Here is a 72089-nt window from a genome sequence, read left to right as displayed (position 1 = left end):
AAGGGAGGGGATGGAGGATAGATTTGATCCAAGCACAGTATATGCATTATGAAATTCTCAAAGAGCAAAGACACAATATATTTAAATAGAGAATAAAAGCCATTTATAATGAAGTGGATGAACAATAAAGGTTTAAAAAAACCCAACAATATTACATCTAAAGATTTATTTATAAGGAGTTAGAGATACCTCATTGTACACAGTCACAGAGGGATTATTTATTTGTTCATTTATTGTGTGTGTGTGTGTGTGTGTGTGTGTGTGTGTGTGCACGCATGTGTGTGTGAGCAGCTATTTATTTTATATCTGGTCTCAATTTTGTATTATTTCTTTGAATATAATCACGTTATTGTCCCACATGGTTTTTATAGAAACATTTTTTTCTTAAAGCAATATAATATCTCTTTGCTCTGTATAAAGCAGGCCAAATGTCCTACCATATTGTAGAAATATAATGAATCTACCAATTGATAAGTAATGGCCTACTTTCCTGGTATGCCAATTGGAATTGTGGGTAGCCATTTTGTCCCCTACACCAGGGAGTTTACTTTTAACTTAGTATTTCAGTCCATTGTCGGGGGCAAGGCCTGGCATATACTCTTCCATAACTACTTCTAGCTGAAGCTAGGGCATTGTTAAGACCCAGGAAAGCTGAAATGCTAGTCAAAGGCTGGGCAACCGAGCATTCATCAGAAGCATCTGGTTAGCTGACCCAGCTTTATCAGGAGGGAGCAATCACATGGGCCGGACTGGTTTACCTCAGTTTTCAGCAAGCCCAGGGCAGAGAGCCTTTGTAGTCTTCATGTGATCCCCAGATGCTGTCTGTCAACCAAGTGAAAATCTAATGAGACAAATATAAACTATGGACATTAAAGTTTAGAAATTTTCAAAGAAATGTTACATTTGGAACTTTTAAGCCTATAGTTCTAGTAATTGGGAGATGGGAGGAATCATAAGATGAGAGGAGAGAGCCATGCTCAGAAATAGACAGGTGGGGAAACTGAGGCTGTACTTATCTGGAGGCCATTTGACCAGACATGTCTTACTGTCATGAAAAGCCTTATGTTTTTAAAAATATTAAATGCCATATTCTGTCGGTCTTTGAAGTGTTTGACGACAATATTCTATCTAAATATATCTCATTAACCTTGAAAATATACGTAACACGAATATAAGTTTGACTATTAATGACTATTACCTTGTGTAATATACATTAAATTTTAAAATGAGCTGTGTAAACACAGCCCAAACAAAAGTAGAAATATACATATAGTATAATAAAATTAACTTTAAATTTGTATCAATAAACCAAAATCCATACCAATGTAAAATATTTAAGATGAATAGTTTTAGATTAAGGCAGATTCAATAGTCTACACTTTTATCCTGTCATTTCTATATCCTACCCCCTTTCCATTTTTCCTTTAGAAAGAGATCTTTGAATCTAACTACTTTAGTTAGTTAGTTAGTTAGTTAGTTTGTTTATTTATTTATTTATTTATTTTCGAGACAGGGTTTCTCTGTGCAGCTTTGCGCCATTCCTGGAACTTGCTTTGGAGACCAGGCTGGCCTCAAACTCACTGAGATCCCCCTGTCTCTGCCTCCTGAGTGCTGGGATTAAAGGCGTGCGCCGCCACTGCCCGGCAGTTTTTTTTTTTTTTTTTTTTTTTTAAGATGACCAAAAATAATTTGCAACCAAACCCCCTAAACAAAGACAAACCTCCATAATCCTTTCATTTATTTATTTATTTGTGGTGGGGGAATATAGGCACCGTTCTCTAGACTACTTCCTATTGTTTAGGGGCACCAGTAATCTTTGGGGGATACTGAGAAAATTCAGGATTATGGTCAAGTTTTGTGTTTTGTGAGGCTGAATCATCTCAGTCAGCACCCTTGAAGCTCTTCTGAATGTTGGATCATCTAGACCATTCAGTTTTTATTGGTGTGTGGTTTCCTTACTCTGAAAACACACAAACTTTTAAAGGTAACATGTATATTTATATTAATACAAGTATAGACTATCCATTGTACACAATTCAGCCAGAGATGATTTTTGTTATGTGTTTAAGCAGGTAAAGTATACATTACATATTTTATAGATTTGTAAGTTTATTTTTTTATGTCTGTAGCCAGCATTTTAGGGAGTCTTCATTGATCAAACTTGATTTTCCTTAACACAGAATGAATCCGTAACCTCTCATTTCCTGTGGAAAAAAAAAGCATGATCTCTCCCAAAGTGACATATCCTTTGACTTAAATTTTGAAATCAAGATAATTTAAAAATATATAATTGGTTTAATCAAGCAGTTTCCATAATCGAAGGTCCCTTAACAGCCAAAACTTTTAAAGACAACACAATAATATATATTCCAGACTCTGTGTATTTTCCATCTTTACATGGCTTATTTCATTTATATTACTTTACTTCCCTTTTTAAGGACTTAATTTTATTATTTTTAATCTAAGACTGGATATACTTGTTCTCATCTCTCCCAAGCCTATAAACACTGTGACTTATTTAGAGGCTCTTTTTGTCGGAATCTGTCCTTACTGCACATATGTAACCTTTTCTCTCTGCATGAGCAAAACAACAACAACAACAAACTTGCTTAGATCATGGTGTGCTGGTATTGGCTCTCCCCTGTGGTTCCCTGAGAGTCTAATCTCATGGCAAAGGCATATTTTCTACCAGATTTGGGAGCCGTGGTTACGGTCTCAAATCTGGGACGTTTCTGGGTCCACTCTGACACAGAGTAGCATGCCACTGGCTGCTCATACACACCATGTAAGTGTTTGGCAGTAGGGCCTCTCAAAAGAGTTGCCCAGTTTTGTTGCTAGCACTGAGCCAGAAAGCCATCTCTCAACGGAGCTGCACTTCTCCTTGCTGCCAGCAAACAGAGCCTACCAGAAAAAGGATGGTTATCAAGAAGCTGTACTTGACTCCATTTTTGTGTGATTAGAATCCCTTTTTAAGCATTTTTAGGTCTTATATGGAAATTCTTGCCCCACATTGGGCTGCCATAATTGGTAGGAAGCTTTCCTATCCCGGCTACCCATTCCCCATCCCAGTAGCTGCTTCCAAATTACCATACTGAGACTTAATATTATTGATAAATGCTTGATCAATAGCTCAGGCTTGTTACTAGCTAACTCTTACATTTAAATTAATCCATATTTCTACTTATGCTCTGCCACATGGTGGTATCTTCATTAGCATGACAAAGTCATCTCCTGCTCCCTGGGCATCTGGCTGATGACTCTTCAGACAGTGTCCTTTCTAATCCTATCATTCTCAGTTTGGCTTTCCTTCCTAGCCGTATCCTGTTAAGCTATTGGTTAGTCATCTTGTTTATTAAACTGATCACAGTGACATATATTTACACAGTGTAGAGGACTATTCCACAGCAGATCATAAGAAACTATTATGAGAAATTAAACACTAAAATACTGGAAAAAGTAAGAAATGGATGAATTCCTAAACACAATTGGCTCACCAAAATTTAATTTGATTTAAATAGATTGAAAAAAAGTGAAGATAGCTCAGTGACAGAGTACTTTTCTCACATGCACAAAACCCTAGGTTTGATCCTCAGTCCAAGCACATAAAAACAAAATGAATTAATTAGAATGAAATAATAATTCAGAATCTTACATGTAAAAACACATAAAAAACAAAGAAAGAGGCTAGGACCTGAGGTATTTCCAACTGGGTTCATGTGTCTGCCCCCCCCCACATACATACCCATGTATGCACACACATGCACACACATCCATGCATACATATTTGACTTTGAGGTGTCAGTGGGATACTGCTAGAGAGAAAGCAGAATGTTCCAGTGAGACGGAAGAGATGGGGGAAGACATGGTAGTGATGATAGAAATAGATAGAGGTCATGCATACTGGTGTATCCTTTGACTTCTTCCATTGCTGCTTATGAATCTTCAGCATTGACATTGTGCTGGAGTTACACTCAGTGGGACCACTTGTCTTTTCATAGCAAGCAATGACCAAGTGACCTGAAGCTGACCTGCAAGACTGGTTGAAACCTCTAACACATGTAGCCAGTAGGGCATTCTGAGTGGTGACTCAAGGCACCTGTTGGTCATTCAGTGTCTCTGCTTAGAAGCTTAGGATGGCCTTGGACTGTCTCATTAAACTCAAATCTATGTAAAGCAAGAGAAGGGAGCAAATGAGGAGACTGAACAGATATGCAGAGTAACATCAAAATATTTAGATAATAATTAATAAAAATAGTTACCATGTAACATCAGTTTGGCTCAGAAGTGCATAGTATTCTGGTTAATATTAAAGAGTCAATCCAGTAACACTGATTAATTTTATAACTGTTATATATTTTTTTCTTTTTGAGGAAGATTCACCTTGTGCACTTTTGTTAGCATGGAGTTCACCATGAAGACCAGGGTCAATTTGAACTTATAACCATCCTCCTGCCTCTCCCTCTGAAATGATAAAACTAGTATTATAAGCTTGTTCTCTCTACCATTTTTTTAAATATTCATTTACTTATGTGTCTGTGCACTTGTGTGTAATTGCTTATGGAAGCCAGAATTGGATTTTGGCATCCCTTGCTGGAGCTCCAGGTGTTTGAAGGCTACCTGATGTGTGTGCTGGGGTCCCATTCACAATCCTCTGGCCAATGCTAGGATCCAATGTGCAGTTCTCTGGCCAAGCAGCAAGAACTCTTAAGCAGTAGCTCTCTAGCTCTTCTTACAGGTGTGTTCTACCACAGCTTTACCTATGTTTTTCTTTAATTCCTTTTCACAAGTTGGAAATTTAGCTGAGTAGGATCTTGCCCTGAGGTCACAGCTTCCTTTATTCCATTTCTTAATCTGTTTATTTCCTTGAACACAAGACTTGGCTCCATTCCACTCCTATTTCTTCTTGATTTTTCTTCCTTTACATTATAAATCTTTCTTAGAGTTACCACTAATAACCTTGTGACAGAGTCTGTACTAGGCTATTTGGAGATTTTCTCTGGCAATGGAATAAATGCAAATCTTTTTGTTTTAGTCTCAAAGCAGACTCTTTGAACAAGGGAAAAAGCAACCATATTCTTCACAAAATATCACAAGAATGATCTAGCACACAAATTAATATTCTCCCCCTCTGTAACCTCTTGAGTCAGGCCGTCACAGTTCAAATCTTCCATGAACCCACTATCATGGCCCATTAAGCAGCACTTAAAACATTCCACTGCTTTCTTAACCCAATGTACCAAAGTCCAAATTCCTCGAAACAAGAACATGGTCAGGCCTATCACAACCATACCACACTTCTGTCTCAGTTAGGATTTCTATTGCTGTGAAGTGATGTTTTGACCACAGCAACTTTTATAATGAAAAAACATTTAATTGAGGTGCCTTACATTTCAGAGGTTTAATCCTTTAATCTCACCATTAAAATCATGGTGAGACATGCTGGTGTGAAGGCAGACATGGTGCTGGAGAAGAAGCTGAGAGTCCTACATGTTCACTTGAAGGCAACAGGAAGTGGTTTATCTCACTGGGTGTAGTGTGAGCATATATGAAACCTCAAAGTCTGCCTCCATAGTGACACACTTCCTCAAACAAGGCCATACTTACTCCAAGAAAACCACATTTCCTAATGGTGCCACTCTCTTTGGGGGACATTTTCGTATGAACCAGTATACCACTTAATTATCTATCTCTTTCAATAGCTTCTGAGACCTTTAGAGAAAGCACAAGCTATTCATCCTTGGATCTCTAACATCTACTACTATGATGGGAATTTAGTAAAGCCATAATGAATATTTGTGAAATGAATCAATAATAATCACTACCATTGAGAGATTCCTAGACAGTCTCTATAATTTTCACATATAGCCTATAAATTTTCTTCCCTATTTCCACAGCAAGTAAACTGTACTTCAGCCTATATGTTCCCATTCTATCCCAATGTATATTTATTTAAAAAAATTTATCAATTCAATTCCATTGGTCAACACATTGGTTTTTATGCCAGGACCAAACTGTTTTTATTCTTATAGCTCTATAGTAGAGCTTAAGGTCAGGGATCATGATGCCTCCAGAAATTGCTTTATTATACAGTATTCTTTTAGCTATTCTAGGTTTTTTGTTTTTCCATATAAAGTTAAGTATTGTTCTTTCCAAATCTGTTAAGAATTGTGTCAGGAATTTGATGGGGATTGCAATGAATCTGTAGAGTGCTTTTGGTAAGACTGTCATTTTTACTATGTTAATTCTACCTATCCATGAGCATGGGAGATCTTTCCATTTTCTCATATCTTCTTCAATTTCTTTCTTCAGAGACTTAAAGTTTTTTATCATACAGGTCTTTCACTTGCTTATTTAGAGTTACCCCAAGGTATTTTTTATTATTTGTGGCTATTGTAAATGGTGATGTTTTTCTGATTTCTTCCTCAGATCATTTATCAGTTGTTTATAGGAGGGCTACTGATTTTTTTGAGTTAATCTTGTATCCTGATACCTTACTAAAGGAGTTTATCAACTATAAGAGTTCCCTGGTAGAATTTTTGGGGTCCCTTATGTATACATATCATCTGCAAATAGTGAAAGTTTGACTTCTTCCTTCCAATTTGTATCCATCCCCTTTTGGAGGCCCATGAACTGTAGACTGTGGCTGTGAAGCCCCCATGGGACTGGACTAGGCCCTCTGGATATGGAAGATGGTTGTTTGGCTCAAACTGTTTGGGGGGGGCACCCAGGCAGGGGGATCAGGATCCATCCCTGGTGCATGGGCAGGCTTTTGGGAATTCAGTGCCTGTGGTGTGGCACCTTGTGCAGCCTTGGTACAGTGGGAAGGGGCTTGGACCTGGGCTCAGTGTGCCAGGCTCTGCTGACCCCCCATGGGAGATCTTGATTTGGGGGATGTGGGGATGTGAGGTGGCCTGGGAGCGAGGGCTGAGGGTGGGAGGAGGGAGGAGGTGGGATCTGTGGGTGGTATGTAGAGTGAGCAGAAAATTTCTTAATAAAGAAAAATGAAAAAAAAATAAAGCCAAAGGAAAAAAATTAAAAAAAAATAAACTTATCTTTCCCGGGAGAAACATAGGTTCCTAGGCATCTGAGTTCAAGTAGCTTCCTGTGGTGACTGAGGCATCTTAAATGACTTCACTTCTCTATAGGACAGTAAGTTAATCTTGTTCTTTCTTTCAGTCTTGGTGTTTCATGCTTTGACTAGCACATAGCAAGTGTTAAATAAGAATTCATTGCACTGCAAGGCAGTAAAGAGTTCTATGATCTCTTCCTATTCCCATGATGTCCTCATCTAGCATGGTATCTTCCTCCCTGCCCTCCCACTCTGTCCCTGTTCCAGCTCGACCCTCCCATTTCCCTATGTTCTCACCCCCCACTGTAGCATGAATTGTTAGAAGGTCTTGTTAATAAAATCAAACCTGAGCCAGGTACTGGGGTCAACACTGGAAGATCAGAGATACAGAACAGGCCACAGCCACCTCAACTCACCAGTTCCTCAGCTGATCCTGTTTCTTCAGACTGGAGGCCTCTGAGTCCTCATCCAGAATGAATCTCATGCTGCTCCAAAGCCTGAAATCTTAACCAGCTAAAAGCTTCTAGTTTCTGGTCTTCATGCCTTATATATCTTTCGTTTTTTGCCATCACTCCTTGGGATTAAAGGCTCACTTCTTAGGATTAAAGGCATGTGTCACCTTGCCTGGCTGTTTCCAATATGGCCTTGAACTCACAGAGATCCAGAGGGATTTCTACTTCTGGAATGCTAGGATTAAAGGTGTGAGTGCCACCATTTTCTAGCCTTTGTATCTAGTGGCTGTTCGGTCTCTGACCCCAGATAACTTTATTAGGGTGCACAATATTTTGGGGAACACATTACTATCACACCCCACTCCTCACCATCTGCCACCCCCCCACACACACCCAGGCCACTCTTGTAGATCTCATCCACTTCTCCTTCGCTGGGCCATCCATAAGTCCTTCCTGGGTCTTTCCCTGTTAGCTAGCCTCTCTGGAGTTGTGGGTTGCAGTCTGGCCATCCTTTCCCTCACATTTAATATCCATTTATGAATGAGTATATACTATGTTTGTCGTTCTGAGTCTGGCTTACCTCACTCAAGATGATATTTTCTAGTTCCATCCATTTGCCTGCAAATTTCATGATATCATTGTTTTTTACTGCTGAGTAGTACTCCATTGTGTATATGTGCCATATATTCTTTATCCATTCTTCAGTTGAGGGGCATCTAGGTTGTTTCCAGGTTCTTGCTATTATGAATAATGCTGATATGAATATAGTTGAGCATGTGTCCTTTGGTAAGATTGAGCATTCCTTGGGTATATGCCCAAGAGTGGTATAACTGGGTCTTGAGGAGGGTGCTGGGGAGGCTCTCAGGAATCCACAAGGTTGACCCCACCTTGGTCTGCTGGAAGTGGTCCAGAGGGTGCCTGGACCGGTCTACTCTGGTGACTAGCCCAGCAAATAACCTAGCTGTCCTCATCAGTCTTTGTCCAGTGATTCATAGAGGCAGATACAGAGATCCACAGCCAGGCTGAGCTCTGGGAATCCAACTGATGAGAAAGAGGAGAGATACTGCAGGCAAGGGACGTCGAGCTCATGATGGGTGGATGTGCATAGATGACCGGCCACACTAGTGGAAGCCCATGAACTGTAGACTGGTGGCTGTGGAGCCCCCATGGGACTGGACTAGGCCCTCTGGATATGGAAGACGGTTGTTTGGCTCGAACTGTTTGGGGGGCACCCAGGCAGGAGGATCTCTGGATCTATCCCTGGTCTATGGGCTGGCTTCTGGAATCCGGTGCATGTGGTGTGACACCTTACAAAGCCTTGGTGTAGTAGGAAGGGGCTTGGACCTCCCTAGGCTCAGTGTGCTGGGCTCTGCTGACTCCCCATGGGAGACCTTGATTTGGGGGAGGTGGAGATGTGGGGTGGCTTGGGAAAGAGGGCTGAGGGGTAGGAGGAGGGAAGAGGGGGGATTTGTGGGTAGTATGTGGAGTGAGTAGAAAATTTCTTAATAAAGGAAAATGGGGGAAAAAGGCTTCTATGGTCATATATAATCCCTTGGAGGCAACTGGGAGTTGGAACTCGGGTAATCTTTTAAAATATTTTAAAAACATAGAGCAAACTTAAAGCCATTCAGGATTACTTGTTAAATGGGCATTGTTCAGAGGATATTCATAAATAAATTAGTGGTGTGGATACAGCTGAGAAATCATACTGGTATGTTGAAATGATTTCTAGAATAAATATGAAATTAAAAGACTCTGATGATTGTCTTACTTAGGGTTTCTAGTCTGTGAAGAGACACTGTGGCCAAGGCACCTCTTATAAATGAAAACATTTAATTGAAGTGGCTTGCTTACAGTTCAGACGTTCAGTCCATTATCATCATGTGGGGAGCATGGTGGCATGCAGGCAGATGTAGCAGAGAGTCCTACATCTTACAGGCAACAGGAACTAGACTGAAACACTGGGCAGTATCCTAAGTATTAAAAAATATCCCAAAGCCCACCACTACAGTGACACGCTTCCTCCAGTATGGCCATAATCACTCCAACAAAGCCACACCTAACAGTGCCACTTCCTATAAGATTATGGGGGCCAATTACAGTCAGACTACCTCAGTGGCAGTAAAACGGTAAGACCAGTGAAAGTAGATTAAAACTATCCTACTTTCAAGACACAACATGGTTTGATGAGGCTCCTAGAGTTGGACATAGTTCAAGTCACTTTTCTGCAATGTGTTATAAATACATGTTTCTACATATAACCTATATAGGGAGGAACATGTTTGTACATACATAATATATAGGTCATAAATAACCATGTATAAAACTCTGTCGAGGTGTCTGGTCTTTTACTAAATCCTAGATTTCTTTTATGGTTTTGGTACGCTTTTTGTTTAGTTTTTTTTTTTTTTTGGTTTTTCCTGTCATATGCAGCAGATCTCAAAGATGTTAAAGGACCATAATTTTCTATGTACATCCAAAGAACAAAACTTAATTCCTAGTTACCTGATAGAGACTCAAACCCAAAGTCATGTACAGGAAGTCAGATGAAGCGTTTTTCTATAATTAGTACTCTATATGACTATTAATATCATGACAAAATTTTAATATATATATATTAATTTTATAAATTTTGAGATAATATTTATACCTTAAGAAAGGTTTCAAATAGTCAAAAGAAAACCAATGGATTATGACATTAGTGGCAACAGAATAGACCTTTAATATTTTTTTGTGTTTCTCATATTATGTGGCTCTTCTGACATGAGACAGATTTTAGATTTTTTTTTTTTACCAGGGATGCTTGACTTTAGAGAAGGAGAGAGCCATGCTCTAACTTTAAAGCTAGTTTAGTATTTAATTGAATTGGAACTACAAAAAGACCATTTTGCAATATATGTTTGTAGAGAAAATCAGAAAAAAACATTTGGGAAGGTACATGAAATTTTATCCTATTGGAAATTTGCTCTATCATTAGTCCATTTATTCTTTTTCTTGGGGCATTTTCTCTGGATGATTAATCATTTTTCTTCAGATGTCTCATTTATCCAGTGTTCTCTAGATTCCTTAGCCTTCATTCTCCCAAAAAGACAAAAGCAATACCCTGCAACAACCCTAACTTTGGGGAGCCTCACTTTTGGCAAGTTATAGCTGATCAAATGAAATGTATTTGTAAGCCTTTGTTGTTGTTGTTGTTGTTTTGAGACAGGGTTTCTCTATGTAACAATCCTGGCTGTCCTGGAACTCGCTTTGTAGACCAGGCTGTTCTCAAACTCACAGAGATCTGCCTGCCTCTGCCTCCCAAGTGCTTGGATTAAAGGTGTGTGCCGCCACTGCCCAGCTGTATTTGTAAATCTTATAAGTTAGCTTAAAGTGAATGGTCACCCTGTTTGATGAACTATCATCCCTCCTAATCAACAGGTCTCCCTTGTTCAAAAATTATCTTTATCAATTTTGTCGATATTCATAGCTCTTCTTCTCCTGTGAAACAAAAACAAAATGTAACACATTTTCTGGTTTCCATTCAGAGTTCAACACATATTTAAAGTATACAAGCTGATTTACATCATCAAGTTTTTTTTTAATTATCCAATGTCTCTCTGCAGCTGTCATTCCTTTCTCATTAATGTTTAGAAAATTTAAAGTTAATAAAGCATTATGAAATCTATCTCTTGGGTCTTTATTACCCCTTTCTATTTATTTAGCATATCCTTTAGAGTTTGATTAGATCTTTCTATAACTGTTTGCCCTGTAGGATTGTGTGGTATACCTGTAATATGCTTTATGCTGTAATATGCAAAAAATTGTTACATTTTTCCACAGACATATGCTGGAACATTGCCAGTTTTAATTGTACAGTTCCCCATGACGGCTGTAACTTCTGAAAAAAATGTGTGATGATAGAATCAACCTTTTCAGAACTCAAAGAAGTTGCCCACTGAAATCCTGAATATGTATCTATGGTATGGTATACATATTTTAATTTTCCAAACTCTGCAAGATGAAACACACCCATTTGCCAAATTTTGTTTCTTTGAATACTCTTTGGGCTACATCCTTCAGGTAGTGGAATTTGGTTATACAAGGAATAAGTAAGACATTTTCTTATAATTTCCTTGGCTTGTTGCCAAGTGATGGGATAATTTTTTTCAAGACCTTGCTATTGGTGTGATTTTTTTTAATGAAATTCTGTGGCTTCTAGCACATTTCCTACTAATAGTTGATCAATTTCATCATTACCTTGTGCTAGAGGGCCTGAAGATGAGTATGGGATAATGTATTATATATAAGGGATGATTTCTATTTTTGATTGTTTCTTGTAACTGTATTAATAAGAAGGCCCAATTTTCTATCATGCTGAATACATTCATCAGTTCCAATATGTAAAACAACTCTTTCTGCATATTAGAGTAAATAACTATATTAAGAGGTTCTGGAAAGTCGAATACCATGAAAATAGTATATAATTCTGACTTTTGAATAGAATCGTAAGAGCTTTGAGTCACTTTATTTAAATTTCCGAATTTATAACCTGCTTTTCCTGATTTGCTAGCATCAGTATTAAATGTAGGGGTTCCAGACATTGATGTCCCCTGAGCAATGTGAGGAAGGATCCAGTCAGTTCTCCTTTTAAACTGAATTATTTGTTTTGGGGCTGTGTATAGCTGGAGAGCTACAGGGATGTTTGTTGTTAATCTCTCTCAAAAAATTACTGCAAGCATTTTGCCAATGTTCACTTTCTGCTACTAAAGAGGAAATTTCAGCATTAGCGAAAGGTATCCAATTTCTGTTGGGTCTATTCCTGCTAGTTGTTGAAGTCTCAATTTTCCTTTTAGAATGAGCTCAGAAACCTTTTATACATAGGTCTTTAATGTTTTACTCTGTTTAATGATTTTGATAAAAATATCCATTCTAAGATGTTATCATCTCTCTGCATTAAAATTCCTGTAGGACAATGCATAGAAGGTTAAATAACCAAATTGCAACCAAACTTTGGACCCAAATGATCCACATATGCATCCTGTAATTTCCTTTTTTCCAAAGACAATTCTCTCTCAGCTTCAGCTGATAATTTTCTTGGACTACTTAAGATCTTGTCACCTTGTAAAGTTTGAAATAAATTACTTAGTTCTTGAGTTGTCAATCCAATTGTGGGCCAAGGCCAGTTAATGTTTCCCAGTAGTTTTTGAAAATCATTAAGAGCCTACAATTGATCTTTCCTGATTTGTACCTTTTGGGGTTGAAATTTTTGTAAACTTTTTTATATCATAGGTAATTAATAGAATCTTCTCTTTGTAATTTGTCAGGGGCAATTTGTAATCTCCAACAAGGCTAATTTTATTTTTGCTTCTTAGAACATTTTCTCTAAAGTATCTATATTTGAATCAGCAAGAAAGATATTGTCCACATAATTGTAAATTATAGATCACTTCCAACAGCTGTCGTACAAAATATTGACACAGGGTGATGCTGTTTAACAAATATTGTGGGAGAATCTTCCATTGATATATCTTAACAGGCTGAGAATTATTGTAAGTAGGCCCCAGGAAGGCAAATTTTTCTCTATCATTATCTTGTAAAGGTATAGTGAAGAAACAGTCTTTTAAATCAATAACTGTACTAGATCATCTTTCAGGTAATAGAGAAAGCAGGGGACTTCTAGGCTGTAAAGAGCCCATTGTATGAATCACCCTATTAATAGCTCTTAGGTCTATTACTATTCTCTGTTTTTCAGGTTTCCTTTTTATAGCAAATACATGAGAATTCCAAGGACTGGTTGATTCTTCAATATGTTGAGCCTTTAACTGCTCCTATACCAGCTATACTAAGGCCTATAATTTTTCTGATGTTAAAGGCCATTGCTCCACCCAGACAGGTTTGTCAGTTAACCATTTTAATTGTAGGGATGTTGGTACTTTTGAAAGGTCAGCTTTCTTTATGTTATGCTCTCTTTATGTATAATCTGAATGTGTTCAGGAGCTTATGTTAATTTATGCTTTGTTTCTGAGATGGGAGGAATTTTAATCTGGGTATTCCTTTGCTGTAACAATTCACATACCCATAAATTAATTGTTATATTAGCCACATATGGCTTTAATTTTCCTCTCTGTCCTTCTGATCCTATACACTCGACCCATCTTGAACTTTGTTTTACCTGAGTTTACGTTCCAGTCCCTTAAAACTGAACATTTACCTCCTGAAGAGGCCAATTTGATGCCAAAGTTCTGGTGCAATTATTGTTACAGCTGCCTGTGTCTGTCTACAAGACCATCAATTACAATATACTTTATTATATTTTTAGCTTTGGTCTTTGATTATTCAAGTTTGCAAAAACATTTACTTTATGATTTCTCCTGATATATATATTTTTTTATCTTCTAAAGCTGTTCTGTCATCAGAGCAGTATGGTCTTTGATAATAGGCATTAGATCCTTGAATTGCTCTGGGAAGGAGTTTAGCCCACAGTGACAGGGAATGACTGAATTAAATTTAACATGAGAGCCTGGAGAGGCCTCCTAAGGCATTTCCTGATGGCAAAGTGTTACCTTGCCTGTCCCTTGTTAATCTGTATTCATTGTTCCAATGTTGGCCTTTGACCAACTGAACACTCCAGAACACAGGGGCCTTTTCCTTTTGTTTGTATTAGAAGAAACATTGTTTCTAGGAATGCCATTTCTATACTCCCTTATTAGGTGACCTTGTTTTCCTCAATTAAAACACCTGACATTTTGATTTTTCTTCAAGCCTCTGCAAATCAACTCTCTTATACAAGCATCATCATGGTTATGAGATCCAATATTAACTGTATCTCAGATCCATTTTATGGGTGATGATTTTGCCTTTAAAACCTAATTACCCCTTTGCATTGCGAATAAGAATTTTCAAAAGCCAGAGATTCAATTATTATTTGTCTAGCTTCTGAATTTGGTATCCTTCTATTTACTGTCTAAGTCAATCTTTGTAAAATAAAAATCAATGAAGGTTTCCTGGACCCTTTATAACTTCAGTAAATGACTCAGTTCTTTTTTCTAACGTCTTCAATTTTTCCCAAAGCATTCAAGGCTGCTGTGTGGTGTAAAACCAGGGTGTGGTCATCATATGGAGATTGTCTTTGTATATCAGCATAATTTCAGTCTCCAAGAAGTTGGTCTTGGGAGACTATAATACCTCTAACCCTACTTTGTTTTTTTTTTTTTTTTAAAGAGCAAAAAGATGTATTCATTGAACTCCATACATAACAATAGATCTAATCCAATATCTCCTTGCTTGACTTCTATGTAATGCTCCCCACACTCTTTACATACATAGCAACAATAGAAAAGCAACCAGATATTTCAAAAGAACAATGTGTGCACAGATAGAAACTGTGCATCCAATCTTATGAAATTCATTTCTAGAATATGGCTTATAGAGGGAGTACAAGGAAAAAGAGACCATGATAAATGAAGACCCCATGGGAATAGGAAGAAGCAAAGTGCTAGAGAGATCCCCAGAAATCCACAAAGATACCTCCAGAATAGACTACTGGAAATGGTCGAGAGAAAGCCTGAACTGGCCTACACTGGTGATCAGATGGCCAAACACCCTAATTGTCATGCTAGAACTTTCATCCAATGACTGATGGAAGTGGATGCAGAGATCCAAGGCCAGGACCCAGGTGGAGCTCTGGGAATCCAATCGGCAAGAATGAGGAGGGACTGTATGAGCGAGCATTGTTGAGACCATGATTGGAAAAAGCACAGGGATAAATAGCCAAAATAGTGGAAACACATGAACTATAATTCGTTTCTCTACTTTCTTTTAAATGCCCTAGCCTCATCTTTCCACCAGGTCCTCCACTGTGATTGAGGACCATATTCTAATACTGTTGTAACTATGTTTCTCTAGTTGTGTGGGGTAATTCTGTTACTAGTTGACCATGAATTTAACATCTGCTTCACAAAGGTAAATGCATACCTTATGAGACTATTCCTTTCTTAAATCTCCTCAAACCTTATATTTCTACAGGAATCCAGTCGATTCACACAAAGCCTTGGAGATGCCTGTCATTTGGCAGTTGTTCCTGTAAGGTGAGTGGATAAATTAGCATTGGTTGTTTGGCAACCTTGGTCTGCTCCTCTCTAATTTTATAATGTAATGGTGAGGTTGGTTCTCCTTTAAATTCCTCTGTCTTTGTCTGAACATCTCTATTATATGTTTTAGTATGTTTTTCTAAGACTTGTAATTTACCAGACAAAATGAAAATATTTTCTCTGGTAACTTTCTTGGCACTCATATCAAGCAACTTTTTGAGGGACAAAACAAGAATTATCAACCTAATAATGATTATAATTAACATTATGTAAATCACAACTAAGTTAATTATACCTTCATTTAATTGTTCCATTTTTACTATTTTTAAAATATCCATTGAGTAATCATACCAATACCTACCTACCTCACTGTAATTAGTCTTTCCCATTTTTTTAACATGGGAAAAAACTCTTTTAAAAAAACTTATTCCTCCATCTAAGAATTCCCAATCATCTCAATTAAATCTGCTGAAGATGATGGTGAAGTGTGAGTCTGGCTGCTACTGTGTAGCATGTCTGAGCAGAGAACACAAGTGGTACACAGCCTGGGTGAGGACAGCTGCCACTAATTATGTGTCACTAGCATGAGGACGGGGTCCAAGGAAAGCCAACAACACACAGGGAAAAGAAGCAAAAGAGCCAACGATCTGGATCTGAAAGGCACACACACAGGAACATTAGGAAGCATCTTGTATGACCAGCAGGAAGTGAAAGCGCAGAGCTACCTGACGGTGGAGCTGGCTGGTCTTGAGGTGCTTACTCCAGTGGAATTTGGAGCCCAGGTGCCCATGGAGTTTGGGGCTTGTGGATTTTGCTGTTGAGAGACTGCAACAGAAAGATCTCAGACTTGCTCAGAGGGCTCAGGGAAGAAAGGGGAAGCCAGCCAGTGTTGCAGTGACTGTATGGGTGGAGTTTCTACCTGCAGCTCCAGTGGGTGCCAGTAGATGCAAAGCCACTGGCAAGTGGCTATTTCATGAATCTATACCCCAAAAGTTGAATGCCAAATGTAGGGTAAATCTAATTAATATTACCAATAAAAATTAGGAGTCAGATATTGGGGTAAAAACCTGAAAGATCAGAAGAGCATGAAGCAGCCACCAGTGACTCTGTTGGATGGATCCAAAAGGGCCAAGATTCTGTCTCAGCCCTGCCTTACCACTTCCTGTCCCTTTCTCTACAGTCCTCCAAACCTCTATGGTTAACTATTGGCTAGCTCTGCACTCTGACACCAAGAAAGCTTTATTTATCAATAGACAAACAAAATATCACACAATGCTGTGGGATGATCTGTATGTCAAATTACTCTGATTGGTCAACAAATAAAACACTGATTGGCCAGTGGCCAGGCAGAAAGTATAGGCAGGACTAACAGAGAGGAGAAAAGAGGGAACAGGAAGACAAAGGGAGACACTGCCAGCTGCTGTCATGACAAGAAGCATGTTAAGATGCTGGTAAGCCACGAGCCATGTGGCAAGGTATAGATTTATGGAAATGGATTAATTTAAGATATAAAAACAGTTAGCAAGAAACCTGACATGGTCATACAGTTTGTAAGCAATATAAGTCTCTGTATTTACTTGATTGGGTCTGAGTGGCTATGGGACTGGCGGGTGATAGAGATTTGTCCTGACTGTGGGCAAGGCAGGAAAACTCTAGCTACAACACAACATCTCTCTCTCTCTCTCTCTCTCTCTCTCTCTCTCTCTCTCTCTCTCTCTCTCTCTGTGTGTGTGTGTGTGTGTGTGTGTGTGTGTGTGTTAGTGTGGGTGTATGTGTATACAGTGTGTATAGGTTTGTGTATATACGTAAGTATGTGTGCAGGTGCAAGTGCACATATACAGGTGTGTATATTATGGAGGCCACAAGTCAATGCTGAGTGTCTTCCTCTAGAATGCTACACCTTAGGCTTTATGATGGAGTCTCTTCACTGAATTTGTCTTTTGCTCATTTGGTTAGAGTGCCAGGTTGGCATACTGCAGTGATCCTGATGTCTAGGTTCTTCCAATATTGGCATTACAGGCAGGTGAAGAGAAGCTCAGCTCTTTACTTGGTTGTTAAGAATTCAATTTGAGCTTAGGAATCAAGCATGTTACCCAGTGAACCACCTACACCGCTGTGCTGGAAAGTTTTATATCAACATGACACAGGCTAGGGCCATTTGGGAAGAGGGAACCTCAACTGAGAAAATGTCCCAGGATATTGACTGATGGTCTAGCCTGTGGTGCATTTTCCTGATTGATGACTGAGGTGAGAGGCCCCCGCTCACTATGGCTGGGGCCGTCCTGGCAGACAGGTCTGGTTGTATAAGAAAGCAGGATGAGCGAGCCCTGGGGAGCAAAGCAGGAAGCAGCATTCCTCCATGGCCTCTGCATCTGCCCTGCATCCAGGTTGCTGCTGTGAGTTCAGCCCTGACCTCCCTGGGTGATGAACTGTGATAAAGAACTGTGAGCAAAAGTAAACCCTTTCCTCTCTAATTTAGTTTTGGTCCTGGTATTTTTCACAGTAATAGAAACCCTGAGTAAGACACCCCAGCCTTAAGAGAGGTTTTTTTTTTTTTTTTTTTTTTTTTTTTTTTTTTTTAAGAATGCTTTGTAACAGTTCAGTAAACAAACAACTGTCTGATTTAATAATTTAACAACTGTTCTCCTACTGGGTTGCATGGTCCAGCTTTGATATAAGGGATTGTGTTTACTTTCTTGTAACTTATTATGCCATGTTCAGTTGATATCCCTGGAATGGTAGCTCTTTTTTTTTCTAAAGGGAAATGGAAAAGGCATGGATGCGGGGGTGGGGTGAGGGAGGTGGGAGAGGGACTGAGAGGAATGGAAGGAGGGGAAACTACAAGTCAGGATGTAATGTATACCAGAAAAAAAGGAAAGAAAAACAATACAACCTCAAATGAAAAAATAAATGACTTGTTACAGTTCAGTACATAATTTAATTAACAACTGTCTGTTTTCTTGCAAAGACAGCAATAAGACATTTAAAGCATAGACATCTGGAAAGAATCAGAAGAAAAACATGGCAGAACCTGGGAAAAGGGTTACAACTCATGGGCCAAGATGTTTTTCCAAGATCAAGGTATGGATTGTTAGCTTGTATGCCTGTATATGAGCATGAGAGTCTTTTAAGTAAGCTTTGATAGTCCTTGTAACATTGCTCAGATTACATGAAGTTTTCCAACACAAAAGCGATTTTACCCAAGTTGTTGTTAATTTTTTGCCTTAAAGAAATTGATTTTATAATTAGAGATATCTAACTAAGATAATTCAACCAAGACATTTAATAAGAATGCTTTAGAGGATTTTAAATGTGGATGGGATTTTAAATGTTTTAGGTATGTATTACATTTAAAATATGTAGGTTGTGGAATTTAGTCTGAGTACAGAAGTCAGAACCTTAGTGCTCAGCCCTCTGGGGTTCCTGATAGAAGATCAGGGGTCACAGCTAGGAAAAAGTTCTCCAACAGAAGTGCTCTGTTGATTAATATGCAAAAAAGACTTCATGACCCAGTCAGACAAATATTTTCTTCAAGCTTTGGCAATACTAAAATCACTGTTTTGTAAAGAAAAAGAAAAAGAAAAAAGAAAGAAAGAAAGAAAAGTCCGTTCTGTTCACTGTTTTGGTGGTTTTCAGCATATTAGAGACAATTGTCCTCATATTTCCAAAGGCATCTTTGCACTGCCGAATGTGAACTTGTATTAACTGAAGGAATTTGAGTTCCAAAGGAAATTGCTTCAGACTAGAGTGCTGAGGTGAACAGTCAGCAGGATTAGCTTTATAAATACAAATGTTGTGTAGCAGTGGACCTGAACCAGCATGGACACTGGTTTTGTTCACTTTCTGCCCAGAACCTAATGCTTTAGAGAAAGAGCACTGTGCTCACTACCTGCTTAGCTTTCTTCTTCAAAACCACAAATCAAATAAAACATCTCCTTAGGCTTGTTTTTTTTTAAATTTTATATATCTTGCTTTTAAATATAGGACCTGAATTATAAAACTCATGTGAAAATTAATACTGAAATTATCAAGTATCAATCACATCCTCTGAAGGATTTGTAGTGGGAAGAGAGAACTTCTCTGCAAATGGCATTTGGAGTTAGAAGACAAACTTCTAGAGCTGGAGTTACACTTTCTTACAATCATAGAGTCATTTTGAGCTATACTGAACTTGGTGTTCACATTTCCCAATTCTTTTTTATTCATTTATTTCTGTTCTCATTTATCCCAATTAATTGCTACTGGTGACAATAAATTTACAAGCAGTAAATACTCATCTAACACAGTATAATTTGTCTATTATTTCAGATGAGAAAACACAGAAGTTCCAGAAGCTGGGATGATGACATTTGCCATCAACCAGCTGCTGGAAGAGAAGGGAAATGGGGATCTCATTTACTACACCGCTCAAGAGTTCGTTAGTAACAGGCAGGTAGTGGGGAGTATTATCAAGACACAGCCACACTTCATCCTGCACCCGAGACCTCCAGAATGTTCTTGCCTGTGTCTTCATGCCATGAACACCACTTGGACTACTGAGATAAAGGTTTATAGGGCATATTGCCCCAGGAAGAAAAATAAAACAGGTCACGCTACCTCCATCAGTGAGAATGTAGCTTGTTCTCAATAATGTAGACAAAGAGGACCAAAAAAACAAAACAAAACAAAACAAAAAAACAAAAACAAAAACAAAACAAACAAAAACAAAAAACCAGCAAGTGTTGAACTGATCAAGAACATCCAGAGACCTGTCCTTCCTGCAGATAGAACAGAGTAGGCTTGCTGCAGAAATGATGCCGTGGTGTAATTCTGTGTTCTGTTCCTTCCCTTCTGTAAAGTGGATAACACTTGTCCTGCAGATAACAGTATAGTACTGAAGAGCCATCAATAGCTGCGTCTTGCATAGAATAACTGCCTTTCTTTCTGTGAGAATAAGGGACACTGATACATGAGCAAAGCCTACAGAACTCAGCACTGCTAGCCAGCTCTTCTAACCCTGCTTTTCCAGAGTTACGACACCATGACCGAGTAGAGATTACACTTTAAAGTTTCTTAGGTGTTCAAGTACTGTTTATGTTGGATACAATCCTCCACCTCATGGTAGAGGCTGTTTTATCAGTAGATCGAGGATATATAATCAGGAAATGAAGTTCTCACCTTTTCTTACATATTTTGCTTCCTAGATGTTTCTGCTGGCATTAGCAGTAGCATATGTAGCCAAATCACTATCAGGAGCTTACATGAATTCCATGCTCACACAAATAGAGAGACAATTCGATATCCCCACATCTGTAGTTGGATTGATCAATGGGAGCTTTGAGATTGGTGAGTGATTTTCACATTTATTTATTGTTAAATATTGGCATTCTCTCCTTATTTCCTGCATTAGACTATTGATCTGACTGAAGTACATGCTTCCTGATGTGATTGAATAGCCTGGTTTGGGTGTGAAGAAACCACTATTCAAATATCTCCAGGATAGCACCTAATTATTGCCACATACCCTCACATTATTTTGACAAGAGTCTGAAGATTTAGTGTATTAACATCTAATTCTATCATTTGGTAAATAAAAGAGAAGGTCTGGGCTTTTCTTTGGCATTTGAGAAGGTTGCTGTGGGAGCCTGGAGGAACTGGGGTCCTGAAGAAGAGAGCAAGTGCTTCTCTTCCCCCACTGCGTCTGTGAGGTTGGCAGCTGTCCACTCCTAGTCACTTGTAAGATGAGGGTGCTTTCCTGTGTTTGAGTTGTGCCAGACAAGATTGCTAAGAGGAGTGAATGAACTTTAGCCCCCGAATTTGTGTAAAAAACTACGATATGATAGTACAAAGGGTGAAGGAGGGAAAGATGCCCTCTTTAGACAAAGTGACCTGGAAGCCTCTTATTCTTGTTATTTCCTTCCTTCAAGGTGAAATTGTCTTTAATGTATTTAATCAAAACAGAATAGAGAAACAGGACTGTGAAGTAGTGAACCCACACTGAGGATGCGCCATCCTGTCTCCAGGATCAATCTCCTTAGTGCTTGCTCTGCCCTCTGTGTCCTTGGCCTTCACAGTGCAGTCAGGATGAATGCCATACATAGACCTTTCACAGATTCAGTCACGTTCTAGTGTGTTAGATGCAGCAAGTACAGCCCATTGGTTATGCAAGGTCTTACAGAACACATTGTGCTAGGGAGGTCAGTCTCCTGAAATAGTAAAGGTTTTCCAGGTGGAGAAGTGGACAGGTAAATGTGAAGGGGAGATTTGCATGGAGGATGAACCATCAAATGATTTGTGTGGGGATGTAATCAGCCCTGTATTATGGGAAGATGAAATGTGTTAGAGCATGATCCTGGAGAGATGTGCTAGGATGAGAAATGGGTAGTCTGTGACTTGCTCTACAGTGGATCTTTTATCCCTCTGGTGGAAGAGAGCCAGTTTAGAGTTAGAAGACGGTACTGATCTTTCTATGCTGAGGACTCATATTGAAAACCTAATGCCATATGATTTCAGGATAATAATTTAATTGCATAAAATGAAGCTTTATACTTGAAGAGGAAGCCAGTTATACGGAAGCAGAATTATAAGGACATTTAAACAGCCCATAAACCAGGAATATTTATGCTTTTTAAAGAGCAGGGTGAATCTTATCTGGATCTGATTTTCAAGTGATTATTGGCTCCATGACATTTTGCAGTATTTACAACTGTGATGTCAGAAGCCACTATTTATTCTTCTATTAGTGATGGAATCATGGCTGCTCATGTCACTACTGCTTCCTACTTTACCACGAACAGAAATATTTATGCCAGTTAATGATTATTGAAAATATTTTTCTCATGGTTCCCAGAAAACTTGAGTTTCTTGGAAAGCTAATTTCTGTGAACTCTAGTGTTTAGACTAAAGGTTAAAAAGTCCTGTTTAAATTAGAAAATATTAACTCCTTCCACCAGCATTGGATGTGATAGGTGACTTGGGGAAATCTTAATAGAAATAGTTGTGAGAGGAAGTAATTCACATTGGTAGGTGAATGCAGCACTTGGTGGATATTTTGTCAGATAGTTTTGCAAGCAATCTTCTCTAGCCTGGGCAACACTTTACCTCTCTCCCCACATCTTCCCATCAATTACTTGAGGGACACAGCAAGGCAATATAAAAGGCAATCTAAGCCTAATGTGAGGAAGGGATGCTTTTCCTCTCAAACAATAGAGATTTCAGATAAGATTCAGTGTGTTCAGGATGGTACACCCTTAGACTAGAAAGATGCCCAGAGACTTCAAACAGTGAGTGTCCTGGGCCATTGCCTTCTGCATTATGACCTCACTGACAGGGCTTTTAGAAAGGGAGACAAACTGTCATAGGTGCAATAAGGATATGGAGGTGGGGCATGCATCATACAAAATAAAACAGCATCTTTTCTACTTAGAACTGGAAGAAAAACAAAGTCTTTATATATTTTTCAAGTATTTGAGATCACTTAGAGATTTGCTAAGTCATCAAAGAAGTATGTTTGAGTTTTCTGATCTTTCCTTTATGCACACTATGAGCAGAGTAAATATCTTCATCAGGCTAAAATTATGTGGTTTGTGGAGGACTTGCACAATCCTGAAAGAGTCCTTAATATTTTCCAGAATGGAGAAGAACCTTCCTTCAGGGTCACAATTGATGTGTGTGTGTGTGTGTGTGTGTGTGTGTGTGTGTGTGTGTGTGTGTGTGTCCAAAAGCTCCCAAGCACCCATCCCTGTATCTTTAAGGTGGTTGTTTAAATAATGAACCCTTGAGTCCAAATGATGGAAAGGCTGTTGACTAAGATCTGCTTTATTGAAACAAGCGCTCTCATTCCTCTCTCCTAGGAAACCTTTTGTTGATTATATTCACGAGTTATTTTGGAATGAAGCTGCACAGGCCTCTCATGATTGGTGTCGGATGTGTGGTTATGGGCCTAGGGTGTTTCTTAATGTCACTACCTCATTTCCTGATGGGCCGGTGAGTACTCCAGTCCTTCATGATATTTTAGGTTCAACTTTTACTTACAGAAAATGAGGCTCAGAATTTTTGCTCTGGGAGGAGCACTGCTTCCCCAAAGTTCAGAATGCTAATATGGAAATTGGAAGATATATTCTCCATTCTGCTGGTGTGATCTGTGACTCTTGCAGCCTGGGTCCATTTCAGGTCCAGTCCTGTCCACTGTGAAGTGGGAATTTGAGACATTGCTTTCATGAAGTTGAGACACCGAACAGATTCTCTGAATCTGCCAAAGCTTGTGCTGAGTCCTTCATCAGGACTATTTAGACCCTACAGTTACAAGGGGTCTACAGTGTGACATAATCACGGGCCAGCAAGGGACAGACCGATGTCAAGGCTGATTTATTTTTGTGTTTACCAATGTATCATAACACAGGAAAGTATAAAAGTGAAATTATGTTGTGGTCCCCCCCCCCCACTTTCCTGCTTTCTGGGGAAAGTTTTCAGTTCTTTCTTCTGTTTGCCTGTGTGTCTTTTTAGTTTTAACACCTTAATATCCAATGATACACAAAATAATATTTCCTACCACAGAGTCATGCTATTCTTTGTTATGGAGCTGGATTCTTTCTCTAGACTGAATGCTTAGCTCATGTCCCCATTAGATTGACTCTCCGAGTCTCTCCCCGTCTCCCTAGCCCTCACAGGCTGGCAGGGTGAACTTCCCTCATAACAGGTCAGGGCTGCACGGTTGTCCCGGGCATGCCTCTCGCTGGTGTCTGCTGTTCTCCACCTGCCTCTGAACTGCAAACCTCTAGGCCAGCTCAGTGCCATTTCCTTGTATTTCCCCGTAGTTCTTTTCTTATGAATTTGCTTCTTCCCTCCTCTTCCTCTTCCTCCTCCCTCCCCCTACTCTTCTTCATCATTTCCTTCTTCTATCCTTCCTTTTGTTTTTAAGATCTTTCATCAATTTGACGTGTGTCAGTGTTTTCTCTGCATGTATACGTGTGAACCATGTGTGCGTCTGGGGCCCACAGAGATCAGAAGGGTGTCATTTTCCCAGGAAGTGGAGTTAGAGATGGTTGTCTGCTATCATGTGGGTGCTAGAAAATGAACCCAGATCCTCTTCAAGAGTAGCAAGTTCTCTTAACCACTGTACCATCTCTCCAGATCCCCTTTGCTTTGCTTTTCTGAGACAGGGACTTGCTATATAGGCCAGGTTTGCATGGAATGTACTATATAGCTAAGACTGGCCTCAAATTTTTGGTGATCCTCCTGCTGCAGCATTCTAAGTGGTGATACTTTGGTGTTTTGCTATTAGCATTTTTGGTCCCATGACACTGTATTGTCAGGTGGATTCTGCATCTTTTGTTATGATATGTGAACTTTTTCTTTTGTTGGAGTTAATGCACACACAGGAGATTGATTGTTTGAATTCTCAGAAAAGAAGGGTAGGACCACAGATCAGAGAATGCAGAGTAGCTGTCTTGATTTGATATGTTGTTTTGTGTCGTTCTAAAGCTTTTGTCTTCTTAATTCTACTTCAGGGGGCCTTTTTATTTTTTTCTTTTGTTCTTTATCTCACCCCAATTATTTCTAGGAAACAGTCATTTAGAAACCACAGAGTTGACATTAGAAAATCTGGAAGCGATGCCACCTACTTGTAGAGAATTGAGAGCTAACTGTAAAGAAGAGGTACATTTTGGGTGATTATCAAGTTCTTTTGATGATACTGATTTCTTACCTTTATTCATTCAAGTTCGTGCTCTCTCTCTGTCTCTCTGTCTTTCTGTCTGAATGTCTGTCTCTCTCTCTCTGAGACAGGCTTCAGTGAAGGCCATGTATTCTTAAAATTGCTGTATAGCTGAGGGTGGCCTTGAGTTTTTCATTCTCCTGTATCTACTTCTCAAGTGCTACAGTGTCAGGCATGGGACACCATATCCAATTCATGCACTTATGGATTTATTCCTGCAGATACCTGTCTTGCCTATTGTAATGAGTCAGCTTTCTTTTTCTATTTATTTATTTATTTATTTATTTATTTATTTATTTATTTATTGGTTTATTTGTGTGTGTGTGTGTGTGTGTGTGTGTGTGTGTGTGTGTGTGTGTGTTCAATGTTTTTATGATGATGACAATGACTGTTGTGGAAATGTGTCTGCACATGCTCTGGATGCTATGTTTTCAGACAACAGGAGTCAGTAATGTGCAGATGCTCCCAATGCACTCAGTTACTCACAGCAATGTTTCCTGTGTCCACACAGATATGAATATGAAAAATCAATTTCACCTGCAAGCAACTTGTCCTCAAACAGCTTCTTGTGTTCGGGAAACAAAACCCAGACCTTAACGCCACCACATGACCCAAAAGGTTGACTAATGCTTCTTATTGCTTTCTGCTCAGACACTGGTCCACAGAATACTCTTTCATGAAGGGCTTTGAATGTGACACTGGGTTTAGTAGGCATGTAAGACAAATGGACAAACTTTATTTCACTCTTCAGAAAATGGAGTTGTCTAATAATCTAGAACACTCTGCCTCATAAGATTGACTATTCTTATTAAGACTCCTTTGTTTCCTAAAGTGGGTGTTTTAAAAATAAGCCAAAGATATCCACTCCATCACCATTGCAGAATTAGTCCACAAGGGAAAATGGCTTAGAAGGATGGATTTAGACACAAGATGAGACCTATGTGATTGGCCTAGTTTGGTTTCCTGTTGCTGCAATAAAACATGAACTAAAACCAACTCAGGTAAGACAGAGTATTTGTAGCTTACAAATTGCAGTCCATCATATGGGAAGCCATGGCAGAAATCTGGGGGTAGAGACCAAAGCAGAGTTCAACAATGAGTCTTGCATACTGGATTGCTTAGTAACATCTTTTGTGCTGCATAGGCCAATCTGCCCAGACCTGGCACTGCCCACAGTGGTCTATGCTGTCTTTCATCAGTTAACCAAGAAAGAAAAAAAAACACCTCATAAACATTCATTCCCACAGCCTAATCTGATGAAGACAGGTCCTCAGTTGAGATACCCTCTTCTCAGGTCTATCTAGATTTGTGTCAAGTTGACAAAATCTGACTATGGCAAAGATTGTCTAATAGGAAATATAACCAGAAAGAGGCTTCTCCGGATCTGTGCTATGCACCTGATGCACCATGGGAACGCAGGTACCTATGTCACAGTTCAGAATTTCTTGATTACCCAGGAATTTGCCTTTCAGTCTCCTTTTCCTTCTTTAACAGAGACATTACTTTGCAGTTCGACCTAAGAGTTGTTTTCCCTCAGTTCCTAGGGGCCCAGGCATTGTGCTCCTGGCTCCTGCCCTTCATATGCTATATTATTAATTTTATATCACTGTGATCAAAATCCCAAAGAACAACTCAAGTTAGGAAAGGGTTGTTTTTTCTCACTGTTTTAGAGGGTTCAGCCCATGGTACCTTGGCTCCATGCTTATGGATAGAGTATCATGGTGACATGAGTGTTGGCTGATTCTGTTCTTCACTTCTTTTGGGGCAGGAAGAATGGAAAACAAGATATAGGAAGTGGCGAGATATAGCCTCTGTGAACATGTCACTGCCATGACCAACTTCCTCCAATTAGACCTGCCTCCTATCTTTTAGTACTTATCAATACTGCCAGTATCATGACTCCATCAACAGATTAGTTCATTGATGATTATGTGAGAGCCATGGTGATCTGTCTCTGTACATGACTCACAGACCCAGTCAGATGTTGTGTAAAAGTACATACTGTATTATTAGTTACTTTTCTTTGAATTTGATAGAACACCATGAACAAGGGAATGAAAACACGGGAGAGTTTATTTTTGCTTATAGTTATAGGGCAATGGTTTTCAACCTTCCTAATGCTGTGATCATATAATATAGTTCCTTATGTTGTTGTGACCCCCAGCTATAAAATTATTTTTGTTGCTATTTCATAACTGTAACTTTGCTACTGGTATAAATTGTAATATAAATATATGATATTTCAGTGAGTCTTCCAGATGACTCACTGTTTTAGAGGGATGAGAATTCATTAAGGCAGAGATAAAGGCAGCAGGATCAGGAAATGAGGAGCTCATACCTCATTTGCAGAGAGAGAAAAGTGGAAGTGAAGTGAGGCTTTAAGCTCTTGAAGCTCATCTCCAATGACATTTTTGCTTCCCCTCCTCAAATAGCACCACCGAAGGGGACTGAGTATTTAATACTGGAGCCTCTGGGGGATATTTCCATTCATAGTTGTACATCATTCTTACAGAGGACCTGATTGGTTTCTAGTACTGACATCAGGTTGCTCACAATCCCCTGTCACTCCAGTTCTGGGAAATTAGGTGCCCTCTTCTGGCCCTCCTAGGCACCTGCACACATAAGTTGCACATATGCACATGAAGGTACACACATTTACATATACATTTTTAAGAAATATTAAATTGTTGACTTTTCAGCGGACCTGTGCAGATCTGCTGTACTTGGGATCAGGATTTGAGAACCTAGAAGAATGGGGCGGATACAGTCTAATGCTGAGACAACCTTGCTTCAGTTTCAGTGGACTTTATACATGAATGAAACAATGAAAGCAATGGTCTCAAGAGGGTCATTTGAGATCAGAAACACATGTAAATAAACATCAGTAAGCACATACTAAATGTTAACAGAGCAGCCTTTTCCAAAACTTTCTCAGGACAGGCCAATTTAAACACAATTGCCTGGCACAGACTGTAGATTATATCTGGGAAAGTGTGAAAGCAAGGCAGAAGGGAATATCCAGATTCAAGGCACACTGACCAGGTTGGCTTCTATAGCTATGTTCTCTCTTCCAACAAGAATCAACATAACTTATGAATTTAATGTAGTTGTTTGTCACAGGTGCACAAAATAATGTCTATGAACAATCCAGGGAATGAAATGCTCTTGAGGTAAAGGGCCCTCTGCCTTTGTACCTGGAGCCTCTCTCACAGTTCCTCAGGGTATTTTTCACCATGCATCATTCTTTTGGCTGTGTTCCAACAAAACTCACAGATGCTAAAGGATCCAACAAGTCTCATGGACACTTAGTCTGGAGCTGTCTCAGCAGAATCACTTCAGGCCAGAACATCTCCATTTTATCATGGATCCATGCCACAGAAATTGCAGCAGTTTCCAAAGCTTAGACTGTCATTGTTCTCAGGGAATCTGTGGAGACCAAATTAACTTGAGAATCAAAGAGCAGCCATCTCTGAATCTCTGAGCCTCAGCAACCCTCTAAGTAAAGCAACCAGAAGCAGTGACTTCAATGGTAGCCTGTTCTCACCTCCTGCACTGACATTTGAAAAACCTCCCCTTGTGCTTCTTGCGTTATGGTGGATAAAGTTAAAATCTTCCATGTGCAGAGGCCCAGCAAAGCACTTGATTCTTCCAGTGTCTGATACTTTCAGTTCTGCATTAGAGGAGGGTTTATAGTCTCCCTGTGATCTGTAGACAGAAATCATCATGTTCATCAAAGATAAGAATCCAAGTACATAGAGATGGAAACTGATTTTACTGAACAAGGAGTAAGAATTAGACCTCATGATCCAATACTGCTTAGAAAATTTATGGGCAGCCACTGTCCAGTCCTTCAGGACATATTCTGCTTCACATCCTTGAAAACACAATGTCCAGCTTCCCTAGAGAGTGGAAGTTCATTTAGCTTAGAAAAAAATTGGGAGGTGCATGCAAACCTTCAAAGATTTCTCCTTTTGCCTTTCAATTCTCTTTGGACTAGTTTGTGTTATTCCATTGATCATCTGCTACTCCAACTGTCTTGATACTTAATTGATAGTAAATGACAGAATCTATTGAAAAACACAGTTGGTATTCAGTTAAACTCTTTAGTTTTTACAGAATAATTGAGGCTGTAGAGAATTCCAACTTCTGTCTGTGTTGTGTAAGTACAGAATGAATTGTTAGAGACACACATGTGCTAGTTTTCCTTCTTCAAAGTTATGGAGGATACAGGCAATGCCCATATTAACTTACTGGATCCACTATTTGCTGGAAAATTGAGTCCCTGGAGGTGATGGGAAGCCCTTGGTTATATTGTTTGCCTATTTCTATGGTGTAGATTCTCAACCAATGTTGTGAACTGAACACTGACTTGGGAAATGGTGTCTATCTGTAGAGTCATCTCTCCCATCCAAGAGGGAACTGACTCCAGCATAGCACTTACACTCCATTGCAAAATATTCTTTCAAATACATAGTAAGGGTGACTCACTGATTCACAGACAGCATTGTTACAGAATATTATTTTAACTAGGAAAAGACGTGTTACATTTGTTTGTGCTCTCGAATATTACTTTAGCCATGTGAAGGTGTGTTACATTTGCTTCTGCTGCCTTTGTTAATGATGTAAAGATGTGTCACAATTGTTTCTACTGATTTGTTTAATTATGTAAAGTTGTTTTGTGTTTATTTCACCTTGCCTGCTTAAAGCACCTGATTGGTCTAATAAAAAGCTGAACAGGCAATAGCTAGGCATGAAAGGGATAGGCGGGGCTGGTGGGCAGAGAGAATAAGTAGGAGGAGAAATCGAGGATTGAAGAGAAGAAGGAGAAAAGAACAAGGAAGAAAGAGAGGGACACACCTGGGACCAGAAGCCAGGCATTGACCAGCCAGCCAAACACTGGAGGAATCAGGGTTGTAAGACATACAGAAAGAAAGAAAGATAAAAAAGCCCTGAGGTAAAAGGTAGAGAAAGAGAAATAGGTTATTTTAAGTTAAAGAGAGCTAGGTACAAATGATCCTAAGCTAGGCCAAGGATTGATAACTGATAAGAAGTCTCTGTGCCATGATTTGGGAACTGGTTGGTGCCCCCCCCCAAAAAAAAAGCCTTCTACACAGCACAGTAACATAAGTTACTGAATGGTTATCATGAACTTGTGCCCTTTAGAATTATTACAGAAAATTTTGAACTAACTGTCAAAATACTCATACAGTTTTCTGTTTCAATGCAGAGTGCATGAAAGAAATTAAATCCTCAATGTGGATATACATAATGGTAGGAAATGTTATCCGTGGAGCTGGTGAGACTCCCATCATGCCCTTGGGTATTTCCTACATAGAAGATTTTGCCAAATCTGAAAACTCCCCTTTATACATTGGTAAGTTTGAAAACCAGACTTGGGATCATTATTAGCATAGCATAGGGTAGAAATCAGTTATTGATTTGGACACATTGTGGTTTCCAGAACCATGAGCTGAGTGCTATGGAACCATTGGTCATAAGATTATTCAATGGGGGAACTAAATGGTAGCTCCAGACAAGCTGCTTCATCACGCAGCTTCTCACTGTTGGAGATCCCTCTGACCTATGGACCCTGGAGTCTTCTGATGCTGCCACATTATCCCTAAACCGTTAGAGATCCAGCAATATTTCCTGGAACATGTTTCTTAGCTTCAATTGTTCTTTTCTATTTTTCTGCTTTTATGTTCTTATTCTTTCATCCATAAGTTGTTACAACTTCATTATTGGCCATTTTGTGTTTGTAGTATTTTAAAATATAGTTTTACATTTTTTGTTCCCCCTCTCTCTGTTTCTCTATCTCTCTGCCTTTGTCTACCCCTGCCTCTCTCTCTCTCTCTCTCTCTCTCTCTGTGTGTGTGTGTGTGTGTGTGTGTGTGTGTGTGTGTGTGTGTGTCTGCCTGTGTGTGCACTTTCATGCCAGTGTGGTGATCCAAAGACAGCTTTTGGGAATCGGCTTGACATCCTCTGGCCAAGTGTGGTGGACAAGTGATTTTTACCTGCTGAGCTGTCTGCCTGGCTCTGTAGGTTTTTTTCTTTTTGCATTTTTGTAAACATTTTTGCAGTTTAAAACAGCATTCAAAATATTATTTGAATAATCCTGTCTTCTCAACCATATTCACCAACTGATTTCTTATTTTCCATCTGCACTTTTTTTACTAATCAGGCCTCTGCACCCTGCTCCTCTTTGGAGTTAATGACAGTTTCCTTCCTTATAATCCCCCAGCCTAGACAGGGTTATTTAACAAATAGCCAAGTCATTCTTTTAGTTGTATTACTTGAAATTATAAAAAAAACAACTGTGCATCTTGCAGGCAAGAGTCAATTTAGTGTTCACCTTCTTATGTTTTCTCCTAAATGATCTAAATTTTTATGAATAATTTGCTTATGTTATTGAGTCAATCCATCTGTAGTTGATTATAAATCATCCATAATCTTATATATATGTATATTTTTCATTCTATGTATACATATTACTTAAAAAACAACAAAACAAAAACCAAAGAGAATAAGAGATCACAGGAACAAGTTTAAGATTAATCAAGATGAATTAAATTATAAAAATAACTTTTCCACTTTCTGGAAACTTACTAGTTTGACAATAATCTTTTCAGGTGTGTATCTAGCTAGTCATTCTCTTTAGATTTCTTCACAGACAACTAAGAAAAAAATACAAGCACTTTCCTACAATAAACTGTTAGGCTATAGATCTCTTTATCAAAACTCTAGGGAAAAATTATATACATATGAAATGTAATGATTGAGAAGAAACCACATGCTCGCCTGGCTCAGTTAGGACTGGGCATGAGAAGGAGGCCCACATGCCCCCCTTGGGGCCGCTTGCTCCAGGCAGGTAGGAGAAACCACAGTCCCATTCAGTGCCACTCATTATGGTGAGCAAACATATGTTGGGGAGAGAGAGAGCAGGGGAAGGCAAATGGTTCATGTTCTATGGAGAGAGGCAGATCTGAAAAGGTGAATGCAGTGAGGAGCTTGCTGAGGTGGGTGGCCTGCTTGCCACCTGGGGCCATGGTAATGGCTGGGCCTGGGCTGCTGCCAAGGGCCATGTCTGGGTCCAACGCCCTGCTGCAGCCACAGTCTGTGTTGATGTCCAGGGCTCCTGTTACCATGAAAGCTGTGAGGATAGAACTCACGGATTTGGACCCACCCCTCATTAGCTGCAGCTCTTGGGAGAGTGGGCTCTGCACCTTGTAGTGGGTAGCCATTCCAGCTTGGATCTGGAAGTTCCATCCCCCATTGAGACTCTGGCAACTGTCACGCCTATGAGGCAGGGCAAGGGGAGGCGCCTGGAGACCCGAGAGCTGGATGGGCCAGTGCTCTCTCTGTGTGCTCTCTCTATGCCGGGACGCTGAACGGTGAAGGTGGACTGTACAGAGCTCTGGAGAACACCGCTGGACTGAAATACACCTTCCCCAGACCCTGCGACCTACCTTTCACTTAATTTGTGAGTTACGCCATTAAATAAATATCCTTTTAACTACGTGGAGTGGCCAAAATAATTTCTCCAATATCTGGCGCCTGTATTGCAGTCCAGCGGTGTTCTCTGGAGCTCTGCACAGTCCACCTTCACCGTTCAGCGTCCTGGCACAGAGAGAGCGCTGGCCCATCCAGCTCTCAGGCGCCTCCCCTCGCCCCACCTTATAGGCGTGACAGTTGCCAGAGTCTCAATGGAGGTTGGAACTTCCAGATCCAAGCTGGAATGGCTACCCACTACAGCACCTCTCCAGGGCGGAGCAGTACAGCTGACTCTGGTGATGGTGGGTGTGGGTGAGCTGGCCCCGAGAATATGAGAGTGGGATAGCTGGCCCACCACACTATTCATCTGTCATGCAGTAGTGTGGGTGAGGGAGAGCTGACCACACACCCCTACACCTCCCTGTAGATGTAACCAATCGTCTTATTAAAATAAGAAACACAGAGCCAATGTAAAAGAGAAAGCTGAGAGGTCAGAGCTCAGAGATAAAATCTTACCTCCTGCAGTGCTCCTAACTTCCCCGAGAGAGCTACTTCCTGTTTATCTGTGTTTAAATAGTCTTTCTGTTCTGCCTTCTCATTGGTTGTAAACCCAACCACATGACTGCCTCATCACTGCCTTTAAGTACCGCCCTCCAGGTCTTAAAGGCGTATGTCTCCAATACTGGCTGTATCCCTGAACATACAGAAATCTACCTAGCTCTTCTAACCACCACACTCTTGCTATGGCTCTAATAGCTCTGACCCCAGGGCAATTTTATTTATTAACATAAAATTAAAATCACATTTCAGTACAAATAAAATATCATCATATTTCCCCTTTTCTATTTTAATAAAAAGAAAAAAGGCAAAAGGTTATAACTAACAAAAGAAAAACTATATACAAAAGTACAATAACTATATACAATATATACAAGTAACAAATACCTAAATGATGTCTAGTCCATTTGTATTTGACAAATCAGAGAAAATAATTCCCTTATCTATCCTATTTTAGTAAGTCCAAAATGTATCTAATTCACTTTCTATCCTAATTAATCTTCAACTATAACTAACTGATCTTCAACTCCCTCAGAGACCCAAGAAGGAAATAATATTAGCTAACAAAAATAAAAACAGGAAGTGCACAAAAGCAACTTCCAAAAATTTTGAGTTGACAGAAACAGCCAGCTGCCTGGACAGTCACCTGAGGTTTCTTCGCAGTGTTGGGGCATCATCTTCAGCCTATAGGCTTATCATATCTGACAGACTCATTTGTGAAGTAGGTTGTACACAAGGTCAACAGTTCAACCTCACATTGAGTGAGAGCAGTCCACGTACCAGAAACACCTGAATTCCACTAGTGTCATGTCATGATTCAGGATTTTAAATTCTGGAAATTGTTGATGGTTTTTGAATTCAGCTGTCCATTCTTCTTGGCTGTGTATATATGGCTTTATCTCAGCATCCCCTTCTTCTCCACATCCCTCTATTAAATACCAGTCTACTATTGAGAGGCATGGTGAGCTTTCAGTTGCTGTTCCATTGCACAACAGAAGCCATCGGCCCACTGCCTGTTCAGCTGCCTTCGAAGAAAAGGGCACTGTACCTTTTCCGGATTGTGAAGGCCACTTCAGGGATGGTGCCATATTGTCCTGGCCTCAGAAGATGCCTTTGGATAAAGCCATAACCACACTTGTTTTGGCAGGAATCGGTAGTCCTTTGTTTCGTGTTCTGTCTGTCCATTTTGTCCTGTCGATTTGAGGATACTTTGTTGTCCAGTGGCTAACTTTTGCCACAATGAAAGTTAACTCCATATGCAGTTTCTTCAATGCCCATATTTTCTCTGAAGTAGATTGGTACTACCAGGAGCCGACATGTCTCAAAAATGAAAAATTTCTAAGTTATTAAAACATTTTAAATGCCATATTCGGTAGATCTCTGAAGGGTTTGAAGATGACCTGTCTAAAATATATCTGCTCAATTTTTAAAACATATCTAATATGACTACAATTTCTATTGTAATGTCTAACTACTTTCATTTCTTTATATCCTAATAGTTGGTAATAATGTAAAGTATTTAAAACTAGTAATTGTCTTTTTCTTTTCTTTTCTTTCTTTCTTTCTTTCTTTTTTTTAAAAAAAACAAGAACCTTAAATCTAATCTCCTTTGCTTAGCCTTTTTCCTAACCCTTGACAAGAACTTGTAACCTACCCCCCTAAATAATGAAAATTATCCAGGACCCAAAACCCATTAAAAAGACCAAAAAAACCTCCCGCCCCACACCACCTCTTTGGAAATGTGGGCGTCATTCTTAAAATTGCTTCCTGCTGGGTATGGGCGAAGTTATCTTTATCTTGAAAGAAAAATTTAGGTTAATTGTCAAATTCTAGGAAAGGTAACTATATCCTTCATTATTATCCAGTCTGTGTATAAAGCCAAAGTTCAGAGTTTATCTCAAGTCCTTATTCAAGTAGTCTTTGAGACTGGATCATCTCAGCTAGTCATCTCAAAATTGCTCTGAGCACCTTGTAATTCAAAGCTGATCTGTAGATGATGTTTGTCAGTTCAGTGATATTATTATTGTCCACGTGGAATTGTTGTTGTTGTGGGGCCCCATCTTCTTCCTGGAGACTTCAGTTGATGTTAGGCCTGGCCGTGATTTCCTGCAGAAAACTGATAAGAGACTCGAACACAAAGACATATATATGCAGCTAATTGAAGCCTTTTTTCTAGAATTAGTTAGTACTCTATATGACCATTCATATCTTAACAAAGTTTAAAATGTATATATATATTAATCTTGTAAATTTTGATATAAAATTTATACTTTAAGAAAAGTTTAAAGAATCAGAATAGAATCAAAGAGTTGAGATTAGTAATAGAATAGTCCCTTAATTAATTTGGCTTTTGTCCTGTCCCATAGCAGAAGATGGCTCTTTTATTCTGGCATGATACAGGGAGTTTGCATTTTCCTTTTAACAACATGCTTGAGTTTAAAGAAGGAGAGAGCCATTCTCCAACTCCAAAGTCAGCTTTAAATTTTTATTGAACTGGGACTATTAGAAGACCAATAGTGTTAAATCTTTAGAGAAAAGCAGAAACAAACATTTAAGAAGACATAAAATTTTTTAGATAATATATACCCATTCGCCGTTTCACTCTGTTTCCTGGGATAGATGATTTGTCCCTTTTCTTCAGTTGTCTCATTTGTCTTGTGTTCTTCAGATTCCTTAACCATCATTCTCCTAAAAGACAAAAACAAAAACCTTTCCCCAAGGCTAATTTTGGGGATGTTCCCTTTTGGCAAGTTATTATCTGATTAAATAAAAAGGCATGTGTTACTGGTGCAAGTTAGTTTAAATTGGATGTTCATGCTGGTTGATGAAATATCACCTCCTCTAAGTAAGAGGTTTCTCTTGTTCAAATCAAACCTTTATCAATTTTGATGGTACCCACAGCTTATCTTCTCCTGTAGAAACAAAAGCAAAACCTCGTCCCCAACGTAATACATACCCTGGTTTCCATTCTGAGGTCAGCACATCCTTAAAGTATATAGGCTGATTTAATTCTGTAGTTTTTTCTATTATCCAATGTCTCTCTGCAGCTGTTGTTCCTTTCTCATTGGCATTCAGAACATTCAAAGTTAATAGAGCATTATGCAGTCTATTTCTGGGGGTTTTTGATACTCCTTTCTGTTTATTTAGCATATCCTTCAGAGTTCTGTTTGATCTTTCTATAACTGCTTGACCGGTAGGATTATGTGGTATACCTGTAATATGCTTTATTTTGTAATAAGCAAAAACTGTTTCATTTTAACAGAGACATATGATAGAGCATTGTCAGTTTTGATTTGTGCAGGTATACTCATGATGGCCATAACTTCTAGCAAATGAGTGATTACAGAATCAGCTTTTTCAGAACTCAAAGCAGTTGCCCATTGAAATCCTGAATAAGTATCAATGGTGTGGTGTACATATTTCAATTTTCCAAATTCTGCAAAGTGAAACACGTCCATCTGCCAGATTTCATTCCTCTGAGTACCCTTTGGGTTACATCCTGCTGGTAATGGTGTTTGATTATAGAAGGAACAAGTAGGACATTTCTTTACTATTTCTTTGGCTTGTTGCCAGGTTATGGAAAAATCCTTTTTTAAACCTTTACTATTGACATGATGTTTTTTATGAAATTCAGAGGCCTCCAGCACATTTCCTATCAATAATTTATCAATCTCATCATTGCCTTGTGCTAGAGGGCTTGGCATACCAGTATGAGATCGGATGTGAGTTATATATAAAGGATGACTCCTTTTCCTGATTGTATCTTGTAATTGAATAAATAGTGAAGTTAATTCTGAAGCATCAGGGATAAATTCTGCAGTCTCAATATGTAATACCACTCTTTCAGCATACTGAGAGTCAGTTACTATGTTGAGAGGTTCTGAAAAATCCATTAATACCAACATAATAGCATACAATTCTGATTTTTGCACTGAATTATAAGGACTTTGAACCACTTTACTTAAATTTTCTGATTTGTAACTTGCCTTTCCTTGTTTGTTGGCATCTGTATAAAATGTACGAACTCCAGATATGGGTTTTTGCCGTACAATTCGAGGCAAGATCCAATCAGCTCTCTTTATAAAATCAATTCTGTTGCTTTTGGGATATTTGCTGTTAATTTCTCCCAAAAAATTACTGCAAGCTCTTTGCCAAGGTTCACTTTCTGTCCATAATTTTTCAATGTCCTCCTTAGTTAAAGGTACGACAATTTCTGCTGGGTCTATTCCTGCTAATTGACGAAGTCTCAATTTTCCTTTCCAAATCAAGTCAGAGATTTTTTCCCCATAAGTTTTTAATTTTTTATTTGGTTTATTTGGTAAAAATATCCATTCCAATATAATATCTTCCCTCTGCATTAATATTCCAGTAGGAGAATGCCTAGAAGGTAAAATAACCAAAATGTAATCCAGCTTTGGATCAATACGATCTATGTGCCCTTCATGTACTTTCTTTTCTACCAAGGCCAATTCTTTCTCAGCTTCAGGTGATAATTCTCTTGGACTACTTAAGTCCTTGTCACCTTCTAAGGTTTTGAACAAATTAGTCAGTTCATCATTTTTTATCCCAACAATAGTTCATAGATGAGAAATATCTCCAAATAATCTTTGAAAGTCATTAAGAGTCTGTAGTCTATCTCTCCTAATTTGCACCTTTTGGGGTCTAATTTTTTGTAGCTCTATTTTATATCCTAAATAATTAATAGAATCTCCTCTTTGTATTTTTTCATGAGCAATTTGTAATCCCCCGCAAGGCAAAATTTTCTTTACTTCTTCAAACATTCTTTCTAAAGTATCTGCATTTGAGTCAGCTAGTAAAATATCATCCATATAATGATAAATTATAGATTTAGGAAATTTTTTACGTATCACTTCCAATAGCTGTTGTACAAAATATTGGCACAGAGTTGGGCTATTTAACATTCCCTCTGGGAGGACCCTCCATTGAAAACTTTTAACCGGTTGAGAATTATTATAAGTAGGCACTGTGAAAGCAAATCTTTCTTTGTCTTTTTCTTGTAAGGGTATTGAAAAGAAACAGTCTTTTAAATCAATAACTATGAGAGGCCATACTTTTGGTAACAGAGTAGGCAAAGGAATTCCAGATTGTAGAGAGCCCATCGGCTGAATTACTTTGTTAATTGCTCTAAGGTCTGTTACCATTCTCCATTTACCAGATTTCTTTTTAATAACAAATACAGGAGAATTCCAAGGGCTGGTTGACTGTTCAGTATGCTGAGCATTTAACTGTTCTTCTACCAGCTCTTCTAAAGCCTGGAGTTTCTCTGTTGTTAAAGGCCATTGCTGAACCCATACAGGCTTGTCTGTTAACCATTTTAAAGGTAGAGCTGTTGGTATTTTTGGAAGATCATCAGTTGTTGTGCCCTGTTCTTGTATAATATGGATGGCTGGTGACCACTCAAAATAATGCCTTCTAATATTTCTCTCAGAAACATGTGCTAGTTTATGATTTGTTTCTGAGATTGGAGGGATTTTAATCTGAGTATTCCATTGTTGCAACAAGTCTCGACCCCACAGGTTCATAGCTATGTTAGCCACATATGGTTTTAATTTTCCTCTCTGTCCTTCTGGACCTATACATTGGAGCCATCTTGCACTCTGTTTCACCTGAGATAATGTCCCAATTCCTAACTGTTGAACGTTTACCTCCTGAAGAGGCCAAGTTGGATGCCAAAATTCTGGTGCAATTATGGTAACGTCCACACCTGTGTCTACCAGACCAGACAACAAAACACCATTTATTTTTATCGTTAATTTTGGTCTCTGTTCATTAATAGAAGTTTGCCAAAAAATTTTCTTTGTTTTCTCCTGAATTTTCTATTCTCTCTGTTTCATCATCCTGACCAGCATGATTTATTCCAATAGTCATTTGGTTATTTAATCGCTCAGAGCAGGGATTTCCTCTACAGCTGCAGGAAAGGTTTGAACTGGTTTTGCTATGGGTGCCTGCATGAGGCCCCTCTGGGAGTTTCCCAAAAACTGAGGCAAAGGATTACCCTGTCTGTCCTTTGTTGATCTACATTCGTTGGTCCAGTGTTTTCCCTTACCACACCTTCTGCATACTCCAGAAGGAAGGGACATTCTGTTGCCATTGTTCTTTGAAGAAACATTGCTTCTAGGAATGACCTGTTTACAGTCCCTTTTAAAATGTCCTTGCTTTCCACACCCAAAACATCTAACACTCCTCAAACCTTTTGAAATTACTTCTCCTACCCACGTATCATCATGCTCATCAGCCTCAACATTAATTGTTTCTCTAATCCAATCTTCCAAAGGTGCAGATCTTGCCTTTAACGGCCTGATTATTCTTTTGCATGCTGCATTCGCATTCTCAAATGCCAAAGCTTCAATTATTGCCTTACTAGCTTCTGATTCTGTGACCATTCTGTGTACTGCTGAAGCCAGTCTTTCTAAAAAATCTGTGAAAGATTCTTTTGGGCCTTGCATAACCTTTGTGAATGACTCAGGTTTTTTTCCTGGTTCCTCAACTCTGTCCCATGCATTCAAGGCTGCCATTCGACATAAAATTAGGGTTTGAACATCATATAAATATTGTGTTTGTACTGAAGCATATTGGCCTTCTTCAATAAGCTGATCCTGACAAACTTGTATTCCTTTATCCCTCCATTGTTTTTCTACATTTCTAGCTTCCTCCTTAAACCACGTTAGAAACTGAAGTCTCTGGCTGGGTTCCAGAACACCTTGTGCAAGGTCCCGCCAGTCCTGTGGTACAATCCTATTATATGTTGACCAAGAGTTTAACATTTGCTTTACATATGGGGATTGCATGCCATAAGATACTATTGCCTCCTTAAACCTTTTAAAATCCATCAGTTCAATTGGATCCCAAACATTTTGTGTAGCCATTTGATCAGGCATCTGCTGTACGGTTACAGGATAAATTAACGGTGACTGTGTGAAAACAGGCTTTCTTTCTGTAACCTTATGATCCAAACTTGAACCAACTTCACTGTTAATTTCTTCTGTCTGAATTTTTACAGGTTTAACAAGTTTTTCTAAAGCTGTCATCCTGGCACTTAAATCGACTATCTTTTTAAATAGTAAAATGAGAATAAGCATGGTGATAAACTGCATAATTCCCATAATACTAATCTTTTCATATAGTTGTTCCATTGTCAGACTGCCTAAAATTTCAAACAAAACCCAATTTTCTTCCAATGTACACAGGAAACCCATTTTTTTAAATGTGGAAAAAAATTTGTCTTTTAAATAGTTTCCTTTATGACTTACCAAATCTGCATAGAACAGTAGAAATCCAAGCAAATTTCGAAACAGCCACCTAGTGTCCTAGGTGTGAATCCAGAGAGAGAGAGAGACAGAGAGAGACAGAGACAGAGAGAAAGCAAGAGAGAAAGCGAAAGCGAAAGTGAAAGCGAAAGCGTAGCCGGCTAAAGCTTAAATCTAGCCACTTGTTCCCTCTTGGGCCGAGTCAAGGCTTGGCTTTACAGGCAGGGGCCCTGTTTAGCAGGAAAGGCCTGAGTTGTTTGTAGCACTGGCTTTAAGCAAGCAGCTCACAGCCTGGCCTGAGGCCAAGCAGACCTGGGCTGGGGCTAGGGAGCCGGCTGCTCCAGCTAGGGAACCGGCTGCTCGGGCTAGGGAGCCGGCCTCAAGCAGTTTTTAAGGGATTCTTGCCCCACGTTGGGCGCCAGATGTAGATGTAACCAATCGTCTTATTAAAATAAGAAACACAGAGCCAATGTAAAAGAGAAAGCCGAGAGGTCAGAGCTCAGAGATAAAATCTTACCTCCTGCAGTGCTCCTAACTTCCCCGAGAGAGCTACTTCCTGTTTATCTGTGTTTAAATAGTCTTTCTGTTCTGCCTTCTCATTGGTTGTAAACCCAACCACATGACTGCCTCATCACTGCCTTTAAGTACCGCCCTCTAGGTCTTAAAGGCGTATGTCTCCAATACTGGCTGTATCCCTGAACACACAGAAATCTACCTAGCTCTTCTAACCACCACACTCTTGCTATGGCTCTAATAGCTCTGACCCCAGGGCAATTTTATTTATTAACATAAAATTAAAATCACATTTCAGTACAAATAAAATATCACCATACCTCCCCTTCCCCTGGCTCCTCAACCACTTCTTGCCCTCTGCCCCTTGTCATTGCAGCAGGCAGCAGAGCTGGCCTCCGGGAATGATAGCAGGAGAGCCGGCCCTGCCACTCATCAGCTGCAGCACTCAGGAGAGTGGGCTCTGCAACCTGGGCAACACAGTAGAGCTGGCCCTGGAGGTATGAGTTAGGGTGAGCCTGCTCTCTGAGGGTGAGGTCACGAGAGCAGGAGAACTGGCCCTGCCCCTTGCTTCCTGCTGCATTGGATGAGCTAGCAAAGGCAGTGCTGGAGAGCTTGCCCTGGTTGTCAAAGATCAGGGAGAACTTGTGGTCTCATCAGCCCAGCTCTTACTCAGGCCCAGAACCAGGGATGTGAGTTGGCCCACCCCAACGTCTACCCCATCTATGAAACTGCTAGAGCATGCGAAGGGGCCAGTCCTGCAGATTCAAAGCTGCAGGATATCGAAGGGCAACAACAGTATATCCAAGAGGAGCACCAGTGAGGGCCCAGAGTCTATAACACAGCAGAAGACAGAGACCTCTTCCCAGAACAATGATTCATTACAAGGAACATTCTCAAGTAAAGACATATAGACTAAAGGATGTACTGTTTGACTCACTGTGTCACACTACAGCTTCCACAATAAGAATTTTTCTTTTAAATTTTACTTTATTTTTTTGGGGGGCGGATTGCAAAGGTAGATACCAAGGGATAGGAAGATGAATGCAATAGGAATGCATAATATGAAATCCACAAAGAACCAATAAAAAGTTAAAAATATAATTATTATAGTAAAGTGAGTAAGATACATAATGATTGAATCTTCCATTTAGTATGTAAATAGCTTAGTTTCATAAACAAATAGCTATATAATTACATAAATATTATATATATAAATAATCAACTAACTGAAAAACAAATAAGAATTAAGAATGCATTTTCATGTATCCCTCTATGGCTTAAGAAACCAAATGTAAAAACTGAGAATTATCTATGCTAGACAATAAGTTTAATAAAGAATAAATGAAGTTGCCTTGGGAAGACATATATTTCCCTTGAATCCATAGTTCCACACAGTGGGGGATTCTTCTACTTAGTAGGTAGGGTGAAAGAAAGAAAAGTCGAACAAAAGTCCATGGAAAGAAAGTAAACAGTAAACATATAGTTTGGAGAGCTGTTAGGAGGAAGCAGATGATGAAGAGCTGGCCAACAAAGTCAGGTACATTAGGAGAATAAAGATCAAAACTGGAAAAAGTGGTCTATGATGGAGGTCAGTTGTGCCAAGAGAGTATCTTAGACTCAGGAAGATCTGAGCAGAGTGAGAGGGGAGGAGTCAAGGCAGACAGTGCAGGGCAGGAATGAACAGTGGAGCTGGAAATCTTGCAGGAATCATTGGATAGAGGGCATCAAACAGTGTGGAGTGTTAGAGCAAGGAAGACAGAAGGGTTTGGTATTGAGAAGTCAGGCACATGGAGGACTAACCCGTAGAACCACAGGCAAGGAGGAAAAAACAAAATTTAAAGTAAAGACAAGGCAGAAGTTGAAGTTGTTTGTATCTGTTTTTTCTGTGAGTAGGGATGGCTCAGCAGAGATTCTGAACCCAGATAATTTGGGAGATGCTGGTGGTCTTTTCAAAGAAGTCAGGTGATGTTGGAAGGGAGCAAAGAAATGAAAACAATAATAAGATAAGAATGAAGACCAGAGTGGATGGGGAAGTGGGTAAATGGGAGTTGGGTGGAGGAAATAGGAGGAATGGAGGGAGGGGAAATTATTTTCGGCATGTAAAATAAATGAAAAAAAAAAAACATGTAAAAAGAAAAAAGAAAGAGGACCAGGATAGCATCCAAGAGAAGTGCTGTTATGAAGACACATTTTCTCTTTCGGAGGAAGTTTCAGAAGAAGAACTTTTATGAAGACACATCACAGGAAATTCATCACAGCTCACACTGCTTGTGAAACTGTGCTAGTTTCATTTCTGTTGCTGTGAGAAATTACAACTTTGGAGAGTAAGGGGTTCATTTGACTTACAGTTCACTACAACAGAGAAGTCACAGTAGCTGGAGCTTGAAGCATCTGGCCACACCCACAAGAGCAGAGGGAGTGAATTATGCATGCATATGTCTTTGCTTGCATGGTTGTGCTCAGCTCTTTTCCCACTCTTACATAGCTGATGACTCCCTGACTAGGGAATGGCACTGCCCACAGTGGGCTGCTTCATCTTAATGTGGGGATTAACAAGGTATCTCCATGTAGTGAAAAGGGGGTTTATTTTGGGGGTAATTTACAGCCAGTAAAAGGGTTGGTTACAGGATCTGGTAAAGGTGAGGTGAAGTCCAGCGGGGATCTCTGGAGAACTCTGACTGGGTCTGCCATCCAGCATCCAGGATCACAAGGAACCAAGAGGACTGGCACATCTGGATCTTAGGTCTTAAGGGCTCCTTTCTCAGCCCCATCCTGGGGGCAGGTCATAGGTAGGCATGGCAGTTACCAGAAGCTTCACTAGGGGTAGTACTCCTGGTCAAAGCTGGGACAGCTACCCACTACATCTTCTCATATCAATTAATGTAAGACAGCCTCCTGATGACATGCCACAGGTAAACCCATTGTAGACAATATTTCATTAAGACTCTCCCCCCAGGTAATTCAACATGTGTCAAGGGGAAAATTATAGCTAACTATCGGAGTCCCTTTGAAAACAGGGCTATGGAAATATCAAAAGGAGCTTGCTTGCATCATGGCTTTATGGGTCTGCCAGTGATAGTGCAGTCTTTGCCTTTAACTCAGTGTAAAAGAGAATTTGGAATGTGGCTTTAAGTGATAAAGCTTCTGTGACGCTCAGATTTCATTCACTTTAATAAATACCTGAGATAATGACTTATGAAGAGAAAGGATTCATTTGGCTCATAGCTTTGGAAGTTCTGGTCTATGTCACTGGAATGTGTGGTGTGGAGGTCTGCCATGAGGCAGCTGATTATGGTGGAAGGATGGGTAGAATAAAACCATTAATCTTGAGACTGGGATGCAAAACAGAATGAGTAATGAGCTATGGTTCTACTTCAGATGACTTGAAGATTCACCACCATGCCCTGCATCTGAGGATTCCTTCAGACTCTAGTGGTAATCCACAGTAATTCACATTGAAACAATGGTAGTTTCTCAATATTTAAAGAAATGAATATATGTATGTGTAAAATAATACAAAGCTTAATTTCTTTATATATTGAATATGAAAATATCTGAGGTAGTTGAGAGTGCAGCTAAGTTCTAGAGCACTTGCCTAGATTATTGGATTCGATACCCAGCTCTGCAAAGAAATGAAAATAAAATTGAAAACAATTCAATCTCAAGCCTTTTGTGTGTGTGTGTTTGTGTGTGTGTGTGTGTGTGTGTGTGTGTGTGTGTGTGTGTGCACACGTGCAAGCAAATTCTTTGTGTGGTTATGTAACTTCCAGTCTTTGCTTTCTTCCAGGGATTTTAAATATTGGAACGGTCATTGGCCCTTTAATTGGACTTATGTTGGCAAGCTTTTCTGCAAACACTTATGTAGATGTTGGGTCTGTGAATACAGGTAATACATTTTATTTATACAGTCCATTCCCTAGAGTGTGGAAGAAGGCTCCAGAATGCTGTGCCACTGCCTCCTTTGATCCTCAGTTGACAATTATCCCTGCTTACAGATTGCAGATCTCAGAGGAGCAGAGACAAAGATAAAATGTCTCCTTCTGATAAAAAGTCTGCCGATCTCTCAGCACATTTCAGCCACAACTTGCTCTCAAAAGACTTACTCACATAGGGTTTTTTTTTAATGAGGCAGTCAATGTGGATAATAAAATAGATCTTTCTGTTATGTGATAAGCACCAATTTGTAAAGTTTTCACAAGACAGATAGCAATACTCATTTACTACTCATATACATAACCTATACTACTAGATAAAATTAATTTTTTTAATGAATACACAAAAGAAAAAGTAATTGGATACCACGTGATATTTTATTTTATTATCTATCTATCAACGTGTGTGTGTGTGTGTGTGTGTGTGTGTGTGTGTGTGTGTGTGCTCATGTACATTGTTTGTGTGTGTACCTGCTGAGGTCAGAAGAGAATTTCAAATCTCTTGTAATCAGAATTGCAGACAGTTGTGAGTTTCAATGTGGGTTCTGAGAATAGATCTCAGGACCTACGCAAGAGCATCAATAAGTCTTAGCCAGTGAACTGTCTCTCTAGCCCCTCCCTCTCCTTCTGTGAAGTTTTGAGATATGACCACATCAGGTTAAAGCCAGTTCATTAGATATGCCTCAAATCTTTTTCCTGTCTTTTTGACATGAAGGTTTAACCTTTTACACCACGTAGCACCCCAGAACCTTTCTTCTTACTGAATTACAACTCATCAAGGACAGACACTTTTTCTAAAGGTTTGAACTAGCCAAGTCAGATGGCAGTCCTTGTAATCCTAACATTTAGGAAGCAGATGCAGAGGATCAGAAGTTCAAGGTCCAAATAAGAAGAATAACTAATGGGTGACAAGTTTACAATAATATACAAATTTTGTGTTTAGATGGCCTAGGATCCTTAATAATTTTCTGCAGTTTACACAGGAAAGAATGGTGCAAGCTAATAAAATGTCTGTATTTCTCCACAGATGACCTGACCATAACTCCCACTGACACACGCTGGGTCGGTGCTTGGTGGGTCGGCTTTTTGATCTGTGCTGGAGTGAATGTCCTGACCAGCATCCCCTTTCTCTTTTTTCCCAAAACACTCCCAAAGGAAGGACAAGAGGATAATGTGGATGTGACTAAAAGTGACAGAGAAGAGAAACACGGAGGAAAAGCCAAGGAGGAAAAACGTGGAATCACTAAAGGCAAAAAGAAAACTTTAAACCCTGTATTTGGTTTAGATGGGTCTGCAGTTAGTGGAGCATTTGTCATGCTGTACTGAGTTAAGATAGTTTGTCACTAATGGTCCCTACTCAGATGTGTTAAAATCCTTCCAAAGTTACCACTTGAGAGCAACTGACATGATTTGTAACCTGCTTATTTTAGGTTAGACTTTATGAAAAATTCAAGTTGATCTGATAATTCAATAAGCAAATATAATTTTATCATTTTGAAAAGCCTATTTTGCACAATATATTAGTCTAAGTTAAAAAACATGAATAACCAGAAATTCAGCTAAAGATAATGGAAGAGAAATATCCGTACAAAGGTAACAGTGTAGTTTGATAATAAAAATGTCTTTTTAGCAATGAGCATCTCGAAGTTAAGGCTGGAAGAGAAAACTTAAAAGGTGATATAATCCTCTGTATTTGAAGGTGTGTGATATTTTCCAGGAGAACTGTTCCCTAAGGAATAGACTGTTGTGAAACAAGTAGGAATGTTATTAACCTAAGATGCAGAGTAGTAACACTCCTGTAGAGACTAAGGTGAGAAGCTGAGTGTTCAAGACTGCCTGTTCTTATACCTTGGCACTAATTTCACAGTTGTGTGTGCAGAGACCTTTGTATCATTATCAAGAGATATGCTTTCATGGCTTGGGCTCTGGAATTCATAAAGTGTATACTTGGAGGATAGGAAGAATATTTTTTTTGCGTATCAAATGAGATTAACAGTATGTTACAGTCTTGGGTTTCTGTCCTGTTCTGGAATAGACTACTGTGGTCAGCATTTTAATGATGGTATTTGTATTTCCTCCACTACTCATATCCTCCAACATTGATATGCCCTGAACAATCACACATCTCCATTAAACACTATTGACTATTTCTGAGGTGCTAGTCAAACTGGCATCCAGTTCAGAGGCTTGAACTTTCTTAGAATTATGGTCATGTTAACAATTCTTATGAAAGAGCTAATAATTATTTTTATGTTTGACTGTATGATCTGCAATATAAACATATTGTTTTTTATTTTTAGTTTTAATTTTTTAAATATATCCTGACCACAGTATCCCCTTCCTCCACTCCTCCCAGTTCCCTCCAACTTCCCCTCTCCCACAGATCCACTCCTCCTCTGTTTCCCTTCAGAAAAATGTAGCCCTCCCAGGGACATCCACTGAACATGGCATAAAAAGATGCAATAAGACTAGGCACAAACCCACACATCAAGGCTGCCTGAGACAATGCAGCAGGAGGAAACAAGTTTCAAGAGTAGGCAAAAGAATCAGAGACACCTCCAACTCCCACTGTTAGGAGTCCCACAAAAACACCAAGCAAACAACTATAACATATATGTAGATGACCTAGTGTAGACCCATGCATGCTCTGTGATTGCTCCTTCAGACGCTGTGAGCCTTTACCAGCCCTAATTAGTTGAAATCTGTGGACTATGTTCTCCTGGTGTCCTTGATCCCTCTGGCTCCTACATTTCTTTCATTTCTGCAGGCTTTGCCAAGCTCCAAGGGGAGTGACCCAGTGGAGACTTCCAGTGTGGGATCTCTACCTAATGTTTGGCTGTGGGTCTTTGTATTTGCTCCCATCAGTTGCAGGTGGAAGCCTCTTTGATTATGATTGTACTAGGCCCAGATCTATGAGTATATGCCCTGCCTGCAGGGCTACAATGGGTTCTTGACCACCCTAAGGAGGGAATGTAGGGACAGGAGATACAAAGGAAAACACACCAAGTCTAGATTCTGATCAAGGTGCAAATTTATTTCTATTCCAGAAAGGTTTATATAGTTTCTGTAGGGTGGGAGGAGCAAGAAGCTGTCATCTGCATAATGTGGGGCAAGCTAACAGGATGTTTGTATAGGATGACTGTGCTACTGATATTCTATTAAGGAAGTTGTCTCCTTTGCCAATGTGGCCAAGGCTATCTCTAACTTTCTCTTCTATCAGGTCCAGTGTATCTGGTTTTGTGTTGAGGTCTTTTATCCACCTGGACTTGAGTTTTGTGCAGGGTGATGAATATAGATCTATTTTCATTATTCTACATGCAGATATTCAGTTTGATCAGCACTGTTTGTTGAAGCTTTCATTTTCCATTGTGTATTTCTAGCTTCTTTATAAAAAACCAGGTGTCCATAAGAGTGTGGATTTATTACTGGATATTGGATTATATTTCAGTGATCAACATGTTTGTTTTTTATGCCAATTACCATGCAGTTATTATTACTATACTTCTGTCATAGAGCTTCAAATCAGGGATGGTGATATCTCCAGAAGTTCTTTTATTGTTGTCTCAAATTTCTTTATGTAGCCACTTAGGGCTGTGAACTTTCTTATTAGCATTACTTTTATTGTTTCCCATTACTTTAAGTATGCTGTGTATTCATTTTCTTTGATTCTAGGAGTTCTTTAATTTCTTTCTTTATTTCTGCCTTGACCCAGTCAGTAGTCATTCTTTAGGAAACTGTGAAGTTTCCTTGAGGTTGTAGGCTTTCTATTGTCCCTGTTGCTGTTGAAATAAAGCTTTAATTTATGGTGATCTGATAGGAAACAGGTAGATATTTCAAGTTTCTTGTATATGTTGAGACTTTTTTGTGGCTGAATATGTGTCAGTTTTGGAAAAAGTTTCCTGAGGTATTGAGAAGAAGGTATATTCTTCCATGTTTCTGTGAAATATTCTGTAGATATCTGTTAGGTTTATTTTGTTTATTATGTCTCTTAGCTCCAGTATTTCTGTTTAGTTTTTGTCTGGATAACCTGACTACTGGTGAGAATGAGGTATTGATGACTCCTACTATCAATGTGTAATTTTAGCTTTAGTTATATTTTTTTATTACCATGTGTGCCCTTGTATTAGGGGCATTTATGTTAAAAACTGAAACATCATCTGGACTGATTTTTCCTTTGGTGAGTATGAAGTGTCTTTCCTCATGTTGCCTGATTAATTTTGGTTTGAACTAAATTTTGCCATATGTTAGAATGGCTACAGCAGCTTATTTCTTAGATCCATTTGTTTAAAAATCTTTTTCCAGCACTTTACTCTCAGGTAACATCTATCTTTGATGTTGTGGTGTGTTTCTTGTATGCAGCAAAAAGATGGGCCTTGTTTTTATTTCTATTCTTGCTGGGAGCCACAGGATTATGCAGTAGAGATTCAACCATCATTGATAAAGGTCAACCCATCACAACCAAGGATGAAGCCAAGACACAGGCGTGTTGGAATTACTGCCTTTTGAATGAATTGGCTTTTTCTTGATGTAGATTTTCTTGCTGCAGAAGCCATAACTTGTTACAGCTGTTACAAAATTGGGATTAATTCCCATGGTTTAGAGGTGTTCTGCTCATCTATTTATTTAAAATTCTATTCTTAAGTTCAAAGTCTGTTCTGAGATCCATGCAGTCTCTTAACTGTAATCCCCTGTAAAATCAAAATAAACAAGCAGATCACGTACTTTCAACATATAATGGGACAGTATATACATTACCATTCAGAAATGTATGAAAGGGAGGATAGTCAGGAAATACTGGACCAAAGCAAGATTGAAAACCAACTGGATAAACTCCCAAGCCTGCATCTTCATGTCTGATGTCAAACTCTCTTCAGATCTTCAACTCTTTTCAGCTTTGTTGACTGAAAACACACTTCCTTCTTTTGGGCTGGTCCCACTCCCTGTTAGCAGCTCTCCTTGACAAGTATCTCATGACTCTGATATCTACAACATCTTGGGGTCTCCAAGGCAGTCAGGATTCAACTCCATAGCTGCATGTAATGGCCTCTCCAGACCATGCAGGGATACCACTGACACATGCCTGGTCTCAGATGCTTTCCTTAAATGTAGAGGAAGATTTCATAACCCCTTTCTTCTATCCTTGACTCTAAAACCAGAACCACATGGCCGAAGCTGCCAAGTACTGCAGCTTGCTGAGGCTGGAACATTTCTTCCTCATTTAATTACATCATATCCAGCTTTCTATCCTCAGTGGTTCCCTTCACTACATGAGCTTGGCTATCCTGAATCTCAATCTGAAAACCAAGCTGACCTCAACCTCATAGATCCCCTTGCCATTGTCTCCTGAGTGCTGGGATAAAGGTGTGTACCACCATAAATTTACGTAAGTTTTTCTTTAATTCCTTTCCACAAGTTGGAAGATTAGCTGGGTGGGTTGTTGTCCTGAAGTCACTACTCCCTCTATATCATTTCTTTATCTGTTTATCTCCTTGAGCACAGGACATAGCCCCTTTCCACTTCCAGGAGCCCTTTCTTGCAATCGATGTTTTGTGTTTCTCACTTGCTCAGCTTGTTCATTTACAGAGTCTATACTAGGTTGTATTGAGATTTCCTCTGCCAACAGAATTAATCCACATCTCTTCACTTTAGTCTCAGGCAGATTCTATGGACAAGGGCAAAAAGCATCCACATTCTTCACCAAAATATCACATGATATTTAGGTAACATCCTAAAATGTTTCTCTGAAACCCCTAGAGCCTGTGCCCCAGGGTTTAAATAACTGTTGACACCACTGTCTTTCATGTTCCTACTAGGATGGCCCATTAATCCGAATTTATATCATTCAATTACTTTTCTAATCCATAGTCCTAAAGTCATATTCCTCCAAAAAAAAAAAAAAAAAAAACAACAACACATGGTCTATTGTATCACAGCAATACTCCCATCACTGATACCAACTTTTGTTAGTTATGGTTTCTATTGCTGAGAAGAGAAACCATTACCATAGCAACTCTTAGAAAGGAAAACATTTAATTGGGGCTTGCTTACAGTTCAGAGGCTTAAAACATATTGTCATGGTGAGTGGCATGCAATCAGACATGGTACTGGAAAGGAGCTGAGAATTCTATATCTTGATCTGCAGGTTGTAGAAGCAGTCTGTGTCACACTCAGTGTAGCTTGAGCATTGGATACCTCAAAGCCTACCTCCACAATGTCATACTTCCTCCAATAAGACCACACCTACTCCAATGATGCCTATACCTCCCTATGTACCACTCTCTATGTGGGGGGCACTTTATTTCAGACCACAACAACAAGAAAAGGAGAGTGACTTTTAAGTGTGAATTTCTGTCAAATTATTTTCAGTGAGATCCAATCCATTTAGTAGAGACAGGCTACAAACCTGACCCTCAGCTTTTTAAACAAGAAGGAGTTCTGGTTATATCAGTTGGAGCTTTATTTACACCAAGTGAGTCAGCATTCCTTACAGTGAGACCCTTGTGTTGAGATGTTTAAAAATATCAGTAGGTGCTTCGAATGAATGTTCTATTGTGAAGTGCTGCAGGGATGCTGTGGTTGGTTGAGACTCAGCAAGATTTCTAGAGCCTTCCTAAGCTTTTAGCTTCTCTGTTCTTGTACAAAGGAGTTCAGTGTCTGAACTCAATTTAATCAGAGAGTCCCTTACAGATTCCAGAGAACAGACGAGTCACTCTCTAGTGAATACAGGATATTAATAGAAGGAAAAGAGAAAAGCAAATGAAATTGTACAGCCACAGACAGGATTCCATCTACTTATTGTTTTGCTTGATGGCACAGTTGGGTTCTGATTCTTACATGGCCAGTTGTGTCACTAACTTGTAGAAGTGACTTAAACAATGATACTCAAAGAGGTAAAATGTATCTATCAAATGCATTTGTGCTACCCCACAGAATCTGTGAGAAGATTTTAGAACACTGGACACAAGATGCAAGGCCAAGTTAGCTTGATGATCTTGGTACTCTTGTTTCAGATTTCTTGCCATTCATGAAGAGCCTCTTCTGCAATTCGATTTACATGCTTTTTATCCTCCTAAGTGTGCTCCACCTCAACGCAATTGTCATTATTATTACCTTCATGCCTAAATACCTGGAACAGCAGTATGGAAAATCAATTGCAGAGATAGTCTTTCTCATAGGTATGAAGTCTCATTATTTCTTCAATAGCACTTCCCCTCCCACAAGAACATGACAAACAGAATCCCAAGGATAAGAGAAACAGTAAGATAATGTAAATAGTAAACTACAACAGAATTGAAATCTGCTGGGCTATTCTTATAAATTTATTCTTTGTAGTCTCCAAGGAAAGAAGAAAGGAAGAGGCCAGAAATATCCTCTCTATTCTCCAATCAGAATGAAAATTGTCATCATTATGGAAATATTGGGGGATGCTCATATCAGTCAATTTTCAAGAGTATGCTAATTCAAAGAAGAATACAGAGTTAACTCACTGGGATTCTGTATCTTACTTCTAGATTTTACTTCTGTGCTTCAAGCCCTGCCTTCCAAATTACTCCTCATTTAGTTGCTTGGTCCCCAGGTGGTCTGAGGATTTTGTGCAGCCACACTCTGATTTTCTTACTAGTACTCTAAATCCAGGGATCCTACCCAAATTTGGATTTTTTTTTCTGGGTTCATTTTACTCTTAATAACTGATGATCATAGGCTGCCAGGATCCACATTATTTAAGGATCTCTGAAAGTCCAAATTCCAGTCCCTACCCTCAGATGTATAAAATCAAATGCAACGTTAAGGAGCTCAAAGGATGGATGGATTCTTCCAAGCCTGGTGCTGGTGTATAAATGCAACCTAGCCAGGATTTTCTCTTCCCTTTTTTTTCTTCAATTGTTGCTGAGGAAGGAGACTCAGAAAGCAATAATGCTGGGCAGAATAAACAATGCACAAAATGTTCTACACTTGACAAGCATCGACTCAGCTACTACCTTCAAAATCACCCAGAGCTGAGTCAATTTACCACTAAACAGAGGGGTAATTACATGAAAAATAGAATGTCGTAGACATGTACATGCATGCATTCGTTTATGTGTGTATATGTTTGTGATGCTTATCAGGTGTTTACAACCTAATGCCTATGATTAAATAAACGCCAATACTTTTTAAAGTGACATTATAGGACATTTGAAAACCTCTTTGTACAAAATAGTAACATGTGAATGAGTAGGGGTTAAGATCACTGTATATTAGAGCTAAATAATTTGTTAAGTAAGATATTTGAGACAAATTGGTAACACTTTTTCCTGCTGTCTTCTAAAAATGCTATTTTACTTGCATTCATAGGTCTTTATACCTTACCTCCAATATTTCTTGGATATGTAATTGGTGGCTTGATTATGAAGAAGTTCAAGACTTCTATGAAGAAAGCAGCATACATAGCTTTCTGCCTAACCCTGACTGAATTCCTTCTATTTTTCTTTTACTTCTTAATAACCTGTGATAATTTCCCAGTTGTTGGCTTAACTACCTCTTATGATGGGTATGTTTCCTAATGAAGATCATAATATTTTTTAGAAGAGCTAGTCCATTTTCTTGAAGAATTCTGTATGACCATATCATTTTGTTACAACTTATTGGTATTGATCCATGGTTATCTTTAATTTTTCTCCCATCCATCAATCTTATACCAACGTATATAAGTTATAAGCTTATTAAATAAGTCTGGGGATGACTAGAGAGTAAGTTTATGATTTCACATACATATGGATGGTTATCATGGTAAAACCCTAGTCTACTTTAAAGTGCAATAAAGAAAATAATCTAGAGCTTTGCAACCTAAATTATCCATGTATTTTGTACTCCATAAACAGATAGCATTCAAAGTACACAATACAGGCCAGTGAGCCTTCAGAGGTTTCTACAATAGGCACAAATCTAGCATAATTGAATTGAATACATGGTATGTCAGCAAAAGAATATATTTACATATGTCACTGGTATAGTTATATCTCATGTATTGTGTAGACTTAGATTTTGCATTTTAAGGAATGTCTGGTCATATTTTGCATAGCATGGGAAATTTAAAACTTTGCTTAGGGGGCAATTATACAACCAACCAATCAGTTGAAATGATTATAAAAGGATAAACTTGCAGGTTCCTTTCAAAGGGCTGGGGAGATGACTCAGTGGTAAAGTGCTTGCTGAGCAGGCAGGAAGACCTGAGTTCAGATCCCTAGAACTCACCTACAGCTTGACATGCTAGAGTATCTAGGGTTTTTTATTAAAAAAAAAATCTTTACTTTTACATACCAATCCCTGTTCCCTGCTCCCCCTGCTTCCCTTCTCTCACTCCCCTCCATATCCCCTCATCCCACTCCATCCCTCTCCTCATAGGGAGTAAGGCCTCCCTTGTGTAGTCAACACAGGCTTGCATATCAAGTTCAGGCCCAACCTAGCCCCTCCCTGCTGCATCAAGGCTGAGTGTGGCATTGCACCATAGGGAATGGGTTCTAAAAAGCCAGTTTGTGTACCCAGGTTAAGTCCTGGTCCCATTGCCAGGGAACCCACAAACACATCAAGCCACTCAGCTGTCTCCCACCCCCTGTACTCAGAATGGTGTCTACCCCTATTGTCATCATAGAACCTAGATCCAGTGACTGATGGAAGCAGATGCAGAGACCCACAGCCAAGCACTTGGCCAAGATCCTAGAGTTCAGTTAAACACAGGGAGGAAGGATTATAGGAGAGAGGGGGATCATGATCATGGTGGGAAAAACCACAGAGATAGATGACCCAAGCTAGTGGGAGCTCATTAGCTTTGGACTGACAGCTGGGGAACCTGAAGGGGACCACACTAAGCCCTCTGAATGTGGGTAGAGTGTCTGTAATCCCAGCACTCCTCATGTGAGATGAGAGGCACAAGCAGGAAAACCTGAAAGGTCATGGGCCTGCTAGTATGACATTTGCAGCAGTGAACATCTGGGAACTCTGTCTCTAACAAGGTAGAAGAATATCTTCTGACCTCCATATGCATGCTGTCATTATACATGTGTGCTTACACACACACACACACACACACACACACACACACACACACACACACACGAGAGAGAGAGAGACAGAGAGAGAGACAGAGAGAGAGAGAGACAGAGATTAAAAGAAAATTTCCTTTCAAAATTCTTATGAATCATAAGATTTGAATAATTCCAAATATAAAATCATAAATAACTATATATACATACACACATATAATCACTGATTTGGATCTCTTTTTAAGAAAGTAATTATTCTGTTCATGTTTTAGATGTGAAAATAGAAATGGGGAATTAATGAGTTTACAGAAAATTCCTTCCACAATGCCAAAGTAGAGCTGTATGTACTGACTCCATCTCCAGTCCTGCTGACTTTACACTGTTTGAGTGACAGAATGTGAATTCAGACTCTAGACTCCCACATTATCCTCTTATATCCCATTCTAATTGTTGAGTTCTCTATATCTAAGAACAGCATGTCTGGTCACGCAAACCACTCTGTTTTCTGGGCTAAATGAAGCATCTATCTTAGCAATGGAAACACAGATTTTGTTCCCAGCCCTCTTTCATTATTTCCCATCATGGAGGTCAATGAGAGATTACCATCTTCATTTTTAACTGTAATATCACAGTATTTTTCTATATGGTAGGCACTGAATGTTTGTTTCTGAAGTAATTGAAAAAGCAGTTGTGTGACCACCAGAGCAGATAACTTGTGTCACCAAATCATAGTACAGAGACCACACATTGATATTTGGAGTATTTCTGAAATGTTTCTCTCTCTGTCTCAGTCTCTCTGTGTCTCTCTCTCTCTCTCTCTCTCTCTCTCTCTCTCTCTCTCTCTCTCTCTCTCGTGTGTGTGTGTGTGTGTGTGTGTGTGTGTGTGTGTGTACATGCTGAAATGAAGAGAAGGAAACAAAGTGGTGCTTGGGTAGCTTTTCAGTGTCCCTAACATTGTTTAAAATCATTTCAGAATCCAGCAGCCTTTGTACGTGGAGAATAATGTCCTTGCTGACTGCAACACAAGGTGTAACTGCTTAACTAAAACGTGGGACCCAGTGTGTGGAGAGAATGGCCTAGCATACATGTCAGCCTGCCTTGCAGGCTGTGAGAAGTCTGTTGGAACAGGAATCAACATGGTAAACACCCTTTCAGTGATCTGGGCTGATGTTTTCTGTGCCACACTAATATGTGCTATGATCTAAGCCTACATCTGCTATAAAGCAAAATTTAGTCCATGCTAAAAAGAAATTAATATATTTTATGAATAACTAAATTTCCTTTATATATTTATACCTGACCTTATAATTCCTAGACGTTATATAAAATCTTGACAGAGTCTGAGAATTATTTTGTAATTTCAAAGCAGTTGAGACCTGAGAATTATTTTGTAATTTCAAAGCAGTTGAGACCTGAGAATTATTTTGTAATTTCAAAGCAGTTGAGACCATTATTCAAATGATTGGAGTTAAAATGCTCTGGCTGGGCTGTAGAGCTAGCTTAGCTGTTAAGAGCACTTGCTGGTCTTTCAGAGGACCTGTTTTCTTCCCAGCACCCACTTGGAGCATTGACCAACTCCAGCTCCTGGCAATCTGACACTCTCTTTTGCCTTCCTCAGACACCCACATGCTCCTGCTTGTATACACACAGAGAGAGAAGCAGACACATAAGAAAACATAAAAATTACAACTTTAAAAAATCTGCCCCTTTTGTGATAGGATCTCATGAAACCCAGGCTGACCTCAAACTAGCTATGTAGTTGAGACAGGCAGAAAACTTATCTTTTGGTATCATGAATGTCTTTATTTATTTATTTATTTATTTATTTATTTATTTATTTATTTATTTATTGTAGTCGTGTGTGTGTGTGTGTGTGTGTGTGTGTATGTGTGTGTGTGTGTGTATGCAAGTTCTTGTGCACATGGAGGTCAGAAGACAACCTCAGCTGTTGACTCTCAGGTCCCACCCACTTTGTGCTTCTGAGATGGGATCTCATGGCCTGGAATTTGCCTATTCTGTTAGGCTGCCTGGCCAGTGATCCCCAGGGAGTCCATGCTCCCATCTTCAGAGCACCAGTGTTGCACACACATCCTCCACACATGCATCTTTCTCATGTGTGCTGGGACCTGGACTCCGGTCCTCATGCTGGTGCAGGACTCTATAGACTGTGCCATCTCCTCCTGATGGTTTAGCAGGAAATAGTTAAGCATTTTCCTTGTCTTAAACTTGTTATAATACTTACAGACTTGGTTGGTAATCAAAGTGAAATATAAATTTTGTTCTTATTCAGACTAAGAAACGTAACAACTCAAACAAGATTTGACTTCATTGTTAAAATAAACTCTTTTTCTTGGGGACATGACTATTAGTAAGCACCTAGCTATTCCATCAGCATTCTGAAACACATGCTGTCTTAGTACTTAGTACTCGGGTCAAAACAAAACAAAACAGTATTTATTGACTTTTTAAAAAAATTATTTGCAGGTTGAAATGTTGGCTTAGTGAGTAAAGGCATTTGCCACCAGCCTTGCCATCATAACATCATCCTAGAGACCTACAAGGTAGAGGAGTAGAACGAAGTCCCATAACTTATCCCCTGACTTCTACATGTGTGCCATGATACACATGTGTTCACACATAGACAGGCACACACACACACAGACACAGACACACACACACAGACACACACACACACACACACACACACACACACACACACACACACACACGTAAACACACCTACAGGAAAAACAAAACAAACAAGAAAATAAATATAAGTATTTAGGATAATTGATTTTTTTGAAAATTTATTCCACGTGTTTAGAAGAATGTACCAGTATTTTAAATCTACCCCTTTATATTTTATGATAGAATTCAAAGATACCAAAATGAAAAGGAAGGAAGTAAAGGGGGAAACTAACCTCTGTTTTACTCTATATTTATTATTTAATGAACTTTGTGCTCCACTTGGTCCTCATTCATTCTGGATGAGTGCTCTTACTCTGAGTCATATCATTGGCCCCAACACGCTCCATTTTGGTCTAACTGGTCCTGTAGAAACTATTGAAGGTTTATGCCCAATATTTTTCTCTCTTAAATGGGACTTTGCTTTCTTTGACAGGTGTTTCAAAACTGCAGCTGCATTGGGTCTTCAGGAAACGCATCTGCAGTCCTCGGGCTGTGTGAAAAAGGCCATGACTGCACTATCATGCTGAAGTACTTTTTCACACTGGCACTAATTGGCAGTCTCATCCACTCCGTAGCAGCCATTCCTGGGTATATGGTTTTTCTTAGGTAATAAGTAAGTCTTTCATTTATCTTTCTCTCTTTCCTTCTCAGTAGTATGTGCATATGTGAGTAAATAGTGTGTGTGTGGTAAGTGTGTGTGTGTGTGTGTGTGTGTGTGTGTGTGTGTGAGAGAGAGAGAGTGAGTGTGTGTATGTGTGTGTGTGTCTGTGGTGTGTGTGTATGTGAGTGAGTGTGTGTATGTGTGTGTGTGTGTGTGTGTGTGTGTGTGTGTGTGTGTGTGTGTGTGGTGTGGGCTCCTAGTGCCACTAAGAGCACAGGGAGGTCAGAAGACAGTATTGGGGAATCCGTTCTCTGCTCCTCTTGTTTTGAGGCAGGGTCTCTCTTCTTTCTTCTGCTGCTGTCCTGGCTGTGTACTCCAGCATGCCAGGCCCTCAAGTTCCCAAGCAATTCTGTTTTCTCCTATTTCACTATGGGAATGCTGGGGTTACAGATGCATGCTCCTGAATTGAGTTTTTTATCTATTTTTTTACATATGTTCCTGGGTTCTTGGTCATCTAGCCTTTGTGGCAAGCAACCTTACACACTGAGCACCCCAAATGCCATTTAGATTTTTTGGTCAGTTATTAAAATTCCATTTCCCAAGAAAGGCTCTTGGAGTCATCGTTCTCAGAACCTCAGTGCTCTGAGATACCTTATCAATATTCTTATATTGAGCATTGCTATATTTAACAGTAATTTAAAGTTTTCTGGAATTTTCCTTCTGGCCCTTTTCTTTTTTCTCTCTTTATGTCTTAAGCCCGCATTAAGGGACATCTTGTTTTGGCAGGGAGAGAGGAGTTGTCTAGCATTCACTTCCTAGGCTTGGCTAACTAATTTGCTGAGAGTGAAATCCTCTGTGTAAAAGTGACCAGACTCCCTGACATCCTGAGCTCAACTTGTCTTTAACAAAAAACATGAATGCAATAATAGCTACTATCTAACCAATATAGGTGAGTGCAATTGCAGCTACTCTCTAACAATGAGGTACAAGAATACATGAATACAATAATAGGTTTATTGTAATCTTCACTTCCCTCCTATTCTTCTCTCTAAACAGGAGTACGTTAATGCAATATTTGACACTGAAACTTCTAAAAGAAGTGAGGAAGAGCAGAGCCACATTTCAAGGTTTTTCATAGTTAGCAGGTGTTCTTTCCAGTCTAGCAAATTTCACACCCACTAACAATTGGAAAACAGCTGAAGCCTTCTTTCTTGTCTCACTGGAATTTAGAAGCAAAGTCAAGCTAACTATGATGTGCGATTCATAACATTTTATCCTTATAGGATGGACCAAGCTTCTCCCTCCTCCCTTCCCTTCCCTGTGCTTTTTTCTGTTACCTTGCCCAGAATCCCTTTCTATCCCATCCCTTCTCCTCCTCCATTCCCAAATCCCTTTCCCTTTCCTTCTTCACTTCCCTCCTATTCTTCCCTCAATCTCTCCTCTCCTCTCCCTTCCCCTCCTCTCCTCACCTCTCCTCTGCCCTCCCCCTCCTCTCCTCCCTTCTCCTCTGCTCTCTTTCCCTCCACTCCCCTCTCCTCACACCTGTCTTCCCTTCCCTTCCCTTCCCTTCTCTTCTCTTCTCTTCTTTTCCCTTCTCTTATCTCCTCTCCTCTTCTCTTCTCCTCCTTTCCCCTCCCCTCCCCTCCTCCTCTCCTCTGCTCTTCACTCTTCTCCTTTCCTTTTCTCTCCCATCCTCTCTTTTTCCTCCTCTTTCCTTTGCTTCCCTCCCGTGGTTCTTTCGTTCCCTTGTTTCTACCCATCATAGCCTATAGTGGAATATGATATATATTAGGATATATATATATGTATATATATATATATATTAATTTTCCGTGGTATCATATACTATTCTTATATTCACACAAATGGAGATGTGGTATATGCCTTGTTCATAGGTTCAGGCACAGATAAATGCATCAAGTATTACTGGTTCTTACAAGTGAGGGAGATTTGGCTGTGCTGTCTCTCACCCCATAATGCTCCAGGCTGATTCAACTGATATGGCTACATGGAGTCTGCTTTCTCCTTCACTACTCCAGGTACCTCTGTTCCAGAGCAGCATGCTCAGTTGATAAGATTGAGTTTTCCTCATAGAGGAGGATGGTCATAGGTGAAGGGCATGTGAGCAGTTATACTCTTCTGTTAAAACTTCCAAGCACTCTCAAGATATGCTCTCATGTTTACTGAATGCCTGTTCCCATTTCCATGCTTCATAGTCTTTCTCAATTGTCTTACTTTCTGAAGTTGATTCTGTAACTGGATGTGAAAAATGTGACTCATTGATGTTTCAATGTATGATTTTAAAAAACATTCAGTGTGGTGTGTGTGCTTTAGATATGTGGAGATCCCAGGACAACTTTCAGAAGTCATATGCCTTCCTCTGGGTGAGCTTAGCAGTGGAGCTATACTGTCCTCACCACAGGATGAAAAGCTTAACCATTAGGATCATGAACTATGATGGTCATCGGAAGGATGCTAGGACAGACACGGGTTTGCTTGTTGTACTTTTATTTATGTGTATGTATTTTTCAGGAGTATCAAGTCTGAAGAGAAGTCACTTGGAATTGGATTACATGCATTTTGTACAAGAGTATTTGGTATGAACAATTTCATAACACATCAGACCAATACTATACTAAGTACTTAGTAAACAAGTTAATTTTTGCTGAATAAAAAGATAACAACTATCTTGTTAACCCAAAACACAACCCTCACCTTACAGGGAATAAGAGGTTTTATTCTGGGATCAAATATGAGTGACCACAATGTGAACACAGATTCAGGTCACCCAAATATCAGTTTTCAACATGGTGACATTAGTGATGTTTATAGTTGGAGAACACAGGAAGTCATGAATAAGGCACCTCTCAAATACATCTGAGGGAATGTCAGCTAGGTTGGTGACAGCAAAGCAGGGAATTCTCTGCTGTAGGGTGAGGTGCTATCTGATGGCATTCTTAGGGTTTGGGTGCATGGAGAATAGAGACCTGTTCAGTCACCACATCTCCTCAAAGGCTCCCTGTGATAGTTATGGATGGACATGAGGGCAGACACAGGGAAGGCCAATGCATGATACAAAAGAGAAGAAACGAGAATCTGTCTCTGGATCTGCAGTATCCCAGCTGTCCACATTCAGGAAATTACAACGCCCTTGTGGTATGTTTAACATACATGTGCTCTGTCCACATAACGCTGAACTCCAGTTTAAAGCCCCTGTGTTCTGAAATGGCAACTTTTAATTAGTCTGAGAATGAGGTAACTGCAGAGGTGAAAAATATTTCCCCTTGTCTTTCCAAAGCTTATCTATACTTAATTACACCTTTCATCTCTTAGTAGGTTCAAGAATAAAACAAGAAGGAAATGTTTTTGGTAGTCAGATGTACAGAAAACTAGCACAAGGCATTAGAAAAAATACATGGGACCATGGTTATAAACTCAATGAATGCTTTACTAGCATTTTTTACATTGTTTTATTTGTTGTGATCTAGAAACTTTACATTAAATTATAATTTCTAAAAGTGGAGAGGCATTGATTCATATTTTGGTATACTGTTTTTTATTTAATACTGAATGGAGGTACTTCTAAATAAAATAACACATCTCTCTCTCTCTCTCTTCTCTCTTCCTGGCAATGGGCTGTTTTTCTTTCTCTTGTCACTGCAGCTGCCATTCCAGCACCTATTTACTTTGGTGCTTTGATAGACAGAACCTGTTTACACTGGGGGACTCTGAAATGTGGAGAACCAGGGGCGTGCAGGATGTATGATACGAATAACTTCAGGTAAAGATAATTTTTGAGACCTACTTTTGTAGTGCATAAACTGTCCTCATTCATATCTAACACTTTCTTTAATGATAAGAAAACATTTGGCTTCATTTTTAGAATGCATGTGGATGGTATAACTTCCTTATTATGTATTCTAATATTTCTTATTTCTAAAGTGTTTGATACAATTAAGCATGAGTGGGTTTCCTAACCTAACCCTTCATAATACTTTTAAAATGGAGCAGGTGTCTGTGTAGAGGCCCTGGAGCAGTAGGGGGAGAGCTGCATCTGGAGCTGAGCTAGCATGGCAGAACACTGGAGATAAACAGGACAGCAAGTTCCAGAGACCAATGGCACTGTTGGTGGAAACAAATCTCTTGGCTCCCACCATCCCATACCTATGAACAGAGAGAAGGACTTTTCCCTTCCACAGGGGTCAGTATGGCAGTCCCAGCACATTCAAGCAGCAGGGATTCTGACGTTCTAGCTCCTGGAAATGTCACAGCCCTCTCATGCTTACAGCCTGATATAATTAGAACCCAAATCTGTGGACGGCCCTTGCAGTTTAACAGCATGCCAGGTGTTGTCACCAGGGGCCTCCTTGAGAAGGGGCCTGCTACCTGAATTTGACTGATGGTCTCATCTCTGAGAACCCACAGATGCTCCACTGCACTTAGTGGTTGGCTGCCTCATGGACATTACATGGCTCAGTAGAGCAGTTGTGGTACAAACCGGCTGAGAGTTTCACAAAGGGGGAGGATGCTGTCACACATACACATAACTGAAACCATTAACCTCAAGAGCCAGCAGACCAGGGGACCTGGCCTCTGAGATCCGGGCATTGCTGCTGTTTAGACTAAAGGCAGTTACCTGCATGGTCCCCACCATTCTCGTGCTTCACAGGCCCCTGTCACTAACACTATAGGAAAGAACTGTGGGTTCCCTGCTGACCTACGCACAGAGGTCATGACGGGCTGATCTTGAGCCAGACTTAGGCTGTTACCTTGATGTCCCTATAGGGCAGGAGGCCCCAAAAAGCCCACAGAGAACCTGTGTTTGCTACAGACTGCACTGTGCTCCTCCTTTCTTGTAAAACCCCTTCAGCCAAAAGGAATTTTGTCTCTCTGAAGGTATGACCCAGTTCTGTCTGTTTCTGGGTGAGGAGGATACTGAAAAATTCTGAGAAAGAAAAAGTGCTGGCTATTTCCCTGTCCACGAATGTGTATGGCTGGGGTGGCTACTATCCCATTCTCAGCCTGGCGTGCCTATAGTAAAAGTGTTGAAGGCCTCATCTACTTCTGTCAGTGTATCTATGTTGGACAAAGCTCCAGTTGCCTTGACATCCCCAGAATGGAAAACTGTAGCCTAGAATTGTGAGCAAATTCACCATTTCTCCCTCAAATTGGTTTTGACAGGGTCTTTTATAACAGTGGCATGAAAATAAACTAAGATATATGTTAATCTATCCCATCTAGAAAAAAAATACTCAACTGTATTTCTAGACTGTTGTATCTGGTTTTAAACATCTCCACATATATAACATATTTATATTTTCCCACTGTAGATGTAGCTATGATCATTTTCTCTGTGCTAAAGTAGTTCAGGATTTCTTGTCTAAGGAATGGTGCCACCCACTGTGTGCTAGTTCTTCTCAACTCAATAATGTAACCAAAATATCTCCCTCAGACATGTTTATTGGCCAACATATTCCACACAGGCCTTCACTGAAACTTCCTTCCCAGGAGATTCTAGATTGTATAAAGTTGATGGCCCTATCCATCACACCATATTTTCCTATAACCATGTTAAGAACATGAAAGAATGCTTTCATAGTTATTTAGAAATGTACATGTCACAATACCTATTTCCCAAACACATTAAGTCCAGAAAACTGAAGACATATTTTATCAAATATACAAAGAACAGATGCTTATAACAGTATAAAAGTTATTCTCATAAATGCTGAAAGGGAAATTTAACTAATATCAAGAAAGTTTTACAGTCTTCATGCTTAACTTGGACAAGTTCAGCAAATCTAAAGAATTACATATTTAGCAAATAGATTATATAAATTAAATGGGCAAAATAATCACCTGATGTTTTTCTTTGAACAATAAATGATCTGTAAGAATATTAAAGGTTAGCTTTCACTGAATGCATTAAGAGTTATATTAATACAGATCAGTTGTTTTCAATAGGAACATTTACATTGGCGTGCCTGCAGTACTAAGAGGATTGAGCCTTCTCCCAGCAGTCTTCATTCTAAAACTCATGAGGAAGCGCCAACTCCCTGGGGAAACTGACTCTTCAGAAACTGAACTTGCAGAGACAAAGCTCACAGAGAAGAAAAGTGAGTGTGTGGATGTGCACAGAAGTCCTGAGGTTGAGAATGACAGAGAACTGAAAACTAAGCTGTAATGAGTTTTCTATTGGCCTGCACAAGCCCATGACAGAGTGTGCAATTGGTTCTTTAATTGTGAGAATTCTATGACAACTCTTTTCTTATCCTTAAGGACCTCAAAAATTATTTTACTCATTATAAAAATATTTACTGATAGCATTTTTAGAACTTCAGGGTAGCACTTAAGATTTTTTGCAGGGAAGACTATGGTGACCCCACACTGAACTTTAAAGCTGTCTTCATTTTCAAAGAGCATTTTCTCTTTTAACTCAATATAAGCCTGTGAGTATTTCCCACATATCTTCAAATAGTATTAAAACTGTCCATTCCTAAAAACACTGTTCAATTTCATTAAATTTATGCTTTAATGTTGGAAGTATTTAGAGCTGAAAATATGCATCTTTGTTGTGTCACATTGAATAATTATCCTTTCTACATGCAAGACATCTGCACATGTCTATGTCTATTTAGGAGTTGTAAACTTTTTTTTTTTGAGATATGCTGATTCCAAAATATGACTTCTCATAATGTGTGGCCTCTTGTTTTGTATCCCTTCTTTTATTACTCTTGTCAAACATTTAATTACTTTGTTTAGAGCACTGATACATTTAGTGAAGTTATTAAAAATCTTGTAGCAAAGATGGTTCGAACTTTTTTTATAGTAATTCAAGACTGGGCATGAAAGTCTTTCTTAAAAACCAGTATTTGAGAAAGGCAGACCTTGCAAAGGCCCTTTGTGGAGACAGAACTCTATGTCAGTAGTAGAGTGCTTGCCTAGTTTGTGGCAACCCCAATGTAAACTACTGATAATAAAACAAAATACATTTAAAAATGGATGCCGTATTTACAGTTCAACAGACTGCCTTCTCATATGCAGGTGGCCTCTTTGGTCCAGTGTTCATTTTACTCATGGGTCCTCAGAGCACCTGGTTATTAAATTTCAAAATCATCTCAGAGTAAAATGATTTAACAAGGGCCAACTGGATGGCTCAGTGGAAAGGGGTATTTGCCACCAAGTCTGACATGATAATTTTGATTCCTGGGATGAAGAAAGAAAACCATCTCTTGTAAATTCTCCTATACCCTCTGCTGTAGTTCCTCACCCTCAAACAAATAAATAAGTGAAAAGAATATAGAAAGTTGTAAAGTGTGACTATTGCTATAACATTGGAATTAATAAAATTCAAGGTTCACTTTAAAATCCAAATCAAGTTGTGATGGTTTATTTGAGAACTGTCTCTCCTAGGCTCAGGAATAAAGACATTTGGGTTCCAGTTGATAACTCTGCTTCGGGAGGACTGGAGGTTCACCCTTAATCAAGAAAGTGAACCACCAGGCTAGGTGTTGAGAGTTAAAAACCTTTTTTATTTCCAGCTCCCTCTGCTTTGTGCTTTTGTTGAGAATCTGAAATCTCAGCTTCCTGCTCCAGTCACCATGGCTGCAGCTGGCTGTTATTCCTCATTGCCATGAGGGATTTCCATCCCTCTGGAATCATAAGCAAATAAATAAATAAATAAATAAAACCTCTTTTCTTCTACAGGTTGCTTTGTGGTGTTTTATCTCAACAGTAAAAAGTAACTGATAAAGAACTCATCTTATTTTGTGGTGATAAAGAATGAAAAAAATTTAAGGAACAATTAGCCTGTCTGTTGTAGAGCCATGGTTCACGATAATTGCATGATCAAAACTATTTCTTTCTGTTCTTCATTTTCCTTCCCTTGGTAATGAAAGTCCATAATATAAAAATGACATAAATCCCTAAAGATGTGGAGGATGAAGAAAGGAAAGGTGAGGGGTAGAGGTCAATATCCTGTGGTTATTCATGCACAGTAAAGTGAGAAAGAACATCTACCTGCTAGAGCAGAATGTAGGCAGCCACAATCTTAAAAGCTATCAAAGGGAACCAGAATGTTCATTGGAGAGTTAAGTTGACAGTTTCTGTTGCTGGAACTGAGGTAAATCCACTTCCAAGAAGGAAAGGCGTATTTTGCTCCAGAGGTTTCTGGCTCTGATCACTCAGCCCTGCTGCTTTGGACCTGTGTCTATGCAGCACATTGGGGAAGAAACTCATAGGAAGGAATTTGCTGACCCCACTTTGGCTGGAAATCAAAAAAAGAGAGAGAGAGGGGGCAATGGCGCCCAACGTGTTGGCAAAAGTTTCTACCTAAAACCTGAGAAAAGATTCTAAAATGGAGCTAAAAACAGCTTCCTAATTGTCTCTCTCAAATGAGCGGCAGCCTGCCGGTTTGAGCTACTGGCGGGTTCCTAGCGTGAGAGCTCGGTCTGCAGTATGGCGGGAATGAGGCCTCTGCAAGTGGCACATTAAGCTGTGTGGTGGATTTAGCCTTTGCTAGTACAAAACAAAAAGAGGTTTCTGGGCTACACGCTGCTTGGATAAAAGCACAGACCCACGATGGCTCCCAGAGCTGGCAGAAAATGTACCACCGCCATGTTGGGAAGCTGAAGTGGGTGGAGCCAGCAGCCTCAGCGCCGTTTCAGGCTTAAAAGGCTGCAGTTTAAAGCAATAGGCTCAAGGTAATATAAAACATAAACCACATAAAGATGGCTACCACACAGAGAATCTGGATTATGTTCTCTTTGATATTTGTAACTGAAGAGAAACATTTGATTGCAAAAGCTGTTGAGTTATGCCAAAATGTGTATTTTAAAGGTACCTTAACTTCAAAATTTGGCTATAAGGATATGTTGCTTTGGAAAAGAGGCTCTGCTTTTGTTTCTACAGAAAGCCAGAGGCTATGGATTTGTTCCAGATTAAGATACATCAGGTTTGACCAGCCAAGACCCCCTGAAAGGTCTCCGATGACACCATGGTCCAGATGATCCAACATCCAGAATCGTTTCAAGGCAACTGGCTCAGACGGTACAGCCTCATGGACTACTCCATGATCCTTAAATTTTCTTTGTGTCCCCATAAGATACTGCGCCCCCCTCCAGCAGGAAGTAGTAAGAGAAGCTACGCCCAAATTCCCAAATATACCAAGCTAGCTTTGGAGATGTGTAAAAGTTAAAACCTTCCTTTTTAAAAAAAAGAAAAGGGGAAGTGCTGTGGGATGGTCTGTATGTCAAATTGCTGTGATTGGTCAATAAATAAAACACTGATTGGCCAGTGGCTAGGCAGGAAGTAGGTGGGACAAGGAGAGAGGAGGATTCTGGGAAGCAGAAGGCTGAGGGAGAGAGACACTGCAGCCGCAGCCATGACCAGCAGCATGTGAAGACGCCGGTAAGCCACCAGCCACGTGGCAAGGTATAGATTTATGGAAATGGTTAATTTAAGATAAAAGAACAGTTAGCAAGAAGCCTACCACAGCCACACAGTTTGTAAGCAATATAAGTCTCTGTGTTTACTTGGTTGGGTCTGAGCCGCTGTGGGACTGGCGGGTGACAAAGATTTGTCCTGACTGTGGGCTAGGCAGGAAAACTCAAGCTACAGCAAAGGGCCTAGAATCTCTTCCATGGGTTTACCATCATGGACCCAACTTTCTCCTTCTAGGCCCCACCTCTTTATGCTTCAACCACCTTTCAAGGGCACCTTGCTGAAGACTAAGATTTTAACACACTGTGGGATTGTCCAAACCCAAGCAACAGAAGAGAGAAAGTAGACAATCTAACTGAAGGACTTTCTGCTGTGATCTTTATGTTGTTATGATTTCCTGAAGTAGTGAGTGTGTCCTTTAAAAGGAAAATTTCATGGAGGTGGAGAGATGGCTCAGCATTTAAGAGCATGTGCTGCTCTTGCACAGGATCTGAGTTTGGTTCCTATGACCTATATCAAGAGGCTCACAAACACCTGTGACCAGCTCTAGGGGATCTGATGTCTCTGATCTTTGAGGCATCTGTGCTCACATGCATATACTCATTACCTGGGAATCACACCTTATAAAGGAAATAGGTTTTCAGTCTCAATGCACAGACTCTTCCTTAACACTTTTAGTAGGGAAAGCAGTCCAGAAAACATAAGCATTGAAATGCTTGAGAATTCCTCTTGGTGTCCAAGTGGCCAGGGCAGATGGGTTATTATTCTAAGCTTTATTCTCATCGTGGTGTGATCATGGCACAGCAGACAGATGTGCAGGGGTGAAGTGAGGGAAGAGATAGAGAAACCTGAAGCTGAATCAGTTTCCTATTTAGTATTGTTATGTATCTAAACTTAACAGACTACATGATAGCTTGTCACTGATATAGCTTTAATCCCAATGTAACCACAATTGCAAGAAGTTAAAAGGTCAACATCAAAAAACACAGAAGCTGGAAAAAGAAATGGAAAAGGAAGGGAGAGGCAATCATTGTGTCTTGTATGGAATGGTGTGAAATTGAACTTGATAAATTAATATTCTGTAGCATACTGTTGTTAGTATGGTTTAGTTCACTACCAGAGAAACCAAAGAGATGTTTGCAAGCTCACAAGTAGTCATCTGTGAGCCATTGTGAAAAAAAGCAGAAAGAACAAAGGCCTAGACATTGGACTTTCAATTTCATTTCTTTTATGTGCTTTGTTTTTTCCTCAGGACAAATAAAATATGATTAAAATATTTTTTCATCAAGAACTATGTATTAGTAAATGCAAGATTAATAATAAATAGTGCTGTTTATAGAAGAGAAAGAAACTGAGTCCACCATTTACTGGTTTTTGGTATATAAATGATTGCAAAAAGGAAGAATAGAATTTGTCCCATTAGGGAAGACATGATGTGTTGATTCCTGGAATGGTCAATTTGGTCAGAAAGGTATCAGTTGTCACCAGCATCTGGTAAAACACCTTCTTTTTTATGATGCGTGTTTTAAGAGCCAGGAGAAAGCATTCGCAATAAATACAATAACTTTGACCAATTTGCCACACTGTTTACACTACAGCAGGTACAGAAAGTATCAGATAGATGTGGCCTAGAGGTGAGTGACTCTGTTCACCTGGCCCTAGGACCCATCACTGGGCCCCAGACTTTCCTTGGGAACACCCGCCCAACTCAGCCCCAGTTGCTGGCCAGCAGGCAGGGCTCCTGTAGGAAGGCTCCCCCTTCACCAAGACCCCTCAGCAGTAGACCCTGCAATCTACATGCTATGTCCCCATACCCATCTGCACAAGACCCTAGCTACTTCCTGGGGCTTGGAAACCAACCCCCAGCTTTTATCCAGACTAGAGAGCTCTCATCGGGCCTACAGAGAGAGCTCTCATTGGACAAAGAGCTGTTATTGGACCAAGAGTAACCTCAGCAGACAGGGAATCTGCCAGCTCTCATTAGACCAAGAGTGGCTTTCTGAGAAGTAGAATCTTCCACCTCTCATTGGATCAAGAGAGGCTTCCTGAAACACAGAATCTGTCAGCACTGACTGGACCAAGAGCCCTGATAAGACCAAGAATGGATCCATGAGTCACAGAATCAACTAGCAGCTCCATGAGACACAGAATCTGCCTGCTCCAATTACATCAAGAGCTAAGATTTGACCCAGAAGAGCCCCCTGAGACACAGACACAACAGTCACAGAGTGGACCAACAGCAACTTGCTCAGACACAGGCACACCTATTAGATGAGAAGATGGGCAGACATCAAGTCAGAAGTATATACAACAACATAAAGAGTAATACAGCATCACCAGAACGCAGCCCTCCTCCAACAGTAAGACCTGAACATCACAAGGTGTGAAGCAGAAGAAGGCAACCTTAAGAATAGCATCATGAAGATGCTAGAGGCTTTTCAAGAAAAATGAAAAATGAAATTGAGGAAAAGACAAACAAAAAAGTGGAAGAGATCACTAAAGAAATTGAGAAAAAAGACAAACAAAAAATTGGAAGAAATCTATAAAGAAATAGAGGAAATGGCAAATAAAAAATTGGAAGAAAGCAATAATTCCCTTTAAAAACAACCATGAAAAAGAAATTAAACAGGTGAAGGAAACAGTTCAAGACCTGAACAGGAAAATAGAAACAATGAAAAAGACACAAACAGAGGGAATGCTGGAAATAGAAAATCTGAGTAAATGAACAGGAAACACAGATGCAAGCATAACCAACAGAATACAAGAGATGGAAGAGAGGATCTCTGGTGTAGAAGATACAATAGAGGAAATGAATTCGTCAGTCAAAGAGAATACGAAAGCAAAAAAAGTCATAAAATAAAATGTCCAAGAAATCTGGGACACCATGAAAAGAACAAACCTAAGAATAATAGGGATAGAGGAAGGAGAAAGAATACCAACTCAAAGGCACAGAAAATATATTCAACAAGATCATAGAAGAAAACTTTCCCAACTTAAAGAAGGAAATACCTATGAAGATACAAGAAGCCTATAGAACACCAAACAGACTAGACCTCCAAATAAAGTCCCCTTGTCACATAATAATCAAACAACTAAACCAACAAAATAAAGAAAGAATATGAAGAACAGCAAAGGAGAAAGGTCAGTGACTTATAAGGGCAAACCCATTATAATAACACCCAATTTCTCAATGGAGACTTTGAAAGCCAGAAGGACCTGAACAGATATAATGCAGACACTAAGAGACCATGGATGTCAGCCCAGACTAATATACCCAGCAACACTTTCAATCATCATAGACAGAGTGAACAAGACATTTTTCAAGACAAAACCAGATTTAAACAATACTTATCCACAAACCCAGCCCTACACAAAGCACTGAAAGAACAACGCCAACCGAAGGAATTCAGATACACCTCAAAAACACAGGCAATAGATAACACCATAGCAGTAAACCCCAAAGAAGAGAAGTACACACACTACCACCAAAAGATTACAGGAACAAACAATCACTGGTCATTAATATTCCTTAATATCAGTGAACATAATTCACATATAGAAAGTCACAGAATGGATATGAAAGCAGGACCCATCTTTCTGCTGCATACAATAAATACACCTCAATTTCAAAGATAGACACTACCTCAGAATAAAAGGCTGGTAAACGTCTTTCCAATCAAATGGTCATAAGAAACAAGTGGGTGTAGCCATCCAGATATCCAACAAAATAGACTTCAAACTAAAATCAATCAAAAGAGATCAAGAAGGGCATTACATCCTCATCACAGGAAAGATCCACCAAGATGAAGTTTCAATTCTGAACATTTATGCCCCAAACACAAGGGCACCCACATATGTAAAAGAAACATTACTAAAGCTTAAACCACATATAAAACCCCACACATTAATAGTTGGAGACTCCAACACCCCACTTTCAACACTGGAAAGATCTCCCAAATCGAAACTTAACAGAGAAATAAAGGACTTAACTGATGTCATGACCCAATTGGACCTAATAGATATCGACAGAACATTCCATCCTAACAAGAAAGAATATACCTTCTTCTCAGCACCCCATGGAACTTTCTCTAAAATCGACCACATACTTGACCACAAAGCAAATCTCAACAAATACAAAACAATTGGAATAACTTCCTGTGTTCTATCAGACCACCATGGTTTAAAGTTAGATTTCAACAACAACAAAAACTACAGAAAACTTACAATCTCATGGAAACTGAATAATGCTCAACTGAATCACCAATGGGTTAAGGAAGAAATAAGTAAG

General features: G+C 39.5%; 1 protein-coding gene across 6 annotated transcripts; it reads left to right on the top strand.

Annotated features, from left to right (window-relative positions):
- Nucleotides 1-18254: 18254 nt before the first annotated feature.
- Nucleotides 18255-65347, top strand: LOC121820837 (solute carrier organic anion transporter family member 1A5-like). 6 transcript variants are annotated; one of them, XM_076568215.1, is made up of 15 exons: nt 18264-18331; nt 18562-18674; nt 20777-20918; nt 23426-23558; nt 25799-25905; nt 30515-30661; nt 44905-45003; nt 46077-46298; nt 52060-52224; nt 53384-53579; nt 56045-56210; nt 58193-58365; nt 60893-60957; nt 62024-62141; nt 64325-65346. In XM_076568215.1, exons 2-15 carry the CDS (start codon nt 18615-18617, stop codon nt 64542-64544), a joined length of 2013 nt encoding a protein of 670 aa, XP_076424330.1. In that variant the 5' UTR covers nt 18264-18331; nt 18562-18614; the 3' UTR covers nt 64545-65346. The 6 variants fall into 6 exon arrangements, with proteins under 6 accessions (XP_076424333.1, XP_076424330.1, XP_076424331.1 ...); XM_076568216.1 differs by having other exon boundaries at nt 18292-18331; nt 18566-18674; XM_076568218.1 differs by lacking the exon at nt 20777-20918 and having other exon boundaries at nt 18255-18331; nt 64325-65347.
- The last annotated feature ends 6742 nt before the right edge of the window (nt 65348-72089 follow it).

The sequence above is a fragment of the Peromyscus maniculatus genome, chromosome 3 (assembly GCF_049852395.1).
Source record: "Peromyscus maniculatus bairdii isolate BWxNUB_F1_BW_parent chromosome 3, HU_Pman_BW_mat_3.1, whole genome shotgun sequence".
In the NCBI taxonomy this organism is placed as follows: Eukaryota; Metazoa; Chordata; class Mammalia; order Rodentia; family Cricetidae; genus Peromyscus; species Peromyscus maniculatus.
This window is presented reverse-complemented; position numbering and strand designations above follow the sequence as displayed.

Coding starts and splice junctions, on each gene's coding strand:
- LOC121820837 (XM_076568215.1), top strand. CDS start 18,615: ATGGCAGAACCTGGGAAAAGGGTTACAACTCATGGGCCAAGATGTTTT. Junction 30,662..44,904: donor AAACTCCCCTTTATACATTG/GTAAGTTTGAAA, acceptor GCTTTCTTCCAG/GGATTTTAAATATTGGAACG. Junction 46,299..52,059: donor AAAACGTGGAATCACTAAAG/GCAAAAAGAAAA, acceptor CTCTTGTTTCAG/ATTTCTTGCCATTCATGAAG.